The sequence below is a fragment of the Zea mays genome, chromosome 3, assembly GCF_902167145.1.
Source record: "Zea mays cultivar B73 chromosome 3, Zm-B73-REFERENCE-NAM-5.0, whole genome shotgun sequence".
Taxonomy (NCBI): Eukaryota; Viridiplantae; Streptophyta; class Magnoliopsida; order Poales; family Poaceae; genus Zea; species Zea mays.
This window is the reverse complement of record NC_050098.1, coordinates 199,750,902-199,820,311: the sequence shown is the minus strand read 5'-3', so window position 1 is coordinate 199,820,311 and position 69,410 is coordinate 199,750,902. Positions and strand designations below refer to the sequence as shown.

General features: G+C 51.0%; 1 protein-coding gene, 1 long non-coding RNA gene and 1 other non-coding gene across 3 annotated transcripts; all 3 read left to right on the top strand.

Moving 5' to 3' along the window:
* Positions 1-13,493: 13,493 nt before the first annotated feature.
* On the top strand, positions 13,494-13,688 carry LOC111591264 (U2 spliceosomal RNA). Its single transcript, XR_004857483.1, has one exon. It is a non-coding gene; the product is annotated as a U2 spliceosomal RNA (small nuclear RNA).
* Positions 13,689-28,509: 14,821 nt separating this feature from the next.
* Positions 28,510-30,555, top strand: LOC103651175 (uncharacterized). Its single transcript, XR_002268185.1, has 2 exons — positions 28,510-28,839; positions 30,219-30,555. It is a non-coding gene; the product is annotated as an uncharacterized lncRNA (long non-coding RNA).
* A 14,254-nt stretch (positions 30,556-44,809) lies between these two features.
* Positions 44,810-45,576, top strand: LOC109945319 (CLAVATA3/ESR (CLE)-related protein 10). Its single transcript, XM_020551174.1, has one exon. The coding sequence runs from the start codon at positions 44,871-44,873 to the stop codon at positions 45,237-45,239; it is 369 nt and encodes a 122-aa protein (XP_020406763.1). The 5' UTR covers positions 44,810-44,870; the 3' UTR covers positions 45,240-45,576.
* The last annotated feature ends 23,834 nt before the right edge of the window (positions 45,577-69,410 follow it).

Sequence of the window (69,410 nt, the reverse complement as noted above, 5' to 3'; positions counted from 1 at the left end):
GTTGAGCTCATTGATAATTAGATTCAAGCAAGAATACATGTCTCTAACAAGCTCATCATCTTTCATAGCAAAATAATTATACTCATTTAAGACTAGGCAATGTTTTTGCTCACGGACATTGGATGTGCCGGCATGGAGCTCGTGCAATTTAAGCCAAATCTCATTAGCAGTTTTCAAGGTAAATACTTTATTAAAAATATCCATGCAAAGAGATTCATACAAACAATTTTTGGCTCTAGCATTTAAATGAATTTCTTTTTCCTCACTCACGGTGGGTTTCTCGGGATTCTTGGGGGTTTCATCCCGTCATGAGTGACTCTCCAAACACCTAGATCAACGGCCTCTAGGTAACAAGCCATTCTAGCACTATAATATGGGAAGTTAGTGTCGTCGAAGTGTGGTGGCCTATGGGTATCCATCCCTTCCTCTAAAAAGTGTCGGCTCTTTTAGCGGTGAAGCTAAAGTGTTTCAAATGAGCCAAACTAGGCTTTGATACCACTTGTAGGAAACGAGTGACGCCTAAGAGGGGGGGGTGAATTAGGACTTCTCGCTAAACTAGGCCACAAATAAATCCTTAGAGCAAAACCTATGCAAATAATCAAACTAGAATGTGCAAACTAAGTTTTGTCTAAGTGTTGCTATCTCTATTGCAATGTCTAAGTTTCAACCTACACTATATAAGCATGAATACAAGATTGAAACTTAAAGGCTTAATATAAATGCGGAAACTTAAAGAGCAAAGTAGAGAAGCAAACTCTCGTGGATGACGCTGGTATTTTTACCGAGGTATCCGGAACCGCACAAGGTCCCGACTAATCCTCGTTGGTGCCCCTACGCAAAGGGAAGCCCACGCGAGGGCCAAGCACCTCGGTCGAGTAACTCCGTAGAGAGCCGCGGGCCTTCTCCACACGCAAGTGGTGCTCCGCTTCCGGCTCCTCTCGGACGCTCCCCGCCGTCTCCACTATCGAGCTTCCGGCCGAAACGCCGCGGGCCTCGTTCCCTCTGGTACACGGTGGCGGCCGTGACACAAACACGGTTGTCACGGTCTCGCAAGACTCTCGCCCCACTCGGTACAATTACAACAGCCCGCACAAGAGCCGAGGGGTTGTGTGGTTTGTCTAAACTCACTCAACTAACTAGGATTCACCTAGAGCAAGCGCTAATGTGGTCTAACTAACCTAAGCACTTCGCAAAGCATCTACGCTAATCACCGAGTGATTCTATTAAGCACTTGGGTGTAAGAGCACTTGGGAATGTCTATTATATGCCTTGGTATGTCTCTTGGGCTCCCACACTTGGAAATGACCGGTTGGGGTGTATTTATAGCCCCCAACACAAATAGAGCCGTTGGAGAAAAGCTACTGCTTCTCTGTGGCACACCGGACAGTCCAGTGGTGCACCGGACAACGCACTGTAGCCTGTCCGGTGCGCCTAGCCATTGCCCTGTCAGAGTAGGTGACCGTTGGCGCCGCAGGCTTTCCACACCGGACAGTCCGGTCCTCACACCGGATAGTCCGGTGGTCTTCTCTCCGGGTGCCACCTGGAACTAGCCGTTGGGCTGCGGTTCCCTGGTGCACCGGACAGTCCGGTGCTCCATGCACAGACAGTCCGCAGGCAACACACTTGGACTTTTCTTGGATCTTTTTAATGTCTTCTTTTGAGGTGTTGCTTTCCTCAATTCCTTAGTCCAAGTTAATCTTGCATCCTGTGAACTACAAACACAAACACTAGAAAACTTATTAGTTCACGAATTGTGTTGATCATCAAACACCAAAACTCAATTAGCCAAATGGCCCGGGGTCCATTTTCCTTACATTAAGGAAAGGCGCCAATCAGATCTCGGACTGGGGGCGCACAGACCTGGTCCAGTGACGCATTGGACCAATCTGGTACGCCCGCAGGCAGCAAACTTTTGGGGTTTCCATATGAAGGAAATAACGGCTCTTAGGCCCCTTGGGGCTATAAAAGGTACCCCTAGACGCCTTCAACTAGTACCCAAGCATCTCAAGAGCACACCAACACTCTGAATCTCTACGACCACAAATTCCAGTGACTTTAGTGAGATCCGAGCGACTGTTTTAAGTTGTAATTATGATATTGTGTTCTTGCGCTTGTTTCTTTGGATTTTTTTCATGTGTTGCTGCGTTATACTTTTGTGTGCGCATTCTATCCCCCCTTACTCTAAGTGTTGATTGTGATCATATTGTAAGGTTGTGAGGGACTCCAAGTTGTGGAGATTCCTCACAAACGGGAATACCAATATAAGGAAGAAATCGTGGCACTCAGGTTTGATCTTTGGATCACCTGAGAAGGGTTGATTGTGACCCTTGTCCAAATGAGGACACCATAACGTGGAGGTAGGCTTTGGCCGAACCACGGGATAAATTCGCTATGTCTCATATCTTTTTTACCTTATTCCAATTTTTCCTTCTTCCTAAGTTCTCTATTCTCACTTATGATATTGCTCTAAGTTTAATTCATATCTTGATAGAGCAATCAAGTGAGGGGAATTTCTCTCTTTCTCTCCTCTCAGACTTAGTTTAATTTGCACTAACTCTAACTTTTAGACCAAGTTTGTGTTGTTTTTATCTATTTTTTTAGGAACACCTATTCACCCCCTCTAGGTGCTCTCAATTAGTATTAGATTCGGTCTCTTCCGTTGTGTCTAACAACCTGAAGAGATCGCCAGCAATGACGCTAAAGGAAAGAGCAAGGTGATCGAGGATAAGAAGACGATCTCCATCAACGATGAGCCAAAGGGAGAAAAGCCTATCGACTCGGGATCCAAGAAGAAGAAGATCAAGAAGATCATCTACTATGACATCGACTCTTCTTCCTCTTCACATAAGGACGCCGACGATTCCTCCTCCTCAAAGAAAAAGATGGTTAAACATGATTACTCTAAAACGTTTTTTAATTATTCCACATTCCTTATAATTCAAATGTGCATTTGCTCTCTATCCCTTTAGGCAAGTCTCCTCACTTTGATGGGGCGAATTATTCTGGTTGGAGTCACAAAATGCATAGCCATTTATTTTCTCTTCATCCTAGTATTTGGGACGTAGTAGAAAATGGAATGCATCCTTTAGATAGTGACGATGAAAATCATAATGCTATATACCTTCAAGAGATGGTACATAAAAATGCCTAAGCTACTACTGTGCTTATAACTTCTTTGTGCAGGGAAGAATACAATATAGTTAGTGGTTTGGACAATGCAAAGGAGATTTAGGACACTCTCAAAATCGCTCATGAAGGTAACACCATGACGATGATCAAAAGGATGGAGCTCATCGAAGGTGAACTTGGGAGGTTCGCAATGAAGATGGGTGAGGAGCCAACTAAAACATATACCAGGCTCAAGACCTTGGTGAACCAAATTCAGAACTACGGGAGCACAAGATGGACGGATCACGACGTCGTGCGACTAATGCTCAAGTCATTGGTGAAGTCCTTAAGCATATCGCCTCCCTGGATATGTGGCAACACCGGACCTACCCATAAGGTGGGGAAAGGCCCCGAGGCCTATGGGTGGGAGATGTTGTTCTGACTCGCCCGTGGCCAACCTTGGACGGGAGGTACGATTTTGGCTCGTCCGAGGTCAACCTCAGATGGGAGATGGAGTTTCGATTCGTCTGAGGCCAGCCTTAGACGAGAGACGCAGTCACGTCTCGCCCGAGGTCAACCTCGGCGGGAGACGTAGTCCCGGCTTGCTCGAGGCCAGCTCTAGGCGGGATACACAGTCATGCCTCGCCTAAGGGCATGCTCGGGCGGGAGACACAATCACGCCTCGCCCGAAGCCAACCTCGGTGGGAGACGTAGTCCCGGCTTGCCCGAGGTCAGCTCTAGGTGGGATACATAGTCACGCCTTGCCCTTTGGACAAAGGATAGGGTACCCCAGTTTCATTGTACAGACATTATTTATACATGAAACTTTTAAATATACTTCTTCCAGTGATGATGAGTCTGATGATGATGGTGTAGACTATAGCGATCTTTTTAAGGGCTTAGATAGATCTAAGGCTGATAAAATTAATGAGTTCATTGATGCCTTAAATGATAAGAATAGATTAATTGAAAAGCAAGAGGATTTTATTTATGAGGAACATGATAAATTTGTAGAGGTATAAAAATCCCTTGCTTTAGAAAAGATGAAAAATGATTTATTATGTGCTGAACTGTCTTCATGGCATTGTTCCATTTCTAGTCTTAAAAATGCTAATGATTATCTAAGTAATAAATTGGATGAATGTCATGTTGCTAGTTCTTCTCTTTCACATGTATTAATTTGTAATAAATGTAAGGATTTTGATATTGATGATTGTCTGGATCATGCCTCTACCATTGCTAAGTTGAATGATGAAATTACAAAAGCCAACACTTCCTGCTCCTGAAACCCTATCAACCACATACCTCAAGGACCCAATCTCCTTGTCGTTAGAGTGACAAAAATGCCTAACCTAATGGTGATGGTGAACCCTAATGGTTCCAACTCTCCGACCACTAACGTGCCGCCCCTAGTGCCTAACCCAAAGGAGGAGAAATACCAGAGAGGAGTCATGACGTCGACACCTAGGCACTTGGACACCGACACAACTTCAAGCAACGCCATCCACTTTATGCCCAAAGGTATGACTGTCCACTACATTCCCCTCCTCTTTTCCTTTACATAGTACTAGTTTGTAGATCACTCTACCTATCGTTAAGAAACAAGACGATTAGAGGAAAGATAACTAGATTCTAAGGGTTGGGAAGTCATCTCATACGTGTTAGTGTTGATGGAGAGTGGCGAAGGACAAGCGCTAGGACTTGACTGAGGTACTGGAGAAGTCATGTGACTAATTATGATGACTAACACCTAGAGACACTAATAGACACAAGTATATGGCAGAACAGATTGTGTTGTCAGTATAGTCAAAGAGGATCGAAGACACGTGTCTAAGATATGAGAAACATGTATAAAGTATGCTATCTACGAAGATTTGGTGGTTGAGCTTTAAAACATCCAGTGACGTTTTCATGTATTTGGTTTCAAAACCCGATGACACGGTTTTTGAGGGAATTGAAGGCAACCTGTGAAACAATCTTGGAAGTTGTGTCAAGGAAAAACAAATTCGTGAAGGGAGCATGACTATCATATCATCAGATTCAGAGTTGGACAATTTTGCCCCTGGTCGATTGATTGGGCTCTATGTATATCAGTATATGTGGGTATGTTGGAAATGTGAAAATACCCTCTATAAATAAGAAGGAAGGGTAAACCCAACTCAGGTTGAAGCTGACAACCAGCAATGTCATGAACGAAATGGTATCCTTTCTTTCCATATTTACCTATGCTACAGACTATATGCGAATATAACATGCCATATTTCCCGTGGATCATAGTTTTTCTTTCTGTCTTCCATTGTAACGCATGGGTTTTTGCTAACAACAATAAGTCCAGTAAAGGCTCAACGAAATTTGTAGCACTTCAAATACTATAGGCAGTACAAAATAACGTAAAGCCCATGTGCTGAATTCAATGTTGTGCATATGAAACTTGTAATGGGCTGAGTTTACTCCCATGAGATCGCCCTGGGCAGGTTTTGCCATAACAAAATCTTCTAACGAAAATACATGGCAGTAAAATTTCTTAAACAACGAAATAAAACAAACCTGACTTGTTTATCCGAGGGGAAACAGACATCTGTATTCATGAACCCATCGTCCACTGAATTTGGTCTGCAGAGAATATCGTGGGCCAGCTGAACCACAGTCAGCTACCGCACGCTAGCACAGTTTAGATTAAATGGATTTGTAGGTGATTTATTATTGGAATGGTATTTATTATATTTAGTACTCTCTCCGTTCATAAATATATGACACCGTTGACTTTTAAAAAAAAACTTTAATCACTTGTCTTATTAAAAAAAATAATGAGCTATCATTTATTTTTTGTGATTTGTTTTATTACTTAAGGTAGTTTGTACTTGAATTAAAATTTTATATTTTTGAATAAATATTTTGAATAAAATGAATGGTCAAAGTTTTTTTAAAAAAATCAACGGTGGCATATTTGAGAACGGAGGTAGACATGTATCGTGTCCATGCACAAGGAGGATACAGCGAGAAATATATAGAAGATAACCCTTGAAGTCACACAAAAATAATTATGTTGTTTAATTAGATTGATACAATCTCCCTTTAAAAAGAGAGACTTATTTGATCTCTAAATAAACGACCATTTTTTTATAGAAACCTACTAATGAGAATTAATTATCAATTATAATCTTATTTATACTACCTATTAAAGATTTATTGTAGACCAGAGATGACATCATTCCCCCACTCGCGATACACCCCCTCCACGCAGCTGCCCGCCACCGTTCCCCTCACCCACCGCCTCATCCACACGCGCCCGCAACCTCCCGTCCCCATCAGACTATTTGCAGCGCTCTCCTCTAAACTTTCCCCTATACCATACTATGCAGCCACGTCACTTATATTTCATCCTATATATTTCTCCTTCCCGCAGCGGTTGTCTCTAAATTCTCCCCCTTCAACCCACCACAACTATAAAATATTATTCTCCACACCTATTCATCATCCAACATCATTTTTACCCAACTAACAAATAATACGAGCACAACATTCAATATAAGGGGTCGGTTTGCTCACGTTGAATCTAGCGAATTCTTACGTACAACTCTTGTACTGTAGCGCATAGGGAGCTATATAGAGGGCGCCTCCACAAGCAGGGAGGGGGAATGGAAGAGTCATGCGCTGCGGATAGCCTCTTCTGGTGCGTTTGGTTACGGGACAACTAGAATAGAGACGTCCCCTCTCATCCCTCCAAATTTGAGGGACAACTGGGGACAACACTAAATAGTCATGTTCTAAATTTTGATCCTAAACCAAACAATCTTATTTAAGATATCGTGTTATCTCATTCCATCCTATTGCAACCGAAGTCACCCACGCGCGATGGCATAGAGCTCGCGACATGCCCCTTGCCCGCGATTCCCGCCACAAGAGCGCAGCACCCCCCCACCCCCCACCACACACACACACATACACCCCCACACTCGCATAGTCCATCTCCTCGCCTTCCGTCGCGGCCGTTTGTGGCCATGGGCGTCGCAGGCTCGCTGCCCTTCGGTGGAGGCGACCGTCCACACCAAACCAGTCTGCGCCGCGTCCCATTTTGCCTTCCATCGTGGCCGGTGAGGGGCCACAAGCGTTGCCCCCCTCCGGTGAACGCGACGGTGGGTTCCACTCCACCGCCGGGGCCAGCATCCGTTCTAACCCGGTCGCGCTTCGTCCACACGCTACGTCGTCACCGAGAAGAGCCCGTGCTCGCCTTCGTCACCGAGAAGAGGTCGATCTGTCGCAGCTCTGGTGGGCCCTTGCATCCACGTAGGACCATGTTCAGCTATTGTGAGAGAGGATATATGCAAGGCAGGGCGTGGTCACGTGCTCTGCATCGCCGACCTCTCCCGCACGTCTCGGCACTGTCGAGGATGGGAGTCGGCGCTGTGATCGGCCAGAGATTTGTACCTTCATGCCTTTAACGTCTGCTTCCCCGTCCTCCCCATCCACTATTCGCATTTGGGGGCTTTGCAATTTCTCCATCTCTGTGTTCCTCAGTCCGTCCCCCTTGGTTTGGGGCTACCGGCTACCGCTGTCCACCGAACTCATGGGGTTGCCTGATTTGCTGCCGGTGCCGTTCGTGACATAGATCTTGTGCTGGCCTCGTGGGCGCAGGTTTGTTTTCCTCTGCCTCCATGTCTTTATCGTCTGGATGTTTGAGTGTTCCTCTCTAGTTATTATTCAACCAATCGTACTTGAGGGGCACCGTAGTGCCTTGAGCAAGCTGGAATTTCCAGACGATTGTGCGCACATGGGTTCTTGCTGGATCACGGAATGCAGATTTGTGGCCAGCAGGCAGTGTAGAACATTGAAGGGTGGATGCTGCGCGATCTATGTAAATAAATAAATAAAAGTGTCCTAGCGACATCTGTTTGGTTTTACTTAGATGTGTATCTACTCAAAATGCATTGCAATGCTTAACCTCTCGGTGAATAGAAATAACCTCCAAATAGTAACCGGTGACCACAAAATGAGGAGTTAGTAGACAAATGGTAGATAAAAAGTGGTCCGTACCACTACCAACAGTTGTGATCCTGATTTTACTGAAGGTCTCGGGTTTAGGTTCCCTTCAAAGTACTTCTGTGGGGTTAACATGGGGTGCAACGGTCCATGCAGACTATCGATTGCACTGTGGGATCTAATCATTTGTGTTGGTGGCGCTGGTTTTAGCCTCGTTTGTTTGCTTTTAGGATTATAAAAATCCAACTTATCTCTACTACTCTATCCGTTTTTTATTTATCGTGTTTTAGTTTAAAAGTGAACTAGCGGACGACAAATATTCGAGAACCAAGAGAATATCTATTAAGCACGGACGGGGTGCATCATCTTGGTTAATTTCCTTTTCTTATGTAGACAAATATTTTTTTGTTTCTTCTCGGTTTCCATTTCAGGAACTGCTATTATTTTGTTTTTTTTTCAGTTGTCACCTGTACTATAGCATGGTCTTAAAGCAATGTTTCCTTATGCAAATGTTCTTAGAAGCAAGTTTTGAATGTCTTGGACTCTTGGTGCTTTTCTACCTACGGAACATAGTTTATTTGTTAACTTAACTAAGGATCAGGGCCGGGCCACATGCACGTGCGGCAAATGCGACCGCATAGGGCCTAAAATTCTGAGGGCCTAAAAAACTTCTTATCTCAATAATATGTATCAATAAGTAAACTAACATTACACCATCTAAGTTGAACTCAGTTAGCAGCTAGACTGTTGCTCTTCAAATACATCTATTAATACGTATGTTTCTTTATATGCTCTATTACAATATAATTCGTAAAAACGGATAGATTTAATATAAATAGTTATAAGAGTTATCTAGTAAACCTTTTGTAATTCAGAATACATGAATTCTATTACAATGTAATTTCGATTATATTTTTTCTATAAAATAGGGCCTCTTTTGAAGTTTAGGACAAGGCCTCTAAATTTGCCGGCCCGCCCCTGCTAAGGATAGTGTGTTCCTGCGTGTCTTAATATTTTTTTTTTGTACATACAATATTGTTACTATTGTAGAAAATAGATCTGTGCATTTTATCTTTCTGTTATTATGGAGCTTGTCAGTCCAAAGTTTATTTGTCGAAGTTTAATCAGTTGCCAGTTATATGCCGTGCATGATGAATTGTTAGGATTTTGTATATAATTCCTTGTCTCTATGATACGTTGCATGGTTTAGTTGTTTAACTAAAATATTAGTCTTATTGCATGACTAACATTGAAATTTGGTCCATTTTCATTGAAGATACATTGGAGACATTGCATTACCATGGAAAATATTTTCTATTCTGATGTTATCTTGAGCATAGTTTATATTTTCAAGTAGGATAGTAACGGTGTTCTTGCTGGTTCAGATGTTTATTGGTGATGAAGCAATTGTCCAGGATGCATTCTAGTTTGCCAAAGAGAAAGGCCCTTACATTATATTTCACTACAGTAAAACATAAAATCTCTGACGGTCAAAGCCGTCGGACATAAGCACGAAACCGTCGGAAATAGACTATTTTCGATGGTTTTGCGTTATCTCCGACAGTCTTTAGCCGTCGGACATAATAAATCGAAAATAGCGTTATGTTCGACAGCGACCGTCGGACATAACGTAACTCCGACGGCCACGTCAGACCGTCGGAGATAGTTCTCGGTAACCGTTTTAACGACCACGGACGGGACCCACAACTCTTATGTCCGACGGCTTAGTGTAGGTCGTCGGATATAACAGGGTCTTATGTCCGATGGCCTAAACTAAGCCGTCGGACATAACGAATTTCAGCAATTGCAAAAAATATTGTTTTTATAAATTTCTGACATTTACAGAAAAAATCACAGATTGCATACACATGTACACAGATTGCATATACAACCACATATTCACATTCACAATTACATTCACAAACATCAATTCACATAAGTATTCACATTCACAAATTTAACATCACCTCATATTCACAAACATATAGTTCCAAATAGTTGCAACAATTTTTTTACATCAACATATAGTTTCAAATTAAAAACTGACATAGTTCGACACATAGTCTTTGACATGAATAGTCACATAGTTTCAAATCAAACGCATTTGATGAACTATCACTCATATCCATCACCTGGTTGGTTTGAGTTATAGCCACTTCCTCCAGCTGGACTATGGGTGTTGAAAAGGTTGTTCACCCAAAAATACGATGCGTCATATTGACCAGACCCATCTCCAGGTGCGGCAACTGAAGCGGGTGGTGTTTGAAATCCCTATAACACACACATGAAATATTAACCACTAAGTTTTTTATTTTAACACATAAGGCATATGAGACGGAGGTGGAGGTGACATACCATAGGAAATTGTGACAGAGGCGGAGGTGGAGGCGACAACATTGGCATCGGCAGTGCAAAGTCCGGAGGCGGCATCCCATATGTCGGCATCGGGACACCCGCTTGTTGTGCCAGTTGCTACAAATTATATACAAGTCATTGTTGAGAAAATAAGGTATACATCATGTGTTTTTAGTTGTTATGAACAAAATGTTACTTCAACTTACCGAGAGAAGAACTTGATTATGGGTCTGGAGGCTTGCATAATACTCGTCCTTCTTCTTTTGGTACTCAGCTTGTTGTCTCTGGTACTCCATTTGTTCCCTCAAAACTAATTGGTGGTACTTTGCCTGCTGACGCAACACTGCAAGCTCTATCAAGGAAATAAATGTTCCGACACTTGCTACAAGGGCACCTAACATCGGTTCCAGTCTCTGACCGAGCAAAAGCATGGTCGAGAAACGTGTCAGTCTTGGCAACCCACTCACTTGATAGAGCACCTCTTTTCTTTCAACCTTCATACATCCATCGACGATCCTCCTCCATACTAGATACGAGACGTTAACTTGATTAGTTAAGTAAATCATGCCCCTACATCTATAATAATAACTAGAACCATAAAACATTATTACGAAGTTCAACTAATAAACCACAAATACAATATTCTATACGACATAACATTGTCATGGGTGACAAATCATATAAAATGGCCTTATTTCCGAGGGCATAATAATTACCCTCGGAAATTAAAAGTTTAAATTATCTAAACACCACTAAGTAAACTAAAACATGCAACTTTAATTACATAATCTAATTCCATCCGTCGGACATAACAAGCTAAACAATATTTAACATACAAATCAATCAATACTAAATAATGACTACTAGCAAACAATCAATGCATCTACAAATTTATACTACAAAAAATTTTCTCAATTATCCGATGGTAAGATCGGGCGGGCGCTGGCGGCTCCGGCGGGGCAGGCAACGACGAGGGCGGAGGCGGGAGCCGATGATGGATGCGGGGGCAGGGGTCCACGCCGGCGGCTGGAGCCCGGCGGGGCCAGGCGTAGGCGGGGGCCAGGACTGGCGCCGGTGATGGCGGGCGCCAACGGTAGTCGTAGGGGAGGGCGCCGGCAGGACAGAACGGCCGGGGCGCGGGCGGGCCGACGCTGGCGTGGCCGGGGCGGGGCAGCACCAACGACAACTTCTTGCGTGCGGACGACCGACAACGATGTTGGAGTGGATGAAATGGAACGGCTCGTTTCGGCGCCGTGGGATTAAAATCCCTTAATTCCGACGGCTGAGGTAAAAGCCGTCGGACATAAGCTTATGTCCGACGGCTTGTCTGACAGCCGTCGGAGATAAGCTTATGTCCGACAGTGTTTTTCTCAGCCGTCGGATGTACTACCTTATGTCCGACGGCCGTTGAAAGTCGTTGGACATAATCTTATCTCCGACGGCTTCTATGGAAGTCGTTGGAGATAACCTAGCCGTCGGAGATTTTATGTTTTACTGTAGTGTTTATCGATGAGATAGATGCCATTGGCACCAAACGTTTTGATAGGTATGTCTTTTATGACATTTTCAGCTCTTGCATGGTTTTATTCCTATTTTGTCTTATGATACTCTATGAGAAGAAAATGTTAATCGCCTGTATAGGATCAAAATATTTTTTGTTTCAATTTAGTGTAAACAAATCATTCTTATTAGGAAGAAGCTTACATGATGTATGCTTCATAATTTTGTTCTTTTGGTATAGTGAAGTTAGCGGTGATAGAGAAGTTCAGCAAAAAATGTTGGAATTATTGAATCAACTGGCTGCATTCAACCATGTTGAGATGATAATGGTCATAGCTGCAACGAATCGTGCTGACATCCTTGACACTTCTCTGCTTAAGTTGTTTGCCAAAATAAATGTACCATATGTTGTTTGTATTGTAACACTACTATATGGATGATCGAAGCTATGTTTTTAATGTAAGTTTTTTACAGTATATCAGATATTTTCTTTAGCCTTTATCTCGCCATAATATTGTCTGTTCACCATCAATGTTGAGAGCGTGAGATTATGAGTTAAGTTTTTTATAGTATATCAAATCTTTTTTTTATCCTTTGTCTCGCTATAACACTGTTTGTTCACCATTAGTGTTGAGAGCATTACATTATGAGTCAATTTTTTTAAAGTGTATCAGATCTTTTATTTAGCCTTTGTCTTGCCATAACACTGTTTGTTCACCGTCGGTGTTGATAGCGTGAGATTATGAGTCAAGTTTTGTTTTGCAGTATATCAGATCTTTTCTTTAGCCTTTATCACGTCATAACACTATTTGTTCACCATCGATGTTGAGAGCATGATATTATGAGTCAAGGTTTTTACAATATATCAGAACTTTTCTTTAGCCTTTGTCTCACCGTAACACTGTTTATTCACCATCGGTGTTGAGAGCATAAGATTACTAGTCAAGTTTTTTATAGTATATCAGATATTTTCTTTAGCCTTTGTCTCGCCATAACACTGTTTGTTCACCATCAGTGTTGAAAAGGGTGAGATTATGAGTCAAGTTTTTTTACAGTATATCAGATCTTTTATTTTGCCTTTGTCTCGCCATAACATTGTTTGTTCACCATCGATGTTGCGAGTGTGATATTATGATTCGAATGATATGTTGCAATGGCGTGTCATGATGGCAGGCATGTATCCTAAATGAACGGTGTATTGCTTTCATGAACCATGGAGTAGTTGCCATAAGTTACACAGAAAACTGCCATGTCAAGCTATCGTCATGCGTCACGTGTGAAGCGTGTAGGTCCGTTCCTCTTTCCCGCTTATCGTCTAACAATAGGATGTTATATTGTAGATGGTGAGAAACCATCTAGTGTGTTGTGCGTCATGTGTGAAGCACGTAAGTTTGTTCCTCTTTCTCGCTTCTCGTCTAACAATGGGGTCGTTACATCGCAGATGGGCCTTGAGAAAGCACCCAATCCTGATACGATAGGAAGCCACATGCATTGCATCGCTCGAAAGAGACTGAGCGACCTATATAAAAGGTTGGGCTCTTTTTCAACTCATACCTTTCTCGACCTTTTGGCTAAGATAAGGTGTAATATTTGTTATTTATCAATTTAAAATATGATATGTAGATCGTATATTCACTATAATATTAAATTATTTTTATGGGCATCAAATATGATTGTGTGTTGTCGCAACGCATAGGCGTTGTACTATGTTTGTATATAAACGGAGGATAGTTGTAGCAACACATGGGAATCTTACTATGTCTTTTTAAGGTATGTAAACATCCACTTTTAGTGATGCTAAAAAATGTATAGAATAATAATTAGGTGTCGTTTGATTCACATATTTGTAACGTAATGGGTAACCTATAACATTAAACTATGTTTGTTTAAGTCAAACCATAATCAGATATCACACTACGAATTGATACCGTCATATTCAAACTTATTACCGCTATCATTATCATTATCACTTATGTTATGTTTTATGAACCAAATAACACCTTAGTGTTTTTTTCAATACCAATATATTTCTCTACTAACTATTAAGGGGGCAGTGTAGACTGCCCCCGCCTGAGAATCCCAACCGCCGCTCCGCCTTCCCCGCAGCGAAACCAGCCTTCACCGCACGCCCTCGCGATACCAGCAATCGTCCGCCCGCACCTCAAGCACCACAAATCTCGCGCCTCCCCCGCCGCGGAACCCGCCTCTACCCGCACTCCGCCTGCGGAGCCGCTCCTCAATCTCTCGCGAATCGCCCGCCGCTCCTCCAGCTCCGCGAACCGCCCGCCCGACGAGCTCTTCCACAACGGCCAGATCCGGCCGCTCACCCTGCCCCCACTCCCGGATCTCGACCCCGGAAGCGACGACGACGAGGACTGTGTGGGCGGTCGCGCGCCGACGCGCGGCCGTGACCTCACGCCTCGGAGCGCGTCCGTGCACGCTCGGTCCATGTCCCCGCTCCGCAGCGCGTCACCACGGCTCAAGCTGATCAATGCGCTCGTCGTCCCGGCGCCGGATCTCGGCCCTGGCCCCGATGTGACGGGAACGCACGGGGAGGCAGCCCCGCCGGTAACCGCCTTGTCCCGCTCGTCCTCGTCCTCCTCGTCCTCGTCGGGCACGTTGTCGGCGTTTCGAGACAGGGGGGTCCCTAAGCCGACGAGTGAGTGTGCTGCGTGCCCCAGCCCAGATGGGTCGAGCGCGTGGGCGAGCGCGGAGGGGGGAGAGGCGAGGTGTCCGGAGCCGAGCGTGAGAGAGGTGGAAGTCCCGCGGCCTTCGTGTTCGTCCCGCGCCCAGGTCAGGTGCGCTTGCAGTAGGGGGGTTACAAGCGTCCACGCGGGTGAGGGAAGCGAGCGGCCCCAAGAGAGCGCCTGTCCCGTCCTCGGTCCCGCGCGGCCAACCTTCTCTGAGAAGGCCCTGGTCCTTCCTTTTATAGTCGTAAGGAGAGGACCCAGGTGTACAATGGGGATGTAGCAGAGTGCTACGTGTCTAGCGGAGGGAGAGCTAGTGCCCTAGGTACATGCCGATGTGGCAGCCGGAGAGATCTGGGCATCCTGCTGGCGTGATGTCGTGGCTATCGGTGGTGCGGCGGAGCCTGATGGAGGGACAACTGTTGGAGCGGTCGAGTCCCTGCTGACGTTGTCCTGCTGCCGTAAGAGAGCTGGGGGCCGCCGTCGTCATAGAGCTCGTGGAGCGCCATCATTGCCCCTCTGGCGGAGCTGGCCGGACGAGACGCCGGTCTTGTTCTCCGTGACCCGAGTCGATTCGGGGTAGGGCGATGATGACGTTTCCTGTTGACGTGGCGGTCTGTGCTCTAGGCAGGGCGACGTGGAGTTTCCTCCGAAGCCGAGGTTGAGTCTTGCCTTCAGTTGCCGTGGCCGAGCCCGAGCCAGGGGGTCGGGCGAGGCGGAAGTCGTCCGGCCGAGGCCAGGGCGGAGTCCGAGCCCTGGGGTCGGGCGAGGCGGAGTTTCGTCGTCTTCCGGGTCTTAGCCTGAGTCCGAGCCCTAGGGTCGGGCGGAGCGGAGTTCGCCGTCTTCCGGGTCTTAGCCCGAGTCCGAGCCCTGGGGTCGGGCGGAGCGGAGTTCGCCGTCTTCCGGGTCTTAGCCCGAGTCCGAGCCCTGGGGTCGGGCGGAGCGGAGTTCGCCGTCTTCCGGGTCTTAGCCCGAGTCTGAGTCCTGGGGTCGGGCGGAGCGGAGTTCGCCGTCTTCCGGGTCTTAGCCCGAGTCCGAGCCCTGGGGTCGGGCGGAGCGGAGTTCGCCGTCTTCCGGGTCTTAGCCCGAGTCCGAGCCCTGGGGTCGGGCGGAGCGGAGTTCGCCGTCTTCCGGGTCCTAGCCCGAGTCCGAGCCCTGGGGTCGGGCGGAGCGGAGTTCGCCGTGGCGCCTTTGGCAAGGCCTAATTGCCTGTCAGACTCACTCTGTCGAGTGGCACTGCAGTCGGAGTGGCGCAGGCGGCGCTGTCCTTCTGTCAGACTGGCCAGTGGAGCGGTGGAGTGACGGCGGTCACCTCGGCTCTGCCGGGGGCGCGTGTCAGGATAGAGGTGTCAGGCCACCTTTGCGTTAAATGCCCCTGCAATTTGGTCAGTCGGTGTGGTGATTTAGTCAAGGTTGCTTCTGAGCGAAGCCAAGGCCTTGGGCAAGCCGGTGATGTGTCCGCCATAAAAAGGGGGCCTCGGGCGAGACGGAAGTCTCTCGAGGTCGGCTGCCTTCGGCCGAGGCTAGGCTCGGGTGAAGCGTGATCGAGTCACTCGTGTGGACTGATCCCTGACTTAATCGTGCCCATCAGGCCTTTGCAGCTTTATGCTGATGGGGGTTACCAGCTGAGAATTAGGCGTCTTGAGGGTACCCCTAATTATGGTCCCCGACAGTAGCCCCCGAGCCTCGAAGGGAGTGTTAGCACTCGCTTGGAGGCTTTTGTCGCACTTTTTTGCAAGGGGACCAGCCTTTCTCGGTTGCATTTCGTTCCGGTGGGTGCGCGCGAGCGCACCCGCCGGGTGTAGCCCCCGAGGCCTCGGAGGAGTGGTTACACTCCTTCGAGGTCTTAATGCTTCGCTTTACGCTTCGGCTGGTCTGGTCGTTCCCTCATGCGAACTGGCCGTAGCCCGGGTGCACGGTCGGGGCCCAAGCTCTCGGGCTGGTATGTTGACGCTGTCAACGATTTGGCCGGAGCCGGTTTTTGCGAGAGCAGCCCCCGAGCCTCTGCACAGGGCGAGAGGACGATCAGGGACAGACTCGGCTTTTTACATACGCCCCTACGTCGCCTTTCCGCAAGGAGGAGGGGGGAGTGCGCCATGTTACCCTCGATGGGCACCGAACATGGTGTCTCCGGTGAGCTGCAAGCGGGTAATCCGAGTGGACGTCCGTGCCCCGTTCGTTGGGGGTCGGCTAGGGGCCCAGAGGCACGCCCAAAAGTACCTGCGGGTGACTTGCCGGACCCGGTCCCCTGGCGACGGGGTCCGAGGGCTCGATGCCTCCCTCCGATGGGATTCCGTTACAAGATCGTTCCCGCTGGTCTCGGATATGTCCTAGGGTACCTCGGGAGCGCAGCCCGAGCCTCGGTTATGTATCGAACGTACCCCTGGTCATCCCTCGCTCGGTGTCTGAGGCGACTGTGAACCCTTCGGGGGCCAGCCTTCGAACCCCTGATCAGTAATGGGCGCGGAGCCCGAGTAGCCTGAGGCGGCCATGGAGCCCTTCGGGGGGCTGGCCTTCGAACCCCTGACCAGTAGTGGGTGTCGGGCCCACGCGATCTGAGGCGGCTGTTGAACCCTCGGGGGGCCAGCCTTCGAACCCCTGATCAGTAATGGGGGGCGCGGAGCCCGGTTCCTTCGCGGAGAAGGATCCCTCTCGGGGTATCCCCCTTCCCCGGTCCCTGTTGCAAGAGATAGAGAAAGAGGAAAACGGAAAAGGATACGAAATCAGACGACGTGGCGTACCTTTTCTGACGCGGTTATTAAGGCGAAGGTGAAGCGTCGCGCGCTCCTCCCGCCAGAAGCGCCGCGTGTCCCGCCGCGGAGTTAATGCGACGGGGCGAGTGGTTGGCGGGGCGGCCGTTGCGCGCGGGTGATCCGTTCGAGGAACGGGTCACGGGCGCACCGTCTTCACGCCGTGAGAGGAGGCTCTCTTGCTGTCTCGGGATGGGACGTGAGCCTGGCTGACGACGTGACCGCTGCGCCCGCCCGCCTGCCACCGCTATTACTGCCGGCCCACTTTCGGTCGCTTTGACCGACGCGCCAGTCTGGCGCTGTTGGGTCGCCTCGAGTCGTGGCATAGGCTTCGCAACCGAAGAGGCGCGATGGTGGCACAAGTGGCGGTGCGGTTGCTTGCATGCAGCAACTGGCGTGCCAGTTGCTCGACGCGTGGGCCTGGGCCCCAGGCTGGCGTGTCAGAAGTTGGAGAAGCGCGTCCATCTGGCGCGGTTGCATGCTGCCTGCATGGCTGCTCGCCCCTTCTGCCCGTTGGTCTGGGCGGAAATGGGGGGTCGCCTGTAACCGCTGGACGGTCGTGCGCACCATGCGCGGCGGTTTGGCTTCTTCTGCCCTGAGCCGGCTTGCATGACATGCGGGACCCAGCCCCCGAGTCGCAGGGGAGGGCCTTGGAGCGTGTTGGAGAAGACTCGGCCCGCGGCGCCTGGGGGCGCACGTAGGGGGAGTTGCCTTTAAAAGGAGGGAGGCTCCTTTCGTAAGGCGACCATGTCTTCTTCCTCCCTTAAGCGCCGGGTCTTCCCGTCTTCCAAGCCCCCGGATGGGGGATATCCGCCGCCTTTCCGCCTCCTCGTTGGAGGAACGCAACTCCATGGGAGTTGGTACCTCTCAGCCATCGTTCGGCTTCAAGGATTTTCATCATGCTGCCCGGCTGCTCCCCTCCGCCGGCGGTCACCTGAGATGGCGACCTCCGACTTGATGGTGAGGGAAAGCGAGCCGGGCCGCGGCCTCTTCCTCTCCCTCAGCCTCAAGGATTTTCATCGCCAGGGCTGGGGAGGGGAGTGCGCCGAGTTGAGGTCGGCCCCCGCGTGGGCGGCAGCCCGCTCCTTCACTCAGTGATCGGAGGGAAAGGCGGCCGTCGCCCGTGGCGCTGGCAGCTGCAGCGTGCCTGGCCTTCAGGCGTGAGTGGCTTCGGAGCCACTCGCGGCGCCGGCACCCGCCGCGGCAGCTTGAAGAAGTTCTCCCGCCGGCGAGATGGCCGGGGCCGACCGCGGGCTGACCTCCGACTCTATGGCCTTCTGCCCGTCCTTGCCTCACAAGTTTTGGCATGGGCGGGGGCTTCCTGGCAGCGGCATCGAGCCCGAGGCTGGCGCTGCCGCTGCTTGGTCCCTCGGAGCAGAAGGCGTTGTCGTCGCTGCTGCTGGAGCGGGCGACGGCGCACCACTCGTCGGCCTTCCGTTGCTCCGCAGGCCTTCCCCCTCGGAGTGGGATTGTCTGTACCTGCGGAGGGGGAACCGGAGTTCCGTTTGTAATGGCACTTCGAATGCCAGTGAGTTCGTTCATTGTGGCTGTCGAGGCCTGAACGTGTATGTAATTTTGGCACGGAGCCGTGTTTTTTTTCCTCATTTCCGAGCACTAAGTCTCGCCTGTTTTATTATCTAAACCGCTTTACCAAGCATGAGTTGCCCCGTGTCAAGGTGACGGGTGAGGTATCCGTATCCCGGAGGCGTAGGAATCCCTCGGCCCGTTCGTCCTTGTTACGTGAGGCTCCTCTAGCTTAGTTGAAGGGACCCCTCGGCCGCCCTTTGGTGGATCGCGGCCGGGGGTAGCGATATCAGTATGAACAGAGGCGGAGTTGGCTCGAGAATGGGGAACCTGGTCGGCCGGAGCCTAGCCGTGTCGCCCGTCAGCGGTGCCGACGCCCAAGTCGGTCAGTCGAGGCCTCGGATCGGGCTAGCGCCCTTGGAAGCCGGTTGCCCGAGGCCCCAGGGGTAACCGGTTGAGCCGCCTGCTCGGGCCGGATTCCTGGAGGAGCCCCTGGACCTCGGCGCCGCCCGAGGCTGGGTCGGGCTTTGCTGTAGACGTCGTCGATGCCGAGGGTGCTACGGCTCCCCTCGGCGTGAAGACCCGAGCCTGCAGGATCAGATCGTCTTGTAGCGTGTGTTTTCTGCAGCCGCCGAGGCCAGAAGAACACGCCCTCGCCGCGCTTGCGAAGCTGCGTCCTTTTTTCCTCTTGTTTCGAGCATCTGGACTCTGTTGGTAATAGGGATGTTTGTGTGAGCGAGAGTTGCTTTTCGCGGAAGGGACGAGTGAGGTATCCGTATCCCAGAGGCGTGGGAATCCCTCGGCTCGGTCGGCCTTGCCGCTTACGCGTACTTTCACCCGTCCATGAGGCCCTGTCCCCGATTTAGTCGAGAAAGCTTGAAGGACTGCTTCGGCAGGAGAGCTTCCGAACGTGATGACTCGTTCGGTCCACGAAGTCGCTTTATCCGAGCGCAAGTTACTTATCGCAGAAGGGGACGAGTGAGGTATCCGTATCCCGGAGGCGTAGGAGTCCCTCGGCTCGGTCAGCCTTGGCTGCTTACGTGTACCTCGTCGTTTCCAGGATCCGCTTTCCAAAGTAGTCAAGAAGCACGGAAGAAATCCTGCTAAAAAGAGGTCCTTTTTCGAGGAAAAAATTCGACGCAGAGGGGGTCTCCCCCTTTTAGCCCCCGAGGGAGGGTCGGGCTTTGCCGAGGCTAGGCCGACCCTTCCTTGACAACTAAACTTTGCGTAGGTGCGAGGTATGTGAACAACTTGAAAACATCTTAAGGGTAGAAGCGACGTAGCTGTTTGATGTTCCAAGCGTTGCCGTAGATCTCGCCTTGATTGTTGGCCAGCTTGTATGTTCCGGGCTTCAGAACTTTGGCGATGACGAACGGCCCTTCCCAGGGGGGCGTGAGCTTGTGCCTCCCTCGGGCGTCTTGTCGCAGCCGAAGCACCAGGTCGCCCACCTGGAGTTCTCGGGACTGGACCCCTCGGGCGTGGTAACGTCGCAGGGACTGTTGGTACCGCGCCGAGTGCAGTAAGGCCCTGTCCCGAGCTTCCTCCAACTGGTCTAGCGATTCCTCTCGGCTGGCTTGGTTGCTTTGCTCGGTGTAGGCCCTCGCCCTTGGGGAGCCGTATTCCAGGTCAGTGGGCAGGATAGCTTCAGCCCCGTAGACCAGGAAAAACGGCGTGAAGCCCGTGGCACGACTCGGCGTCGTCCTTAGGCTCCAGACCACCGAGGGGAGTTCCTTCATCCATCGCCTGCCGAACTGGTTGAGGTCGTTGTAGATCCGAGGCTTGAGCCCTTGTAGAATCATGCCGTTGGCACGCTCTACTTGCCCATTCGACATGGGATGAGCCACGGCGGCCCAGTCCACCCGGATATGGTGATCCTCGCAAAAATCCAAGAATTTTTTGCCGGTGAACTGGGTGCCATTGTCGGTGATGATGGAGTTCGGGACCCCGAAGCGATGGATGATGTTGGTGAAGAATGCCACCGCCTGCTCGGACCTGATGCTGTTCAGAGGTCGGACCTCGATCCACTTGGAGAATTTGTCGATGGCGACCAGCAGGTGCGTGTAGCCCCCGGGCGCCTTTTGCAAGGGACCGACGAGGTCCAGACCCCATACAGCGAAGGGCCAGGTGATGGGTATTGTCTGCAGAGCCTGAGCGGGCAGGTGTGTCCGCTTCGCATAGAATTGGCACCCTTCGCAGGTGCGGACAATTCTAGTGGCGTCAGCCACCGCCGTTGGCCAGTAGAAGCCTTATCGGAAAGCATTTCCAACAAGGGCTCGGGGTGCTGCGTGGTGGCCGCAAGCCCCCGAGTGTACTTCTTGCAGCAGTTCCCGACCTTCGGCGATGGAGATGCATCGCTGGAGGATGCCCGAGGGGCTGCGATGGTAGAGCTCCTCTTCGTCGCCCAGCAAGACGAATGACTTGGCGCGTCGCGCTACCCGCCGAGCCTCGACTTGGTCGAGGGGTAGCTCTCCTCGACGGAGATATTGCAGGTACGGGGCCTGCCAATCCTGGTCTGGCGTGGCCCCGCTCTGCCCTTCCTCGACGTTCAATGCCCCGCCCTCGGGGGCCGAGAGTACCTCGGGCTGGGCCGAGGGTGCCTCGGGCTGAACCGAGGGTACCTCGGGCTGAGCCGAGGGTACCTCGGGCTGAGCCGAGGGTACCTCGGGCTCGGGCGCGTCGTCGAGCTTGACGGAGGGTTGATGCAGATCCCGGGAGAAGACGTCCGGGGGGACTGTCGTTCGCCCCGAGGCTATCTTCGCCAGCTCGTCTGCGGTTTCGTTGTAGCGCCGAGCGATATGGTTGAGCTCGAGCCCGAAGAACTTGTCTTCCAGGCGCCGAACCTCGTCGCAGTAGGCCTCCATCTTCGGGTCGCGGCAGTGGGAGTTCTTCATGACTTGGTCGATGACGAGCTGCGAATCACCGCGGGCGTCGAGGCGTCTGACCCCTAGCTCGATGGCGATCCGCAATCCGTTGACCAGAGCTTCGTACTCGGCCACATTGTTGGACGCCGGGAAGTGGAGGCGCAGCACGTAGCGCAAGTGCTTTCCGAGGGGCGAGATGAAGAGCAGGCCCGCACCGGCCCCCGTCTTCATCAGCGACCCGTCGAAAAACATGGTCCAGAGCTCCGGTTGGATCGGAGTCGTTGGTAGTTGGGTGTCGACCCATTCAGCCACGAAATCCGCCAACACTTGGGACTTGATGGCCTTCCGAGGGGCGAACGAGATCGTTTCGCCCATGATCTCCACTGCCCACTTTGCGATCCTGCCCGAGGCCTCTCGGCACTGGATGATCTCCCCCAGGGGGAAGGATGACACCACAGTCACCGGATGGGACTCGAAGTAGTGTCGTAGCTTCCGCCTCGTCAGGATCACAGCATACAGCAGCTTTTGAACTTGTGGGTAGCGGATCTTAGTCTCGGACAGCACTTCGCTGATGAAGTAAACCGGCCTCTGAACGGGCAATGTATGCCCTTCCTCCTGCCTTTCGACCACAATCGCGGCGCTAACCACCTGAGTGGTCGCGGCGACGTAGACCAAGAGGGTTTCTCCGTCCGCCGGCGGCACCAAGACTGGCGCCTTTGTAAGGAGCGCCTTTAGGTTGCCGAGGGCTTCCTCGGCCTCAGGGGTCCAAACGAAACACTCGGCTTTCCTTAAAAGGCGGTACAGGGGCAGACCTCTTTCGCCGAGGCGTGAGATGAAGCGGCTCAGGGCGGCGAGGCATCCCATGACCCTCTGTACCCCTTTTAAGTCCTTGATGGGCCCCATGCTGGTGATGGCCGCGATCTTCTCCGGGTTGGCCTCGATGCCTCGCTCAGAGACGATGAACCCCAGGAGCATGCCTCGGGGCACCCCGAAGACACACTTCTCAGGATTAAGCTTGACTCCTTTCGCCTTGAGACACCGGAATGTCACTTCAAGGTCGGAGAGGAGGTTGGGAGCCTTCCGTGTCTTGACTACGATGTCATCGACGTAGGCCTCGACTGTGCGACCGATGTGTTCGCCGAACACATGGTTCATGCACCGCTGGTACGTTGCGCCTGCATTCCTCAGGCCGAACGGCATGGTGACGTAGCAGTACATGCCGAACGGCGTGATGAAAGAAGTCGCGAGCTGGTCGGACTCTTTCATCCGGATCTGGTGATACCCCGAGTAGGCATCGAGGAAGGACAGGGTTTCGCACCCAGCAGTGGAATCCACGATTTGGTCGATGCGAGGCAAAGGGTAGGGAACCTTCGGACATGCTTTGTTGAGACCAGTGTAGTCTACACACATCCGCCATTTCCCCCCTTTCTTCCTCACAAGCACAGGGTTGGCAAGCCATTCGGGATGGAATACCTCTTTGATGAACCCTGCCGCCATTAGCTTGTGGATCTCTTCGCCAATCGCTCTGCGCTTCTCCTCGTCGAATCGGCGCAGAGGCTGTCTGACGGGTCGGGCTCCGGCCCGAATATCCAGCGAGTGCTCGGCGACATCCCTCGGTATGCCGGGCATGTCCGAGGGACTCCACGCAAAGACGTCGGCGTTTGCGCGGAGAAAGTCGACGAGCACTGCTTCCTATTTGGGGTCGAGCCCGGAACCGATCCGGATCTGCTTGGTGGTGTCGCCGCTGGGGTCGAGGGGGACGGCCTTGACCGTCTCCGCTGGCTCGAAGTTGCCGGCATGGCGCTTCACGTCTGGGACCTCCTTGGAGAGGTTCTCCAGGTCGGCGATGAGGGCCTCGGACTCGGCGAGGGCCTCGGCGTACTCCACGCACTCCACGTCGCATTCGAACGCGTGTTTGTACGTGCGGCCGACGGTGATGACCCCGTTGGGGCCCGGCATCTTGAGCTTCAGGTAGGTGTAGTTGGGGACGGCCATGAACTTCGCGTAGCATGGCCTCCCTAACACGGCGTGGTAGGTTCCTCGGAACCCGACCACTTCGAACGTCAGGGTCTCCCTTTGGAAGTTGGAGGGTGTCCCGAAGCAGACTGGGAGGTCGAGTCGCCCGAGGGGCTGGACGCGCTTCCCAGGGATGATCCCGTGGAAGGGCGCAGCGCCTGCTCGGACGGTGGACGGATCGACACGCAGGAGCTTGAGGGTCTCGGCGTAGATGATGTTGAGGCAGCTGCCCCCGTCCATCAGGACCTTGGTGAGCCTGACATCGCCGACAACGGGGTCGACGACGAGCGGGTATTTCCCCGGGCTCGGCACATGGTCGGGGTGGTCGGCTCGGTCGAAAGTGATGGGCTTGTCGGACCAGTCTAGGTAGACTGGCGCCGCCACCTTCACCGAGCAGACCTCCCGGCGCTCTTGCTTGCGGTGCCGAGCCGAGGCATTCGCCGCATGCCCTCCGTAGATCATGAAGCAGTCGCGGACCTCGGGGAATTCTCCTGCTTGGTGATCTTCGTTCTTGTCGTCGTCGCGGGCCCTGCCACCCTCGGCGGGTGGCCCGGCCCTGTGGAAATGACGCCGAAGCATAACACACTCCTCGAGGGTGTGCTTGACGGGCCCCTGATGGTAGGGGCACGGCTCCTTGAGCATCTTGTCGAAGAGGTTTGCACCTCCGGGTGGCTTCCGAGGGTTCTTATACTCGGCGGCGGCGACAAGGTCCGCGTCTGCGGCGTCACGTTTCGATTGCGACTTCTTCTTGCCTTTCTTCTTGGCGCCGCGCGGAGCAGACGTCTCGGGAGCTTCTTCCGACGGGCGGCCCTGGGGCTGCTTGTCCTTTCGGAAGATAGCCTCGACCGCCTCCTGGCCGGAGGCGAACTTGGTGGCGATGTCCATCAGCTCGCTCGCCCTGGTGGGGGTTTTGCGACCCAGCTTGCTCACCAGGTCGCGGCAAGTGGTGCCGGCGAGGAACGCGCCGATGACATCCGAGTCGGTGATGTTGGGCAGCTCGGTGCGCTGCTTCGAGAATCGCCGGATGTAGTCCCGGAGCGACTCCCCCGGCTGTTGCCGGCAGCTTCGAAGGTCCCAGGAATTCCCGGGGCGCACGTATGTGCCCTGGAAATTGCCAGCGAAGGCTTGGACCAAGTCGTCCCAGTTGGAAATCTGCCCCGGAGGCAGGTGCTCCAACCAGGCACGGGCAGTGTCGGAGAGGAACAGGGGGAGGTTGCGGATGATGAGGTTGTCGTCGTCCGTTCCACCCAGTTGGCAGGCAAGGCGGTAGTCCGCGAGCCACAGCTCCGGTCTCGTTTCCCCCGAGTACTTTACGATAGTAGTCGGGGGTCGGAACCGGGTCGGGAATGGCGCCCGTCGGATGGCCCGACTGAAAGCCTGCGGACCGGGTGGTTCGGGCGAAGGACTCCGATCCTCCCCGCTGTCGTAACGTCCCCCACGCCTGGGGTGATAGCCTCGGCGCACCCTTTCGTCGAGGTGAGCCCGACGGTCGCGTCGATGGTGCTCGTTGCCGAGGTGGCCCGGGGCCGCAGGCGCGGTGTTGCGCGTGCGCCCGGTGTAGACCGAGGCTTCCCGCATGAATCGGGAAGTCGCGGCGTGAGGTTCCGAGGGATATCCTTGCCTTCGGGATGCAGTGCTCTCGGCCCGCTGGGCCGCGGCGCCTTCCAGGAGATTCTTGAGTTCTCCCTGGATCCGCCGACCCTCGGTGGTTGACGGCTCCGGCATTGCGCGGATGAGCATTGCTGCGGTTGCCAGGTTCTGACCGACCCCGCTGGATGCGGGCGGCGGCCTGATCCTGACGTCGTTGGCGACGCGGTGCTGGAGACCTTGGGGCAGATGACGTATTTCTTCGGCCAGGGGTTGGCCCACCCATGCCTGTTCGACGTCCCGACGGATCGGCTCAAGTGCTCCTGTTCCCTCGTTGAGCCTGGCCTGCGCCTCGCGGACTTGCTCGAGTTGTGGGTCGTAACCCCCCGCCGGAGCGGGGACCACAGCTAGCTCCCGTGGGATGTCGGCGCGAGGCACCGGCCTAGGGAGATCACCATCCTCCGGCATGCCGAGATGGTTGCCTTCGGTGGGATTCCCTAGCTCGATGTGGAAACATTCGCGGCTTGGGCCGCAGCTCTCGTCGCCAAGGCTGCGGCTTGCATCGGAACAGTCGGACAGACAGTAGTCACATGCGGCCATGAAGTCCCGCACGGCACTGGGGTTGCCAAGTCCGGAGAAATCCCAACCGATGCTGGGATCGTCATCTTCCTCGGACCCAGAGGGCCCGTAGGTCGAGACGTCCGTCAGTCGGCCCCAAGGCGATCGCATACAGAACCTCAGTGGGGTTGCACTCGCCTCAATGAGAGCGCCCGCCAAATCGAGGTCGTTTGGCGGGTGGAGGCCGAGTCGAAATGACGCAAGATGGGAGTTAGTCGTTACCTTTTGGTCGACGAGGAGCGACGTAGTCACATCGGGGACTGGTTGCGCCGTCATCTCTGGTCCGAGGGCGACGTCCTGCAGGCTTTCCGCGAGCGCGCCGGCGTCGTCTTCTTGCTCGGGGTCGTCGTGCCGCGGGGGGACGGCGCTTGCCTCCGTCTTGAACGCGAGGTCGATGTCCGGCGTGCCTTCCGTCGGGGCGTCGGGGGCGTCGATTCGCTCGACGGCCGGCGAAGCGCGGCCTCCCGTCTGGCCTTGACGGCCCCGCCTCCTCCTCCGTTGGCGGGGGAGAGAACGGAGCGAGCCCGAATGTTGCCTTTCCACCACGCGGGGTAGACGTCGTCGATTCCGCCGCCGGCGGGCGGGTTGTCGGCCGCCATTGTCGTGGTCGCACGGCGGTGGAAGAAGTATCATGTCGTAGCTGCCGTCGAAGGACATGAACTCGAGAGCCCCGAAACGAAGCACCGTCCCGGGCCGGAGAGGTTGCTGGAGACTGCCCATCTGGAGCTTGACGGGGAGCTATTCGTCAGCACGCAGTAGGCCCCTACCTGGCGCGCCAACTGTCGGCGTTTCGAGACAGGGGGGTCCCTAAGCCGACGAGTGAGTGTGCTGCGTGCCCCAGCCCAGATGGGTCGAGCGCGTGGGCGAGCGCGGAGGGGGGAGAGGCGAGGCGGCCGGAGCCGAGCGTGAGAGAGGTGGAAGTCCCGCGGCCTTCGTGTTCGTCCCGTGCCCAGGTCAGGTGCGCTTGCAGTAGGGGGGTTACAAGCGTCCACGCGGGTGAGGGAAGCGAGCGGCCCCAAGAGAGCGCCTGTCCCGTCCTCGGTCCCGCGCGGCCAACCTTCTCTGAGAAGGCCCTGGTCCTTCCTTTTATAGTCGTAAGGAGAGGACCCAGGTGTACAATGGGGATGTAGCAGAGTGCTACGTGTCTAGCGGAGGGAGAGCTAGTGCCCTAGGTACATGCCGATGTGGCAGCCGGAGAGATCTGGGCATCCTGCTGGCGTGATGTCGTGGCTATCGGTGGTGCGGCGGAGCCTGATGGAGGGACAGCTGTTGGAGCGGTCGAGTCCCTGCTGACGTTGTCCTGCTGCCGTAAGAGAGCTGGGGGCCGCCGTCGTCATAGAGCTCGTGGAGCGCCATCATTGCCCCTCTGGCGGAGCTGGCCGGACGAGACGCCGGTCTTGTTCTCCGTGACCCGAGTCGATTCGGGGTAGGGCGATGATGACGTTTCCTGTTGACGTGGCGGTCTGTGCTCTAGGCAGGGCGACGTGGAGTTTCCTCCGAAGCCGAGGTTGAGTCTTGCCTTCAGTTGCCGTGGCCGAGCCCGAGCCAGGGGGTCGGGCGAGGCGGAAGTCGTCCGGCCGAGGCCAGGGCGGAGTCCGAGCCCTGGGGTCGGGCGAGGCGGAGTTTCGTCGTCTTCCGGGTCTTAGCCTGAGTCCGAGCCCTGGGGTCGGGCGGAGCGGAGTTCGCCGTCTTCCGGGTCTTAGCCCGAGTCCGAGCCCTGGGGTCGGGCGGAGCGGAGTTCGCCGTCTTCCGGGTCTTAGCCCGAGTCCGAGCCCTGGGGTCGGGCGGAGCGGAGTTCGCCGTCTTCCGGGTCTTAGCCCGAGTCCGAGCCCTGGGGTCGGGCGGAGCGGAGTTCGCCGTCTTCCGGGTCTTAGCCCGAGTCCGAGCCCTGGGGTCGGGCGGAGCGGAGTTCGCCGTCTTCCGGGTCTTAGCCCGAGTCCGAGCCCTGGGGTCGGGCGGAGCGGAGTTCGCCGTCTTCCGGGTCCTAGCCCGAGTCCGAGCCCTGGGGTCGGGCGGAGCGGAGTTCGCCGTGGCGCCTTTGGCAAGGCCTAATTGCCTGTCAGACTCACTCTGTCGAGTGGCACTGCAGTCGGAGTGGCGCAGGCGGCGCTGTCCTTCTGTCAGACTGGCCAGTGGAGCGGTGGAGTGACGGCGGTCACCTCGGCTCTGCCGGGGGCGCGTGTCAGGATAGAGGTGTCAGGCCACCTTTGCGTTAAATGCCCCTGCAATTTGGTCAGTCGGTGTGGTGATTTAGTCAAGGTTGCTTCTGAGCGAAGCCAAGGCCTTGGGCAAGCCGGTGATGTGTCCGCCATAAAAAGGGGGCCTCGGGCGAGACGGAAGTCTCTCGAGGTCGGCTGCCTTCGGCCGAGGCTAGGCTCGGGTGAAGCGTGATCGAGTCACTCGTGTGGACTGATCCCTGACTTAATCGTGCCCATCAGGCCTTTGCAGCTTTATGCTGATGGGGGTTACCAGCTGAGAATTAGGCGTCTTGAGGGTACCCCTAATTATGGTCCCCGACACACGTCGTCAGCGCGCGGGTCCCGGCGCTGGGTGTTCATCAGGGACATGCTCCTCCATCGCAGCAAGAGCGAGCCAGGCAGCGGCGCCCGCCGCTAGCAAGCCCGAACGAGCCTGGTCGTTCTCCTCCCCGTCCTAATAATCAGGGAAAGGCTCGCCGCGAGGCTCCGCCCCTATCGCGCGCCGCCAGCGACAGAGAATGCTTGCGGTCCCGGTGGCGAGGATGGCCGGCCGCGGGGGCAGGGCAGGGGCCGGGGCAGGAACGCCATCGATCTGGGGCGCCCCCGGCATCGCAGCTTCTCTCGCCTCCTAGGAAATCACGGAGCTTCCGAACAGGTTCTGTTTAGGAAAACCCCCAGATTCCCTCTATTGTGTTTTCTTAGGACCTGGCAGGAAAACACTTATGATTAACACTATGCTCTTCTGATTCACTGGCACAGTAGTAGTTTGAATAATACTCACTGTCTGTTCTCCCAGTTGCTTCATTTCACCCCGATGACTGATAGATAGGCGTATTGATACTCATATATACATTCAAAAGGGACGACATTTCCTGCTATATAGGTTATATGGAGTCCCTCTTAATAAATTGTACAATCTGAAGTATAGTGTTTCCAAGAGGACTCTACCTCAACCTTGATCGAACTGGGGAGTTACGGATGGGGTTATCATCTTAATGGCATTATCCTATGTTTTGTTTTGTTGGGTTTGACAAATGTTAGATGTTTCTGTATCAATTCTCTCCCCACCGTTTAAGTAGCCTACTGTATTAGTCTTGCATTTGTTTTTCCATGGATGATTGTATAGTCACAAACAAAAGAAGGACGTATATTAGGATCTTTTTATGTCGCTGTGGGTACGAGGTTATGGGGTTAAATTTAATTATTTGCTTTCCAATGAATGGCATATACGTATACAATTGTAGATGCACTTCTACCAGGAAGAAATTTATAGCCGTTGTTGTTAGGTGGCTGGATGCAGCAACATGTAAATGTTGCAACTTGCTATCTCTAGCTTTCATGAAAATAGCCCTTGACAGTTTCAGTTAAGAATGCTAATTGAAAGTTCATGGTTCTGATTTCGGCTAGGAAGATTATGTTACGAGAGATTTTGGAGTCAATTCTGTAATGCCTCATAAGTATAAAGGGATGTGTGATGTGGTCTACGGGTGGACTGGAAGGGTGTGACATCCCATCCAGCATTTGTTAAAGTCTTCCTCAGCATATGAACGGACCAATGATATCCTCTTTCTCAGATTTATGCTACCTGCGGACTGGATTTCTCTTTCAGGATCTATAGGATTGAACAGAACCACTGAACACTGATAATCTCTCTTCCTTAGCATTTGTTACAACCCGATGCACTGGTCTCCTGAAGATCCCATTGTTCAGTATCTGTGTAAAAAGAAATAACAGCAGAGCCTTTTATCCTAAGAAAGTTGGGCTGTCCCGGTGGCGAGGATGGCCGGCCGCGGGGGCAGGGCAGGGGCAGGAACGCCATCCATTTGGGGCACCCCCGGCATCGCAACTTCTCTCGCCTCCTAGGAAATCACGGAGCTTCCGAACAGGTTCTGTTCAGGAAAACCCCCAGATTCCCTCTGTTGTGTTTTCTTAGGACCTGGCAGATTGTGCGCCTGATATTCAGACTCGGATTGGTGTCAGTCAAATGTTGTTCATGCACTGATGCGATCTGAGGTTCTTTCTGCTCCCTCGCAGGGCTCCTACACGATCTACATGAAGATTGTCGGGGATGACAACGAGGAGCTGAGCTGCATCTCGTTTGGGTTCAGCATCAGCTTCGTCGCGTCCGAGCCTGGGCATGAGAGGCAGCCAGCCCATGGATGATTCTGATGAGGACGAGACTGATGATTCCGATGAGGACGAGACAGATGAAACCAATTGCCTTTTAATGGTCTATGTTATCATTCAAAATTGTCTTATGTTGACACTATGTATATATGCTATTCACAATAATAGAGCCATTCATACTGTTGGGCGCCTTGGATGAACTATCTTTTCTTCAACAAAGATGGAGCTCATGCAGATTGATTTAGTCCCTTTCTTGCAACGTAACCGTGGCTGACCAGGGATCGAACTTTGGATCTATTGAGCAGAATGCCTAGCCTTCCACCCTCTAGCCAACATGACTAACATTGAATTGTGTACAGCTTCAACTAAGACGTCTTTTGTGTTTAACCCACCGTCCACTCTGTATGCTCACTGAGTCTAGAAAAACATTTATAGCTTGGCCCCTGATCTTTTTGGAATTTGGGACGCAGTCCAGGAAATAAAGAAAATAGGGAAAAGGAGTTTAGAAATTGATTTTTAGTTTAAAAATAATTGCAGAAACCCATTTAATTCATGGAAATTTCATATTAAATCCAAATGAGTTCATTCCAATTTCTATAATTCTATAATATTATTTTTATCACATAATACCTCTGTTTTGTCATGAAAACAACAATAAAATTGATTTCCTAATTAATCCTATATCAAATACATAGAAACTTTGGAAATTCGTAACTTCCCCATTTTAATTCCAAATTGAATCGTTCCAGTTGTGTTAGTCTCGTATGAATATTTACTACGCAGTAACAACATTGATTATACCATGTTTCATACTTTTATAATTAGATATTTATTTATCCTATGTTAATTGGGTTAATCTATGTCTATTGGATTAATTTATTTAATATATTAATATAGTATTCTAACTTTATGGTTATACGATGTTTGACCATTACTCTTGCAAACATACACTTACCTTTTTGTTTAAGCAAAAGCGTATGGTGGTACGTGTCCGATGACTAACGATGTACGAGAGAATTTCTTCCGGTATGTGTGTTGGAACTTGCTCTCACTCGCAAGGGGGGCCAACAAGGGTGAACAGTGACGTTAACAGGGTTACGCGCTAGATGGCAATATCTCTGTTAATCTGGCCTCCCACGGGCACTGTGTGGGGGTATTTATAGGTACCTGAGCGCCCAGCGCCTTGAGCTAAGGACGCATGTGCCCTCAGCTACCTAGGTTATCCCCAGAATATTCCCATAAAGCAGGGTTACAGACTGTAATTACAGGGATGCCTTTACAAATTAGGCCCGTAACACGCGGCGGCCACGCAGGGCCCGTTACAATGGGCCGGATCACATGTGGGCCTCTGAGCTGGACGAGGCCGCACTGTGGGATGACGCCGTCGCAGGCCTTCGTCTGGTGCCGAATCGAGCGAAGGGTGTCCCTGCCCGTTTTGTCTCTGTCAGACCAGCGACTGCAGCGAAGGCCTCGAGCGAAGGGTGGCGTCCTTGCCTTCGCCCAACATTTGCCCTCCGAGGGACCAGTTCGACAAAGTCACCTGGTGCCGAAGACGTCGCTAGATGGCGGAGACGCTGCCCTCGCTCGAAGTGGTTCCGCGGGGGTTTTTGACATGACCGTTGATTGACAGCGTACTGTTGGATTGCGGGTTTCCCGAAGCGCCGCGCACTGTTGGATTGTGGGTTTCCCGAAGAGCCGCGCCCTGTCTATAAAAGGGGGCGGGGTCGGCGCTTTTTGAACTTCACTTTCCGCGCTCCGTGAAAACCCTAGCCGCCTTTTTCACCGTCTTGCTGCTCGTCTGCCCGCCGTGCTCTTGTTCGCCGGAGATCTGGCTCGAGTGAAGCAGACCGCCCGCCGCCGCCGACGGTACGTAGCGATGCCGACCTCCTCTTCTTCCGCTGCCGCTACGCCGCCGGCCGACCCCTCGCCGCCGGCCGCCGCCTCGCCACCGGCCGACGCCTCGTCTGAGGAGACGCTGAGTAGTTTGATGGCGGAGGAGTTGCGCGCCGGCGATTCTGTTGATTTTGGCATGTCGCGGATGTCGTCGGTCCGCGTGCAAGATATGCAGCGGTTGGGTTACTTCGGCGGCGGCGTTGCTCGTGTCCCGGGGACGGAGGAAGTCCCCGAGCCGAAGGGCGAGTTGGTTGTGTTCGAGGCGTTCTTCGCCGCCGGTCTCCGCCTGCCTGCGCACCGATTTGTTGGCGAAGTCCTACGCAGGTTTAACGTTCAGATACATTAGCTGACACTGAATGTCGTGGTGGCTCTGTCGAAGTATGTCTGGGCGACGACTTCGTACGGCGGACAGCCATCGGTCGAAGTCTTTGCGAAGTATTATTGTTTGCACTGGCAGAAGAGGATGATTGGAGATGAAGTTGCTCAGTTTGGGTCCTGCACGTTTACGCCGAAGACCGGCAAGACCACGATGCAGGTAGTCGAGTTGGTTCCTTGTGCCTGCAACAAGTGGGGCAACTGGAATGAGTTTTGGTTTTACGTTGCTGAGGGTACCGTCGAAAACCATGAGGGACTCCCCATGTCCGAGATGTGTTCTCATTTTTACTCAGCGTACCTGCCCTTTGAAGTGGCAGAGGAGGATGCGGACGAAGGGGCCCTTCGGTGCGCCGCCGGCCTGAGCAGTGGGTGCGATTTGGTTGAAGAATTTGTGGCATACGAGGTATGGCCCTTGGCACATGGCTGGGCGTTGGGCGAAGTGTGCCCTCGCCAGATGCCTTTCCATGGTGGAAGGGTGGTGCGAAGTCCCGCCTTCGCGCTGAACCTGCAAAGCCGCGATCCGGCCACCTTTGTGCGTGAGGCGGAGGATGGGGCGGTGCGGCTCGTTGGTCGTTACGTGCCGAGGACAGAGGGCCAGCGCAGCTAGGATATCCGCGGGTCGAATGACCGTTTGAACAGGGTTTTTGAATTGAATCAATTGCCGTATGACGGCTATCCTGGTCAAGACGATGTGGACCGCCGTGGGAAGAAACCGGTGGTGGAGACTAGAGACGACCCTGCGCTGGCGGCCGCCCCATCCTCTAAAAAGAGGAAATTAGGTACTGCTATGGGAGGACTTGGGGTTTCCGATGGTTTTGCTAGAGAGTTGATGAGGACATGCGCGGCCCTGGGGGGAAGGATGTCTTCGCCCGAGCTCCGGGAGTCTTCGGCTCGGATGCTGAGGGTTACCGGGGGTTGTTGGCCTAGGAATGTTCCTATCCCCCGCGCGGCCGGCGAAGACTTTTTTCATCTCGCATGGTTCGTGAATGGAGAGTTTTTCTGTACGGGCGGAATATTGCTGCTGTTGTGTCAGCAGTGATGGACAAGGATCGCCAGGGAGCTGCACAAAAGCGCCAGGCGGTTGTCAGGCTTCATGAAGCCAGGCCGAAGAGGCAGCGGGGGGCTGCGATGGCTGCGGCCCCCGGCGGAGGCAAGCCGCCGCTGGCGGCGAAGTCGGGCGTCCCTGCATCTAGCAAGGCGCCGGAGGCAGCGGCAGGCGCCAGAGGCTCCAAATCGACGAAGGCTGTGCCGCCGTCCAGCAGAGTGGCGGAGGTCGCGAAGGCGGCCCGAGTGTTGCCGTCGTCCGGCAAGCGTGTCGCCGACTTCGCCACCGATATTAGTGTGGACGACTATCTTGGTGGTAAGACGTTGGCTCGGTTCTCTCTTTTTTTTAAATTCGTTGATGCATCGCAGGGTCGGACGAAGGCCAACTTGCTATAGTTGCGTCTGCCACGGCGACCGCGACAGCTACCGTAGTGCCGAAGGCGAAGGGCGGGGCTCTTAGCGCCGGAGGCGAGATGTCGGCACTCGCGGCCGTCAGGGATGAGGCGGGCGCTGCGTCCCGCCGGCTGAAGGAGGTGACGGAGGCGCTAAGTCAGGTCTGCTGAGCTGGACTTCATTTTTTTGGTCGGCTTGCTGGGGCCGCGGTCTTACGTGTGTTCTACAGGTGGCTGACTTCGCCAACCGCACAGCATCGGGGGCCCTCACGGCAGTTGTGTCTGCCGAAGTCGAGAGACTTCGGACACAACATGCTGACGCCGTCCGTGAAAAATCGGCCGCCGACAGCAAGTGCCGCAAGCTGGCGGACAAGGTGGCCGCGCTGGAGGGAGAGAAGGCTGACCTCCGGCGCCAATTGGCGGGGGAGAGGAGGGAGACCAACGAGGCCCTCGTCAAGGCGCAGGCTGCGCAGGCGGAGGCTAATCTGGCGCGGGCGGAGGGCAATCTTGCCAGGGAGCGCGCCGAGCAGGTGCAGGAGCGGCTCATCGCCCTGGAGAGCCGCGTGGAGAGGGCTGAGGCCGCGACGCGCGCGGAGGCCGAGCGGACGCGCAAACAGCTTATGGATTCGTACCATGAGCTGGGCGCGCGGACCGATGACTTTGAAGTGCCGGAGCGAGAGCCCGGACTTCGCTGCCTGGAGTGGGTGCAGGAGGAGTTGCAGGCACTCCCCACTATCGTGGAGGGGTTTATGTCGTATGCCTCCCTGGTCACCTGCGAGGGGGCGATGAACGCGCTCTCTTGCGAAGGGTGCCGGCACTTCGAGGTCTTCGACCAAGTCGACGAAGACTTTGAGCGAGATATCTACAAGGTTGAGGACCCCATAGTGAAGGAATCCGCCGGAGCCATCTACGACCGGATGTGGGGTCCGCACGGTCGCGAGGTGGTTAGGGAGCGGGCCGAAACGGCGAGGGCTCAGGTAACGTTTGGCGTTTGTTTGGAGTTTTCTGGATGTGGGCTATATGTGGTTTTTGCTGAATTTGCGTGCTATGACTTAGGCGGCGCGTGGCGAGAGGGTGGATGACTTCGGGGCGTTGAACAGCGCGCTGCCTGACCTGGAGCCGACCCCGGCGGAGGCCGTGTCCGGGGCCGCCCTGGAGCCGCCCCCGGAGACCGCAGAAGGCGCACCGGATACCTCCGCATCCGCTGCGGCCGGCGGAGACCTGCCCCCAGAGACCGTCGAAGGCGCGCCTGATGCCCCCGCAGCCGCTGCGCCGAGTGCTGAAGATCCTGCGACGGTGGCGGCGGAGGCGACAGCGGAGGCAATGGCGGAGGCAACGGCGGAGGCTCCGCAGGTGGCGTAGTGGGTGTAGATAGATAGGGAATTTTGGATATGTTGCTGAATTTTGGTTGCTGCGCAGGTTCAAGATTTTGGGCCTGCGCACGCAACCGCCACTACTAATGTGATGGGTCTGCATCTGAGTTTTCTGATTTTGCTGACTCTGGGAGCTCGGTTGAGTGGACTGAGGAGTCGTCGTCGGAGGACTTGGACTACTTTGCGGCCTTGGATGTGGCTGCGGCGGAGGCTTCACCGCACGCCGCGGACACAGAAGATGTGCCTGGTCCTAGCACCGGGCGCCGGCGGCGAAGGGCGGTTGCGAAGCGTAGAGTTAGTGGGGCGGAGGGAGGTCGGCTTCGTGTGAGCAGGGCTGGCCGGCAGGAACTGTTGTCTTTGCCGGCCGCCGAGAGTACAGGTGAAGGGGAACTGCGAAGTCTTTTTGCGGGTGAGGAGCTTAGGATAATGTTATTTAATTATAGGGAGATGGGAATTATTCCTAAGGTTGAGCCGATGTAGAGTGTGGTGCCCTCGCTTGTATATGTGTAAAGGCTTGTTTGATGAGGTTGTGCGCCCTCGTTTGTCTATGCCTGCGAAGGCGTTGTGTACTTGGTCTGGTGTGTTTTGTTATGCTGTGCTGGTGCGCGTATAGTCGGTCTTGGCGCGGACAGTTTGATGTTGTCGTTTTTGCTTTTGTTGTGCTAGTCTTCGCGGTAGACTTCGGTTTTTTCGCACTTGTTGTGCTAGTGCGGCTGCACCCTTAGGCGACTTCTGCGCGGATAGTCTTCGCGGTAGACTTCGGTTTTTTCGCACTTGTTGTGCTAGTCCGGCTGCACCCTTAGGCGACTTCTGCGCGGATAGTCTTCGCGGAAGACTTCGGTTTTTTCGCACTTGTTGTGCTAGTCCGGCTGCACCCTTAGGCGACTTCTGCGCGGATTTGTCGCACGCGAGGGTGGCTAGCGCTTAGCCTCGTGGTGACCTCGTATTGGTCGAATGTCGAAGACCGTCGTCGCGGTCTTTTTTCGACGCATGTTTTTGCGGGGGATTTTTCACACATATATTACATGGCTCCGCCTCGTTAAAAACCTCACCCCCCGGGAGGAAAAGAGTGCGGACCGGTATAAGATTGTTTTTGCGAATTACAAGGGCGAAATCAGCCCTGATGAGTCAAACAAAAAATTTGCGGAGGTTGTCGATGTTCCAGGAGTGCTCCAGGTCTTCGCCGTTTGGTGTTGTGAGCCTGTAAGCGCTGGGGAAGCTTTCGTCTTGACTATAAAGGGGCCCTCCCACTTGGGCTCCAGCTTGCCCCTGGACTCTGTCCGAGTTGTTCGGACGAGTACGAGGTCCCCTTCGCTGAATTCCCTCGGGATGACGGCGTGGTCGCGCCATGCTTTTGTCTGGGCTTGGTATTTGTTTAGGGCCTGCAGGGCGAAGACTCGGTCTCCGTCAATGAGATCCTTTGAAGTTGGCTCGTCCACGTCGGGGACGGCTGACGGAACTGTTCGCGGGGACCCATGTTTTATTTCTTGTGGGGTCATGGCCTCCGATCCGTATAGAAGGCGGAAAGGAGTAAACCCGGTCGCCCTGCACTCAGTCGTGTTCAGTGCCCAGACTGCCTCGGGTAACAAATCGGTCCATCTGCCCTTTTTTTCATCGAGGAGCATCTTTTTGACAGCTGTGAAGATTTTCCCATTGGCGCGTTCCACAACTCCGTTGGACTGCGGATGATAGACTGAGGCGAAGGCAAGCTTGGTGCCAATGGAGAAGCAAAAATCCTTGAAGTCTTGGCTGTCAAACTGCTTGCCGTTGTCAACTGTTAGTTCAGACGGTACTCCGAAGCGGCAAACGATGTTTTGCCAAAAGAATTTCTGGGCAGTTTTTGACGTTATTGTGGAAACAGCCCTTGCCTCGATCCATTTGGTGAAGTACTCGACAGCGACGAAGGCGAACTTAAGGTTCCCCTGAGCGGTGGGCAGGGGCCCGACAATGTCCAGGCCCCAGCGCTGGAGAGGCCATGTGTGGGCGATCAGCTTTGTATACTGCGAGGGGCTGCCTGACCGAGGAGAAAACTTCTGGCAGGCTTCGCAGGACCTTGTGACCCGATTTGCGGCGCAGATCATTGCGGGCCAGTAAAAGCCTTGGCGGATCACCTTAGCAGCTAGGGCCCTTGGCCCTGCGTGCGAGCCGCACGTGCCACTGTGGACTTCGCGTAGGATCTGGATGCCTTCGGTTTCGGTGACGCACTTAAGCATTGGCTGACTGACCCCTTTCTTGTAGAGTTGGCCTTCAATCAGTGCGAAGTCTCGGCTTCGATGTCTGAGGCGCTTGGCCTCACTGATGTCGGTTGGATGATAGTACCCCTGTAGGAACAGGGTTATTGGTGCCCGCCAGTCTTCGGTCATGATAAGGTTGACTATGCGGTGGCCCTCGCTGTCATTAGTTATTTGGAGCCCTTTGGGGCTCCGGACGGCTGGCGTGCCGATGACATGAAAGAACACGTCGGAGGGCAAGGACTCGCCCCTGGCGGCGGCCTTGGCCAATGCGTCGGCCTCTTCGTTCTTGGCCCGATCCACATGCTGCAAGGTGAATCCCTTGAATTGTCTCTCGAGGCTCCGGATGGCCGCGAGGTATTGCATAAGCGCGGGGTCCTTTGCTGCATAGTCTTTCTCGACTTGACCGGCAACTACCTTGGAGTCTGTTTTGATGATGCAGGTGGTGACTCCGAGGGCCCTTAGCTTGCGGAGGCCGAGGATGACTGCTTCGTATTCTGCTATATTATTTGTGCATCTGTCGGATTCCAGAGTGAAGCTGAGGCGTGCTGCATATCTGTGCTTGACCCCGACTGGTGAGGTGATGACTGCAGCGGCGCCCGCCCCCGCATGGCACCATGCGCCGTCGCAATGGATCGTCCAAACCTTCTCTGCGGACTAGTCTGGCTGTGTTGTTGGCCCGGTCCAGTCGACGATGAAGTCTGCCAGGACTTGTGATTTGATGGCTGTCCTGGGCACGAAGCTGATGTGGTAGCCAGAGAGTTCGGCCGCCCACTTGGCAATCCTCACCGATGCCTCCGGGTTTCTGAACAATTCGCCGAGTCCCCTGTCTGAGGTGACTCGGACCTTGAATGCTTCGAAGTAATGGCGCAATTTGCGCGAAGACATGACGACTGCGTAGGCAATCTTCTCCAGCTCTGTCATGTTGCACTTGGACGGTGTCAACACTTCGGAGACATAGTAAACAGGGCACTGCCTGACCACGCCCTCAACTGTCTGCTCCTGCACTAGTGCCGCGCTGACCGCATGCGGCGAAGCCGCGACGTAGAGCAACAGGGGGAGCGAGGAGTCGGGGCTTGTGAGGACGGCCAACTCTGTCAGGTACTGTTTTAATGAGGCGAAGGCCGCCGCCTGCTCTGGTCCCCAGGCGAAGTCTTTTGCACCACGGAGTGTTTTGAGGAAGGGGAGACTTCGCTCGGCGGACCTGGAGATGAATCTGTTGAGAGCGACCAATCTGCCTGTCAGGCGCTGGACGTCTCTGGCGGACTGTGGAGGTGTCATGCTTATGATGGCCTGAATCTTGGTTGGGTTGGCCTCGATGCCACGGTGTGATACCAGGTAGCCCAATATTTTGCCTTGGCGAACGCCGAAGACGCACTTTTCCGGGTTAAGGCGGAGTCGTGCGTCTCGCATGTTCGCGAATGTCTCGGCGAGGTCGGCGAGATGGTCCTCCTTGCTCCTGCTGGCGACGACAATGTCATCCACATATGTGAATATATTTCTGCCAACTTGCCCTTCGAGCACTGTTTTGGTAAGCCTGGAGAAGGTGGACCCGGCGTTCTTGAGTCCCTCCGGCATTCTGATGAAGCAATATGTGCCGAAGGGTGTTATAAAGCTGGTGCTAGCCTTGTCTTCCTCTTTCATGTATATCTGGTGGTAACCGGAGAAGCAGTCGAGGAGAGACATGACCTCGCATCCGGCCGCGCTATCGACTATTTTGTCGATCCGCGGCAACGGGAAATTGTCCTTTGGGCAGGCCTTGTTGAGACTGGTGAAGTCGATGCACATTCGCCACTTCCCGCTTTTTTTCTGTACCATTACAACATTGGAGAGCCACGTAGGATAAGCCACGGGCTCGATGAATTTGGCTTCCAGGAGGCGGTGCACCTCCGCCTTGGCGGCCTCTGTCTTCTCGTCGGACATTTTGCGAAGCCTCTGCTTTTTTGGTCGCACCGAAGGGTCAATTCCCAAGCTGTGCTCAATTATGGATCGGCTGACTCCGACCAGATCGAGGGCAGACCAGGCGAAGACATCCTTATTCTTGGTTAGGCAGCAGAGGAGTTTCTCCTCTTCATGCGAAGTGAGGTCTTCGCTGATAGTGACTGTCTGCTTGGGCGTGGCCTGATCGAGGGGGACAGTCTTGGTCCCGTCGTTGCTCTGCAGCTGTGCCTTGTCGTGCTGCTTATTGGTTGGGCTGGCGGGCGCAGGGACCTCGCACTGTGCCGTGAGGCAGTGCACGTTTCTCTGACCGGGCACGAAGTCTCACTCTATGTTGCGCGCAGTCTGTTGATTGTCGTGGACCGTAATGACGCCTAACGGACCTGGTATCTTCATACATAGGTACAGTCCGTGAATGGCTGCTTCGAACTTATTGATGGAGCCTCGACCCATGATGGCATTGTATGGATATACCATGTCCACGATATCAAAGGTTACTTGCTCACTTCGGGCATTGGGTGCTACACCGAAGGAGAGAGGCAGCTCTATTTTACCGACAGGAAAGGTGCCCTTGCCGCCGAAGCCATACAACGGGTTGTCCGAAGGCTTGAGCAGGCTGTGGCTTATGCCCATGCGATCGAAGGCATGGAGGAAGATGATGTCCGCCTGACTGCCATTGTCAACTAGGACTTTGTGCAGGTCCCAGCCTGCCACGCTACAATTGATAACCATGGCGTCGCAGTGGGGGGCGCTGCGTAGGTCGACGTCTCGTGCGTCGAAGGTTAACGGTATGTGGGACCACTTTGTCTGCACGACTGGGCCGATGACGGCGACGTGGTTGATGCTGCGGTAGTGGTCCTGCTTCTGCCGCTTTGTGTCGAAGTCAGTGCTGGACCCCCCAGTTATCATGTGAATGACTCTGCGATATGGCTGATCGGCGAAGTCTTCCTGCTTTGGAGCATGGGGGATGTTTTGATGTTGTTGGTGTGGTGGTGGGGGTGGGGGAGGTACGATTTGTACTTCCGGATGGTGTTGGTAAGCGTGGTGCGGTGGATGCGGGGCGGGGGCGTGGATATATGGTGGAGGGGGTTGCTGGTAAGTGTGTGCGACAACTCTGGGGTTGTCGGCAGGCTGCGCCCGTGCCATCCTGTCTCTGGTGGCCTTCGTTTCTGGGCAGTCTTTGGTTTGGTGGGCGCAGTCTTCGCCATGGAAGAGGCAGTAGAATCGGCGCGGCGGCTGCGCCCGCCCCCGACCCCTACCGCGAGTTCCATTTCCGCGGCCCTGGGGGGATACTCCTGGCGACGAGGGGCATCAGCAGCGGGGTGCTGGTTGGCGATATTGTGCACTTGTTGTTGATTGCGGCCGTCTCGACCGGAGTCCGGCTGCGGAGTCCTCGTCCACGTGCGGCTGGACTGTGGGGCATCTTTTGGCTTCCTTTGGAACTCAACCTTGCGCTGGTGGAGCTCTTCGGATTTGGCGTACTTTTCAAACAGCTGATATAATTCCTGGAGGTTCTTGGGCGGATCTCTGATGCAGTGGCTGTAAAGGACACCGGCGCGAAGGCCACTGATAGCGTAGTGGATAGCGATCTGATCATCGACTGAGGGCAGCTGTGACTTGAGTGTTAAAAATTTGCGGTAATACTCCCGTAGAGTCTCCTTTTCCAGCTGCTTGCAGAGTGAGAGTTCGGCCAATGCGTCGGTGTCTAGGCGGTACCCTTGGAAGTTGAGCAGGAACTTGTCCCTGAGGCTTCTCCAGGAATCAATGGACAGCGGAGGCAATCTGGTGAACCAGGTGAGAGTTGGGCCCTCTAGGGCGATGATGAAAGACTTCGCCATTGTGGCGTCGTCCCCTCCGGAAGATGCAACGGCGACCTGATAACTCATTATGTATTGCGCCGGGTCGGTGCTGCCGTTGTACTTGGGATAGGTCCCTGCTCGGAAGTTAGTTGGCCAAGGCGTCACTTGCAGGTGTGGCGCCAGGGGGCTTCGCTCGTCGAGATAGTTGACCCCTTGGAATGGCGCGGCGTGCTGGAAGGTGTGGTCGCGCTGGGGGAACCGCGGGTCTTCCGGTTGTGCGCGGTGTTGCAGGGGTGGCCCATGCTGCAAGCCGAGGTGGCCTTCGCGCGTGTCTTCCAGTTGTGCGCGCTGCTGGAGGGGTGGCCCTTGCTGCAGGCCAAGGTGGCCTTCGCGCTGCATCAGCGCGATCTCCCGCTCGAGGTCTTGGGCCTTCTGCTCTTCGTCCCGTATCATTTGCCGCACTTTGGCTAGTGCGGACACACGCTGGCGCTTGGCCTCCAGTATCTCTTTCTGCCTCTGGAGATTGCGGTTCTTGAGGCGCAGGGCGCGCAGCTGTAGCTGTTTTTCCGCTGAGACGTCGAGGACTTCACCATCCTCGGTGAGGTCCGCGCCCTCTAGTGGGGCGAAGCCTGGGGGTGGCTGCGATTGTCCTTCAGGGCCGCAGGTACGGAGAGTGTCGTCTTCGCAGGTGCGGGGAACGTTGTCTTCAGTGGCCTCTTGGTGGGTGGATTGGGTGAGGGCGAGGGCCTTGCCCTTTCTTGCGGCAAGCAGTGCTGCCTTCGCAGCCTCGTCAGCCTTCGGGTTAGCTCTCTTGGGTGCCATCGCGGGTGGTTTTCTCGTAGCACGAACGGTGGGCGCCAAATGTTGGAACTTGCTCTCACTCACAAGGGGGGCCAACAAGGGTGAACAGTGACGTTAACAGGGTTACGCGCTAGATGGCAATAGCTCTGTTAATCTGGCCTCCAACGGGCACTGTGCGGGGGTATTTATAGGTACCTGAGCGCCCAGCGCCTTTAGCTAAGGACGCATGTGCCCTCAGCTACCTAGGTTATCCCCAGAATATTCCTATAAAGCAGGGTTACAGACTGTAATTACAGGGATGCCTTTACAAATTAGGCCCGTAACACACGGCGGCCACGCAGGGCCCGTTACAATGGGCCGGATCACACGTGGGCCTCTGAGCTGGACGGGGCCGCACTGTGGGATGACGCCGTCGCAGGCCTTCGTTTGGTGCCGAATCGAGCGAAGGGTGTCCCTGCCCGTTTTGTCTCTGTCAGACCAGCGACTGCAGCGAAGGCCTCGAGCGAAGGGTGGCGTCCTTGCCTTCGCCCCAACAATGTGTAAAACGTGCTCTCCAATAATGAGACCATACAAATCGTGATATATATCAAAGTCTGCATGATACTGATGGTTGTAATGTAGTGGTGAAACAGATAGATTATAAATAACAAAATTTATGTATGGCCAGAATCACAAATTGATTATGAAACATTTTCTCATACGGTATAACACATATTTTGTATATAAGTTATCGTAGTATACTGGTATTATATATTCCTGTTGCAACGCACGGGCATTCAGCTATCATGTATAGAAGTCTGCACGGTACTGTTGGTTGCAATGTAGTGATGAAATAGTTAGATTGAAATAACAAAATTTATGTATGGCTAGGATCACAAATTAATTACGAAACATTTTCACATAACAGTATAACACACATTTGTTCATAAGTTATCATGATATTAAATGTTTCCGTTGCAACGCACGGGCACCCACCTATATGTGTTTATGTCTACATCTATGACAGGAAACACATCTACTACATCTCTCTCCAAGCTCACTTGCTACCATTGCACAATGCGTAGTAGTAGATAAGTATCACCGATATTCTTGAATTATATTTTTGGATGGAGGTAATATTATTTAAAGAAGAGCTTTGCATGCTATTTATTTTGTTTGAATAATGCATTATACTTAAATTCCCTTTTTTGCATGTGTGAAATTTTTTCTTCGTAATATTTTTTCCATGGATCAGACTTGTGAGTCATTTTCATAAACCAACGACAAGCATGAATCCATGTTTCCTACTTCAAACCCCGAACAAACTCCATGAGCAGGAGGCACTCGCGTTGTCATCGCTCATCGATGACGAGAAGAAGCTTGACGACTGTCAGTTCGACCTCTAAAAGCAGTCTTACGTGGTCGCATGCGCCGCTGTGTACGACAAGCTCCCGCGAAGCCGCCGCTTGGACGCGGTCTAGAGCAGCTGCACCGCGCTGTCCATCGTTAAGCAGGGGGGCCTCATGGTTGTCGCCAATGTCGACGACTCTCGGGTTGTTCTGGACGCCGCATCCGACGACGACGCCATCACGCCGTCCAGCTCATCGTCCACCTGAAGCCCAACCTGCCACGTAAGTCGCTACTGACCGGACATGAATTCTTGTGCGCTGGGACGATGGACGTTGCTGACGTTGTGTGAGTGTCCTCGAACATGATGTATGTAGTGGAATAGCGCATCCGGTGGTGCAACGGCCAGGGGTACTACCTCGCTGATGAGCCCGGGGTGCACTTCGTTTGGCAGCCCAACCAAGAGTCATCGGTACTCGTCATGTCGCGTGCGTTCGACGACTACTATATCGAGGATTGTGGTGTCTCTTGGCGCCGGACGAGGTGACACAGAGGAGGATCGACAACAGTGACCAGTTCGTCATCCTCGCCACCGTCAGGGTAGCTTTTGTGCCGGCCTACCTTTAATTCTCTTCGCAAACACATACACACTTACCTTTTTGTTTAAGCAAGAGAATATGGTGGTGCGTGCCTGATGACTAACGATGTACGAGGGAATTTTTCCGGCATGTGTGGAACGTGTTCTCCAATGATGAGACCATACAAATCGTGGCATATATTGAAGTCTGCATGATACTGATGGTTGCAATGTAGTGGTGAAATAACTAGGTTAAAATAACAAAATTTATGTATGGCTAGGATCACAAATTGATTATGAAATATTTTCTCATAACAATATAACACAGATTTTGTATATAAGTTATCGTAGTATACTTGTATTATATATTCCCGTTGCAACGCACGGGCATCCAGCTAGTTATTATATAGATTCCGTAGCAATGCACGAGTATATACTTAGTTTCTTATAAAAAACAATATAAAACGTTAAAAAAATTCATGGGCATTTCACCCTTTAAAAGTGTATTGTGTGCATTCTTAGGCTATCTTCAACAACTTACTTATTCACATCCTTTATTTTAAATTTCACTTATAAATTACATAATCTAAAATATAAAACCATATAAATTAATGTTTTATATGGTCATAGTCCTGTAAATGACGTTGGGACGACTACCGGTAGTAACAGCAACAGTTCACAGCAACACAGGCTTGGTATATATATACGCCCACACTATAGCGGACGATGGCCAAGCCGTCATACTCAGCTTTGCCGGCTGCCGCTATTAAAGCGTACCACCCAAAAACGGAGAGAGGCCGAGCGCCAGTAATGAAGCACTCGCATTGCCTCTTTTTGCTTTTCTTGGTCTCCATCCTCGTGGCCTCGTCGGCGGTCACCGTATCGCCTAACAAGGCGGCGGCACGGGAGAAGGCCTGGAAGGCGAGGGCGCCGGTGCAGCTGGCCGACGAGGCCTTCCTCGCCCGCCTCTGCGACGACCGCGAGCAGCAGCGCCGGCGGGGGCGGCCACCGCGGATCCTCCCGTTGTGCACGCAGCTTCACGCCAGGCGCCAAGCAGGCGCCCACCAGTATCAGCACCTGCCGATGCCGCCGCCCAGCCGCAACGACGAGCAGATAGACCCGCGCTACGGGGTGTCCAAGCGGCTCGTGCCGAGCGGGCCTAACAGGCTGCACAACTGATGATCGCGCGACGGCCGTCAGGTTTTCCTTGCTACCTTTTCTTGTGTTAGTTTAGTTCGAGCCTAGCTTGCGTGCTGCACTGCACGTACGCGTGCGGGCAAGGCTTTCCGATCGTGGATGTATCTTGCATGGCATGGGGGCATACATGCGCCATGTCCTGCATAGTCCTCCGGTTCGCTGAGAAGATGACCGCGTGATGAGACGACGAGACGTTTGGCAGGGCCGGGTGATAAGGGAGGAGGATGAACGCATTCAGCTATATTGCTTGCATCTTCATCATGTACCTTCTATATTTTAGTTTGATTTCGTTTAATTTAAGCTTGCCGCCGAAAGGTTATTTTCTCTGAGCGCATGATCCGCTCATTGGACAGCTGATCGAGTTTCCGTTTTGTTTAACTGTTGATGAAAAGGCAATGCAATGTGGTCCAGCTCTTGCTGTGATGAAAAAGCCGAGTAGGAGAATTAACTTCCCACAGACATCTTGCATTCGTACTAACTGCGCATTTATTCAATTTTAACTCCGTATCGTAGCGATCGCGTTCGTCCCCTTCAGCTCTCAGTGGCAACTACTGCACGTATGCAGTTTGTATGTGGTAGACCGTAGACGGCTGAACTTTGAAGATAGAAGATTTTGTGATGAATTACTTATGTGAAGTGTTATCAAAGGTGTTGTTTGGTTCACATATTTATAATGGGATAGGTAACATTAAACCACGTTTGTTAAAGTTCAACCGTAATCGAATAACATACTAGAAACTGATACCGGTCTATTCAAACTTGTTACCAAGTGTGAATCATGATCGTTGCTATTTATGTTACATTTTCGTGAACTAAACAACATCTGAGATGGAAGAGACGCTTCTATGCAAAGTATCTGACAATCTACGAAAGAGTATTAATCCGATCGAGATAAGTATAGTATTTCTGCGAGGTGATTTCAACATGCACCCCTTTTTCTGTGGGTCTGTCAGGCTATTTAACTCGTTGTTCAGCATTCGTCGAACCATGATTCCATGAGATCAGCTGGACAGGTCTTGGTCGACAGTTCGACACTTCCATAAGTTTGGTCATAAGGAGGGTAGTGGCGGAACCGAATGTTGATGGCATTTTATTCAGGTGTACTGGGTTCAGCACTTTCCAGCTCAGCTCAATCAGGAAAAGCTGCCGCGCAATAAACTGAACTGAGTTTTTTTTACAAGAACAAGCCCCCGTTTGAGAGGCTCCTCTTCAATGGCTGTGGCTCTGGTTTTTGGTAGATCCTGGTTGGTAGGCTTCTCTCTATTTCTACTAGCAAGGAGAAGCCATTTTGAAACCGTATTTAGAGCTATTTGGAAACCTCAAATCTCCTTCGGGATTGAGGTATAAATGAACTGATTTCTACCCCAATCCCCTTCAATCCCGAAGGGGATTTGAGTTTCCAAACTAGCCCTTAAATGGGGGAAAATACGTTAGAGTCATTTTAGAGGGGTCACGTTTTTTTCTTGTCTAAAACGACTGCGACTCCTTCAGAAAAGCCTCTAAAGGAGGAGACCTACCAAATAAATATAAACTAAACTGGTCTTCACAAAACCATACATCTTAAGCTTCTCCTCCACCCCAAACTCCCAAAACCATATAAATTACTCCCTTCATCCCAAAATAAAATTCGTTTTAGTAAATTAGGAGATCCATACAATATATACTTGATGTATGTGTTTCGTATATGTGTTTATATTCATTGTCTATTTAAATATAGACATAAAAATCAAGAGCTAAAATGACTACTATTTTGAAACGGAAAGAGTACTTCATTGTGCTAGATTGAGATGAGCTTAAAGGCAAATTTTCCTTGTTTTAGTTCATAAAGTTCTAGCAGAGGCTTAATAAGATTTTGAAACCGCGGAAAAACTCTAAGGCCCCGTTTGTTTCCTTTCATTTTAAGGAATTGGAATCTTACTATTGGAATAGGTTATTTTTTAGAATGTGACATTCCACCACTTTCCAAAGTTGTTATATAAGCCTATCTCAAATTCATGGGGTGAGAGATGGAAATTGATTCTATAGATTTACATGCTATTTTTCCAATGTATAACTTATAGCACACTCTTCTACTTGCTTCGTTATAACATGAATGTAGTATATAACTATCTCTCTCATATGATTTAAGATAATATACAAATATATTACATATATAAATATATGAACTTAATTAGTTTTGTATAAATTATAATTATTAAAATGAAATTCAATTCCAATGAAACAAACGGGGCCTAAGGGCTTGTTTGAAAAGTGAGGAATTCTAGCCCCTTAATCTCCTCCATTTCCCTTGCTCCCAAACAAGCCATAAGGACTAGTTTGGAAACTTAATTCCCCTCCAGAATTCTCGAGGATGGACAGGAAAACTAGCTCATTTTCACTCAATCATTAGGAATCTCCGAGGAGATTTAAGTTTACAAACTAGCACTAAACTTTTAAAAGATAGAAGGAAAAAACCCCCAAAGTTAAACCATGGCAAAAAAACAATATTAGGAATATATTGGTCATGATGTACGCTATTATAAATGTTGAATGATAAATAATCGATGACTTGTACTGTAGGCGTTATTCGAGCTAAACAGACACTCAAATATAAAAAAACTTCCATTTAAATGAGATAATCGGTTGATTGTACAAAACAACATACTATCCTATATCGTTTAAATGGTATCTAAATGTGCTGAACGACTGCTTAGGTGAACAACATCTAAAAGTTGAAAAACTAGATTTAGCTCTAGAAAATAAGAGAAAATATAAAAATTGTGAATGCCTAAAACATTTTGGTCGACGTCTAAATGTGTTAAAAACTTTTTATGGCAAATACATGAAATGTAGCCGACACTAATACAACATATATTGACAATGAATGCAATCATGCTTGTTGAGTCTTATATTTTTAGTTTATATAGTTTGGAAAAACATTTAGACATCAATAAGATTGTTATTGTCATAGAGGAGATCCTCGGGCCGGGTGGCGGAATGCACCTGCCCTGATCCTAAGGTGTGGAGGGAGCCTAGAAGTTTGCCTGATCGAATTGATGAACACAAGAACACAACGGTTTAGTGTGGTTCACGTTGCCAGAGCGTAATACCCTACATCAACTATGAGTTGGATTGCTTCTGAGCTTGAGTGTCGATGGTTTGAGTGTCTGAGTTGGGTTTTGTCCCCCTGCATCGTATGTGCTCTCCTTTTATAGTCTAAGTGAAGCAGTGGCAGATCCAGGAATTGATCAAAGGAGGGGCTAATAAGCCGGTCAATTGTGGCGCTGGTGGCCTGGCGTCAGGTGACTAGTACCTTGTAGTGGGCATCCTAGCCGATTAGGCACTACCGTCTGTCAATCTAGAGCCTAGTTGTGGGTGCCTATCGATCGTGGATGTGCCATGGAGGAGATGGAGGACAACCGCCAAGCAAATAATGACAAGCCGACAAATAACGGGTAGCGCAAGCGCTAGACATCGGGCGGCTAAGGTTAGGACATAGACTAGGACAAGGACGGTGTCGTGATGCGTGTGTGTCAGATGGGGACATTTAATCTTTTATCATCTTTATGGATGGCACTAAGTTACTTGTCATTGGCAGTTGAGTCATTAATATAGCATTTTATGTAACATCCATTTTGTAAAGATGGCAAAATATTAGATTATCCTATTAGATACAGGCATAGTTGATATGTGATGGATTAGGATTATAGAGTAAGACATTTAGGCTAGCTTGAATACATGTTCTTAGACTTTGAATCCACGACCGGGTGGGACTGCAACCCCGACAACCTCCCCTTTACATCCGCCCCTAAAGGGGAGCACACATAAGGGAGCTGGACCCCGACAAGTGGGCCCAGTGTGCTTGTCTTAAACACATACTGCCCAAAGCTATAAGTACAACGATGGGATGAGATCTTACCTCCCGACTATCATGATGACTCCACGATCAGGTATGTTCTCCCTGTCTATCGTCCTATGTCTGCTTTGGAAACCATCCAGCATGTTGATGTTGCAAGGATAGGGTGTGTTGATGTATGTATGAATTAATGTGATATCTTCGTGTTGTCACATCCGGCCTGCGCAACAGCGGGCGTATCATGTGGCCGAGCGGCACCTCATGATGACATTGCTCATATGCCCGAGATAAATGCATCGGTAACTCGCGTTATCTTGAACGGACATTAAATGCGTGCAGCGTAGGCATGCCGTTGTGCGCCTTGGAAACACGCGAGGCAGCCTTGTCGGCTTGTACGGCCTGTCACGCTATGCGACCTACAGAGCACGCTTCGGGCGCCTTGCAATAAATGCGGACAATGTGGTTGCAAGTGGAGAGTTTACTTCGAGACGAAGGGTTGTGCTACGCGCCCTAGGGCCACATGGCGACTCCAGACCCCTGCTTTCACAGATCGTGCGGGCCAAGGGCACGCTTACAGAGCAAGCCTCGGACTCACACCTTTTGGGGTCCGGGACTCAATGCCTCAGGTCTAGGCGTTTACACACGTCAGACCAGGGCCTACCCCGTGTGGACTTTAGTGGTGTTTGCGGGGATACGAGCCTCAGCCATGGGGGTCTAGACCCGTAGGGGTAGCCCTAAGTGCACACCAACTAAGTACACATGGAGACATGGGGCATGCCTACTTAGTTTCTTAGCGTATAGTTTAGAGTTAATCGTGCAGGAGTCTGCCTTGAGGCAGTAGTAGTGGGTACCCCAGATATGAGATATCGATAGTGGCCCATGGGACCACCTTAGGTGAGGTTTCTAACCTGCATGTGAACGACAATATTGCTTCTAGCGACCTAACTGTGATAATTATAGGTGGTCGTCACTTGGGATTTTGCGCGGTGATCCGAGGGTGTGTGCGGGAGAGTCTACCTAGATAAGGGCCCACACTGTGCACTGCGGTTACCTTCCCCGCATTTGCTTCATCTCCAAACAATCGTGCCTCTTCGCCCTTTGCTTGCGGCGCCACCAGTGCCATGGCTTCCCTCGTTCATCCTCGCCGGCTCCAAACCCAAGGCAACCTTGACAAGATGTGTTGTATGCTTGGGTGGACTTTGCTAGAGTGCGCCAGCGAAATCTATGCGGGGATGCTACCACTGTATGCCTTGTAGCCATGGGAGTTTGTCCTTTTCGTCTCCTGCATCTCTTCTGAGCTTGCATTGCCAATTTCCTCCTTTATGCTACTACTGGATGAGTATTGCCTCCAGCTTCAACACCTTACCCCCACTACATCCTCCAGGTGGCCATCTTTGTCCACTTGTGCGAGATGTTTGTGGGGGTGCATCCCTGCACTTCACATTTCCGCCACATCTTTGTGTTAGTAAAGTCGGGGAAGGGCAGGGATGAGCTTGGTGCCTATTGTTTCTAGACGAGCCCGATTCGTCCATTTCCTACATCAAGACCCTTGCTAGCTGGGAGTGGGAGGATTGGAGACACGATTGGGTGATTGCCATGAATGCCTCGTCTTGCCAATAGGGGGCGGCCACATACCGCAAGTTCTAGAGGGGCATATTGCCTCTACTGGCGACATTCGACCCTGCAAACACAAGGTTGACTTGTCCCTTATGGTTTGGGTTAATGATGAGTGATTGTTAATGGGTAGCTGAGAGCACCTAGAGGGAGGGGGTGAATAGGTGATCCTGTAAAATCAAAGACTGAATGGCCACAAACTTGATTATATAGATGTTAATTCAAGTTAATCAAGTTGTTATGAAGCGATCTTCTTGTGAACACAACAATCACCAAGAAAAGCAATCACAAGAGACACGTGATTTATCCCGTGGTTCGGCCAAGTAACACTTGCCTACTTCCACGTTGTGGCATCCCAATGGACGAGGGTTGCACTCAACCCCTTTCAAGTGATCCAATGATCAACTTGAATACCATGGTATTTTCCTTTAGAGTATTTTTCTCGTTTGCGAGGAATCTCCACAATTTGGAGTCTCTCGCCCTTACAATAGAGATCACAAAGACGTACAAGAGTATGGGAGGGAACACACACAACACTGGAATCCGCAGTACACACACGCACACAAGCCAAGACTTGAGCTCAAAACGCAGCACTGGGAGTTCACAACTCAAACGGAGCTCAAATCACTAACACAACGAATCAAATGCATGGAGGCGGAGTCTGGGAGTCTTAGGATGTTTCTTGAGGGCTTGGTTGTATGCTCCATGCGCCTAGGGGTCCCTTTTATAGCCCCAAGGTAGCTAGGAGCTGTTGGAGGCCAACTTGGAAGGCCAATCTTGCCTTCTGTCGAGTGGTGCACCGGACAGTCCGGTGCACCACCGAACAGCCACTGTTCATGTCTGGTGCGCGATCTCCTTCCATATCGGGCGCATCCGACCGTTGCTCCTCGGGGCTGCTTGGCGCACCGGACAGTTCGGTGCACCCAGCCGACCGTTGGAGCTGGTCACGTGTCGTGCGTTGATCGTGTGGACGACCGTTGGCTCACCGGACAGTCCGGTGAATTTTAGCCGTACACCTCTGTCGTTTCCCGAGAGCAGCCGGTTCACCGTCAGCCAGCCTGGCGCACCGGACACTGTTCGGTGCACCACCGGACAGTCCGGTGTGCCAGGCCCGAGCTGATGTTGGCTGCTCATAGCCAATCCTTTTCCAAATTCGTTTCTCTTTTCTCTGCACTGTTTCTAGCACTTGGACAAACATGTTAGTACTTAAAAAACAATTCACTAAGTCTAGAAACTTACCTTGCCTTTGATTTGCACTTCTTGCTCACTTAGCACATAAAAGTTCAAAACATTTGTGTTGGGCATCTAATCACCAAAACAATTATAGAAATGGCCCAAGGGCACATTGCCCTTTCAATCTCCCCCTTTTTGGTGATTTATGCCAACACATCAAAAAGCAACAAGAGGAGTGCAATATCAATTCAAATTGAAGACCAAATACCTTTTACCTAGGATTTGGCATATTTGGATCACTCTTTGCCACCACTTGGTTTGTTTTTGCAAATCAAATTCATTTTCCTATCTCTAAGTCAAACAGCTTGTTTGGGCACATAGAGATATTCCAAGAGTAAAATTGATCAAGTGCCCGAAAACTCCCCCTTTTCCCATAATAAAAAATTCTCCCCCATAAGAGACCAAATTTTGCAATAAGATAATTTTGGGGAAAATGCAAATTCTAACTCTACTGTTTTTGAAATTCACAAGTGGTTGGCTGATCCATTTGCTTTGGCCTTAATTTCTCCCCCTTTGGCATTAAGAACCCAAACGGAGTCATTTTTGGCCCTTTAACCCCATTGCTTCACAAAAAATGTCAAATAATAGCAAAAGGGCAATGAGAGCCTAAGTACGAACTTGGAATTAAATACACTAATACCGGAGTGCAGTGGAAGTCTTTGCATCGTCCAAGTTCACTTTCCCTTCCAATGTACCTTCGAGACTACATCAAGTGTACTCAAACAAACACATTAGTCTCAAAGGGATCAAGTTGTAGCATATCTCCCCCTAAACATGTGCACATCGGACTTGTGAGGTCCGGGAGACTTGTACAACTTAAGCACCATAAATAAACAATAACTGATTTAAATGCATAAGGTAACATGATTAAAGGCATAGAACACATGTATGCTATAGATCAATCCAAGTTACGCGAATCTAAGACATTTAGCTCACTACGCAACCTGCAAAACCTTTTCTCATCTAAAGGCTCAGTAAATATATTGGCTAGCTGGTTCTCGATGCTAATATGGTACACATCGATATCTCCCTTTTGCTGGTGGTCTCTCAGGAAGTGATGCCGGATGTCTATGTGCTTAGTGCAGCTGTGTTCAACAGGATTATCCGCCAACCGGATTGCACTCTCATTATCACATAGGAGTGGGACTTTGCTCAGATTGTAGCCAAAGTCTCGGAGGGTTTGCCTCATCCAAAGTAGTTGTGCACAACACTGTCCTGTGGCAACGTACTCGGCCTCAACGATGGATAGGGCAACAGAGGTTTGTTTCTTGGAACTCCAGGACACCAGGGACCTTCCTAGAAATTGGCACGTCTCTGATGTGCTCTTCCTATCAACCTTGCACCCAGCATAATCGGAGTCTGAGTATCCAATCAAGTCAAAGGTAGACCCCTTCGGATACCAGATCCTGAAGCAAGGCGTAGCAACTAGATACCTAAGAATTCGTTTAACGGCCACAAGGTGACATTCCTTGGGGTCGGATTGATACCTAGCACACATGCATACACTAAGCATAATGTCCGGTCTACTAGCACAAAGGTAAAGTAATGAACCTATTATTGACCGGTATGCCTTTTGATCAACAGACTTACCTCCTTTGTGGGCTTACCGTCCTTCATCCCAAACCTCTTGAGAAGATCCTGAGTGTACTTCGTTTGGGAGATGAAGGTGCCGTCTTTGAGTTGCTTCACTTGGAATCCAAGGAAGTAGGTCAACTCGCCCATCATTGACATCTCGAACTTATGCGTCATTACCCTGCTAAACTCCTCACAAGACTTTTGATTAGTAGAACCAAATATTCTGTCATCAACATAAATTTGGCAAATAAAGAGATCACCGTTGCAAGTCTTTGTGAAAAGAGTGGGATCGGCTTTCCCAACCTTGAAAGCATTAGAGATAAGAAAATCTCTAAGGCATTCATACCATGCTCTTGGGGCTTGCTTAAGTCCATAGAGCGTCGTAGAGAGCTTGTACACATGGTCGGGATACCTGTCATCCTCAAAGCCAGAGGGTTGTTCTACGTATACCTCCTCCTTGATTGGCCCGTTAAGAAAAGCACTCTTCACGTCCATTTGAAATAGCCTAAAGGAATGGTGAGCGGCATAGGCTAACAAAATTCGAATTGACTCTAACCTAGCCATAGGAGCAAAAGTCTCCTCGAAATCCAAACCTGCGACTTGGGCATAACCTTTTGCCACAAGTCGAGCCTTGTTTCTTGTCACCACCCTGTGCTCGTCTTGCTTGTTGCGGAACACCCACTTGGTTCCCACAAAATTTTGCTTTGGACGTGGCACTAGGCTCCAGACTTCATTTCTTTTGAAGTTGTTTAGCTCTTCCTGCATGGCCAACACCCAGTCCGGATCCTGCAAGGCCTCTTCTACCCTGAAAGGCTCAATAGAAGAGACAAACAAGTAATGCTCACAAAAATTAGCTAATCGTGAGCAAGTAGTTACTCCCTTGCTGATGTCACCCAGAATTTGATCGACGGGGTGATGTCTTTGGATCGACGCTCGGACTTGAGTTGGAGGGGCCCGTGGTGCTTCTTCCTCCATCACTTGATCTTCCTATGCTCCCCCTTGATCCTGCCCTTCTTCTTGAGGTACCTGTACATCGTCTTGAGTTGGGGGATGCACCATTGTTGAGGAAGATGGTTGATCTTCTTCATGTGGTTCCTGTGGTCACACATCGCCTATCACCATCATGCGCATTGCGGCCGTCGGAACTTCATCCTCATCTATGTCATCAAGATCAACTTGCTCTCTTGGAGAGCCATTAGTCTCATCAAATACAACATCGCTAGAGACTTCAATTAATCCTGATGATTTGTTGAAGGTTCTATACGCTTTTGTATTTGAGTCATACCCTAGTAAAAACCCTTCTACTGCCTTGGGAGCAAATTTAGAATGTCTACCTTTCTTCACCAGAATGTAGCATTTGCTCCCAAATACACGAAATTATGAGACATTGGGTTTGTTATAGGTAAGGAGTTCGTAGGAGGTCTTCTTGAGAAGGCAATGTAAATAGAGCCGGTTTATGGTGTGGCAGGCTGTGTTCACAGCTTCCGACCAAAACCGCTCGGGTGTCTTAAACTCTCCAAGCATCATTCTCGCCATGTCGATTAGCGTCTTGTTCTTCCTCTCTACCACACCGTTTTGCTGTGGTGTGTAGGGAGCGGAGAACTCGTGCTTGATGCCTTCCTCCTCAAGAAATCCTTCAACTTGTAGATTCTTGAACTCGGACCCATTGTCGCTTCTTATTTTATTCACCTTAAGCTCAAACTCATTTTGAGCTTTCTTCAAGAAGCGCTTTAGGGTCCCTTGGGTTTCTAACTTATCTTTTAAAAAGAACACCCAAGTGAAGCGGGAAAATCATCAACAATTACAAGACTGTACTTACTTCCCCCGATGCTTAGATAGGCAATAGGTCCAAAGAGATCCATGTGAAGGAGCTCCAGTGGTTTTGATGTTGTCATCACATTCTTGTCGTGATGAGTGCTTCCCACCTGTTTCCCTGCCTGACATGCTGCACAAGGTCTGTCTTTCTCAAAACAGATATCAGTTAGTCCTAACACATGATCTCCCTTTAGAAGCTTATGAAGGTTCTTCATCCCAACATGTGCTAGACGGCGATGCCAAAGCCAGCTCATATTAGTCTTAGCCATTAAGCATGCATCTAGATCGGCATTCTCTTTCGAAAAATCAACTAAATAGAGCTTGCCGTCTAATACACCCTTAAAAGCTAATGAACCATCACTCCTTCTAAAAACAGATACATCTACATTTGTGAATAAACAATTATAACCCATGTTACATAATTGACTCACAGATAACAAATTATACCCAAGCGATTCAACTAAAAACACATTAGAGATAGAATGCTCAGATGTGATGGCTATCTTTCCTAAACCTTTGACCTTGCCTTGGTTCCCATCTCCAAAGATGATCGAATCCTGGGAATCCTTGTTCTTGACGTAGGAGGTGAACATTTTCTTCTCCCCCGTCATGTGGTTCGTGCATCCACTGTCGATAATCCAGCTTGAGCCCCCGGATGCATAAAACTGCAAGGCAATTTAAGCCTGGGTTTTAGGTACCCATTTCTTGTTGGGTCCTACAAGGTTAGTCACAATAACTTCTGGAACCCAAATACAAGTCTTGTCTCCCTTGCATTTGGATCCCAATTTTCTAGCTACAACTTTTGCATTCTTACATGAAAGTACAAAAGAAGTATTGCACGGATGATAAACAGTAGTAGGTCCATTGCAAACTTTCCTTGAAGTATGAGAAGTAGCATAATTTCTCCTAGGCCTACTTCTACCATAATCATAAGTAGAGCTAGAAGCAACCATAACATGAGAAGTATGATAACCAGGTAAAATAGCATGATCATAGCATCTATCATTATGAGCGTGCCTATTAAATTTCCTATCATACATATAGGCATGGTTCTTTTGAGAACTACTAGCCATAGGGGCCTTCCCTTTCTCCTTGTTGAGAACGGGAGTCTTTTGGCTTGTTAAGTTCTTGGTTTCCTTTCGAAAACCAAGTCCATCCTTAATTGAGGGGTGTCTACCAATGGTGTAGGCATCCCTAGCAAATTTTAATTTCTCAAAGTCATCTTTGCAAGTCTTAAGTTGAGCATTAAGACTTGCAACCTCATTGTTTAATTTAGCAATAGTGATATCATGTTCATCAAAATTAACATCTTTACACCTATTGCAAATAACTACATGTTCTACACATGAACTAGTTGCACTTGCTTTCTCTAGTTTAGCATTTAATTCATCATTTAACTCCTTTAGACTAGAGACAGATTCATGACTAGTGGACAACTCAGAGGATAGGATTTCATTTCTCTTAATTTCTAGAGCCAGAAATTTTTGAACACTAATAAATTTGTCATGCTCCTCATACAAAATATCTTCTTGCTTCTCTAGCAATCTATCCTTTTCATTAAGGGTATCAATTAATTCATTAATTTTGTCTACTTTATTTCTATCTAAGCCTTTAAACAAATCAGTATAGTCTACTTCATCATCAGATGATTCTTCATCACTAGAAGAAGAGTACTTAGGAGTATCTCGAATACGTACCTTCTTCTCCTTAGCCATAAGACATGTATGACGTTTGTTGGGGAAGAGTGAAGACTTGTTGAAGGCCGAGGCAGCCAATCTTTCATCGTCGGAGTCGAATGAAGAGCAGTCAGAATCCCATTCTTTTCCAAGATGCGCCTCGCCCTTCGCCTTCCTGTCATTCTTCTTCTTCTCCTTCTTCCCATGTCTTTCTTGTGCCTGGTCATTGTCATTATCGGGACATTGAGCAATAAAATGACCAGTCTTACCACATTTGAAGCAGGAGCGGTTTCCCCTTGTTTTATTCTTGTTGGGGTACTCCTTGCGTCCTTTAAGCGCGGTCTTGAAGCGCTTGATGATAAGCGCCATCTCATCTTCATTGAGCCGGCAGCCTCCACTTGTGCTACCTTGCTTGGTAGCGTCTCTTTGCTACTAGTTGCTTTGAGGGCAACGGGTTGCGGCTCATAGATGGGCAGTGGACCATTTAACGCATCATCCACGTATCGCGCCTCTTTCACCATCATGCGCCCGCTCAAGAATTTTCCAAGTATCTCTTGGGGCGTCATCTTGGTGTACCCGGGATTTTCACGAATAAGATTGACAAGATGGGGGTCAATAACGGTAAATGACCTAAGCAAGAGTCGGACGACATCATGATCCGTCCATCTTGTGCTTTCGTAGCTTCGAATTTTGTTGACCAGGGTCTTGAGCCTGTTGTAGGTTTATGTTGGCTCCTCTCCCCTGATCATCGCGAACCTCCCTAGCTCGCCCTCCACCAGTTCCATCTTGGTGATCATGGTGGCATCATTTCCCTCATGTGACATCTTGAGGGTGTCCTAGATTTGTTTGGCGTTGTCCAAGCCGCTAACCTTGATATATTCATCCCTGCACAAGGATGATAGCAAAACAGTCGTGGCTTGGGCATTTTTATGAATTTGTTCATTTATAACAACAGGATTATTCGTACTATCAAAATGCATCCCATTTTCCACAATTTCTCAAATGCTAGGATGGAGAGAAAATAGATGACTACACATTTTATGGCTCCAAAATGAGTAGTCCTCTCCATCAAAGTGTGGGGGTTTTCCAAGAGGAATGGAAAGTAAATGGGCATTTGAACTATACGGAATACGGGAATAATCAAAGGAATAGTTTTGATTAACCGTCTTTTTCTTCGACGAAGAGTCGTCGTCGTCCCTTGGTGAAGAAGATGATGCATCACTATCGTAGTAGATGATCTTCTTGATGCGCCTCTTCTTCTTCCTGTCCCTCTTCTTGTGACTCGAGCCTGAGTCAGTGGGCTTGTCATCTCTTGGCTCGTTGAAGAGGGACTCCTCCTTATCGTTGACCACCATCCCCTTACCCTTAGGATCCATCTCTTCGGGCGTTTAGTCCCTTAGATGAAGAGTACGACTCCGATACCAATTGAGAGCACCTAGAGGGGGTGAATAGGTGATCCTGTAAAATCAAAGACTGAATGGCCACAAACTTGATTATATAGATGTTAGTTCAAGTTAATCAAGTTGTTATGAAGCGATCTTCTTGTGAACACAACAATCACCAAGAAAAGCAATCACAAGAGACACGCGATTTATCCCATGGTTCGGCCAAGTAACACTTGTCTACTTGCACGTTGTGGCGTCCCAATGGACGAGGGTTGCACTCAACCCCTTTCAAGTGATCTGATGATCAACTTGAATACCACGGTCTTTTCCTTTAGAGTACTTTTCTCGTTTGCGAGGAATCTCCATAATTTGGAGTCTCTCGCCCTTACAATAGAGATCACAAAGAAGCACAAGAGTAAGGGAGGGAAAGCAACGCACACAACACTCGAATCCGCAGCACACACACGCACACAAGCCAAGACTTGAGCTCAAAACACAGCACTGGGAGTTCGCAACTCAAACGGAGCTCAAATCACTAACACAGCGAATCAAATGCGTGGAGGCGGAGTCTGGGAGTCTTAGGATGTTTCTTGCAAGCTTGGTTGTATGCTCCATGCACCTAGGGGTCCCTTTTATAGCCCCAAGGTAGCTAGGAGCCGTTGGAGGCCAACTTGGAAGGCCAATCTTGCCTTTTGTCGAGTGGTGCACTAGACAGTCCGATGCACCACCGGACAGCCACTGTTCATGTCCGGTGCGCGATCTCCTTCCATATTGGGCGTAGCCGACCGTTGCTCCTCGGGGCTGGTTGGCGCACCGGACAGTCTGGTGCACCCAGCCGACCGTTGGAGCTAGCCACGTGTCGCGCGTTGATCGCGCGGACGACCGTTGGCCGCTGGTGCAATTGTCTCACCGGACAGTCCGGTGCACCAACGGACAGTCCGGTGCACCACCGGACAGTCCGGTGAATTTTAGCCGTACACCTCTATCGTTTCCCGAGAGCAGCCAGTTCACCGTCGGCCAGCCTGGCGCACCGGACATTGTCTGGTGCACCACCAGACAGTCCGATGTGCCAGGCCCGAGCTGATGTTGGCTGCTCACAGCCAATCCTTTTCCAAATTCGTTTCTCTTTTCTCTGCACTGTTTCTAGCACTTGGACAAACATGTTAGTACTTAAAAACAATTCACTAAGTCTAGAAACGTACCTTGTCTTTGATTTGCACTTCTTGCTCACTTAGCACATACAAGTTCAAAACATTTGTGTTGGGCATCTAATCACCAAAACAATTATAGAAATGGCCCAAGGGCACATTTCCCTTTCAGTAGCGTCTTGGGTCGAGTCATAGACTGACTAAGGTGTGAGATTATGTATGTGCAACCATGTTGGTCGGCTTGTGGTGTGCACGGGTGGAGCATAGGGACGGTGGTCGACGACTAGGGTGAAGGTCATGCGGGCTCATGCTGATGGATCGAGAGCGGTGAAGGATGAGTGTTGGGTCTTGACTGACGAACAGGAGTAGTCGGGTGACCATCCGTGGTGGCTGACACCTAGGACACGCACTCGTGCGAGGACTTGGTGGAGTGGGCCGTGTTGTCGGCACCGTCAAGGACTGGCGGGACACGTGTTCAGGACGTGAGGGCGTGCACGCGGTGCGATACTCACGGCGGTTTGGTGATTGAGCCTCAAAACCACCCTGCGCTACGGATGGAGGGTTTTGGTGAGTTTGGGCCTAAAAACTCGGTGGCAGCATGTGGCGTCATAGCGAAGCGTGCATCAAGGCAATGCAACTTCGTGTGGAGCGCATGGCCGTCATATCGAAAACCTAGGAGTTGGTCTATTTTGCCCCTAGCAGAGTGGGTAGACTATATGTAAATAGGGGTAGTTTAGGAAATAGAAATAACCCTCTATAAATAAAGGGAAGGACAGTTTAATTCATTATCTCTTAGCAACCATTTGTTTAGGTTTCTAGTTTTAGAACTCCTAGTTTTCTCTCTAGGTAGTCACCAACTGAGCCAAGGGATCCACAATGATTTTGTAACTGTCGACTGTGTTTGTGGTCTGCAAGTTTAATTCGAGGAAGAATCGTTGGTACGACCCACAACTTTTGGTTGGTTTCAATCTCAGTTTGTTCCCTTGCTAATTTTTTTGAAGTCTTGTGTTCTTGAGTTCTTCCCTTCTCTTAAGAATTTGAGAAGAGCCTTTGAGTTCTTGTGCTCTGGGTGCTATTACGATTTGTTGGTAGGTGTGATATACTCCTAGGATCACTTCTTACACCCAATTGGTGCAGTTTGTAGTTGTGATCTTAGCTGATCTCGTTTTGAGTTTGTTCTAGAAAACCCTAACAAAACTGCAATTATGTTCGTATTTTCAGATATGCGGTTGATTCACAAGTATAGTTGAGCTCAAAATTTGTGGAGACCTTGAAAACATATTTTTCTAGGCGTTTGAAAATTTTCATCATTTGTTTCAGTTTCACATCCGATAACAGAATTTTGTGCCGCCTGTTCGCGACAAAGTTTTGATTCGATTTGGACTTTTCGGTATCCGATTTGTGATATGTTTGTTTTGCTGGTCTCATGTGTGTATTAGGAACATATTGAAATCATGAGATCACTGGTTTGCTGATATTATTTTGGTTTGAGCGCTTTCTTCATCTCGATTGAACTGAAGAGCTCAAATTCAGTTTTTAGCAACAAAAATTGATTGGCTCCCATTCACGCTCTGGTCGCCTCACTAGTCCTTTAGACCCTGTTCTGGATAGGATCAAGGCCCTGACATCGAAAGGCCTTGCATCAATGCGTATGCTCGGTGATTTCCTGAAGCGCCGGATCATGTCGTTGCAGCAGAGGTCACGGTTCGCTCGAATACTGCCGAATCATGCGTGATGACGATTTCGACTTGACCCAGGAGGAGTTAGAGATATTGATCGATGGGATAACTAGTGCGGCCTTCATTCCCGAGCATATTTTTCTTCCCCAGGATGTCTCTGCGTTATGCAATGAGCAAGGCCTTAGATCTGCGCTCGTGGCCACCATGTCGATCGTCGACGATAATTGCCTGGTGGTTCATCAGCTGGGAGGTCACCCAAACCGCAGGGTCCGGATACTAGGTGTGCCAAGCGAGGGGTCACAGCCAGGTAGGGCAGCCCCAACGTGGCCCTAGCCCTTCGGACAAGGGAAAGAGGCTTGCTAGCAGCAGCTCCAGCCATGGAACTCCCGGCGAGTCCGATGGAGAGCGACGGTGTAGGCTGTGTCACAGCGACGAAACCCTTGTGTCTGAACCTCCCGCTGGTGTCAATCCTGCTGGTGGCTCTGATTCCTCAGCCAGGCACCGGACAACCATGTAGGGTTGGGCGTAGGGTAGCCCCCATGTTCCTGGTGCCCAGACATCTGCTGGCACACCCCTTCCGCATGGGCACAACCGTCCCTAGGAGGGACACCAACAGCAGCGGCATCAACCGTAGCGCGAGGCATAGCCTTCGAGCTTCCAACGACGGTGTAATATTCAAATGTTGGGGTAAAGACGTTTTCTTCTGCTTTCGTTTTTTCTTTAGAGAGGTTGATGTGTGGATGACCCAATTTATGTTTGTCGGGATCACACCCTCGTCTGACTCCTCTCTTGCTTCTACCGGTACCATCCCGGCAGATTAGCATGACTCCTAGCAACCAAAACCAGACGGAGACATCGTTGGGGTGTCAAGCTCAGCTAGCGCTAGTGCAGTGCCTAAGGCCACCAGTGCTTTGCCAATGGACCCATTGAGCGAGACCTTAGCAAAAGCGAAGGGGAGATCATGGCGGCGACAGGCGCATCGGTGACAAATGCGACGACTTTGTTCGCACATTTAAACAAAGGTGGTTCGAGCACCATAGACGTGCCTAGAATTCCTAGGGGTATTCAACCTAGGACCTAGCACTAACCGCCGACGCACCTAGCTCTGGACTTCAACCCCCTTCCAAAGAGGTGCTAGAAGAGTTTTCAGGTCGTCGTCTCTACACAGGAGACAGTTTCACCGGTCCCTCTTCCCAAGTGCTGCTCCGGACCCATCAGACCCTGGAGGAGGCAGAAAAGGCCTTTCGACGGGAATGGGGCAATGGAGGTAGAGCAAGAATTCTTCACCGACTAACATGTGCGGCTGGAGAAGCGTGTCAAATTTGTCTAGCTCCAGACGGCCCGCGACCGGTCCAAGCTTGAAGAAGACCGCGAAGAACTTGCGAAGGATCTTGAAGTAGTAATTGATCGAGAAAAGCAGGTCACTTTGTAACACCCTGATTTTGGATATAAAATTTCTTTCTAATTATCACCCAAAATCATGTGTTACTCTTATTTTTCTCACTCTAGGTTTTCTCTCTCTAGATTCATTCTCTCTTTTTCTTTTTTTATTAGAGATAGCCTAAACTAGTGGAGGTTAATTATTTATTTTGTCAAAACCTTATGAGTCATGACATGTTGCATCATGTTAAGTTTAAAATATTCTTTGAAGTGTTGCACAAGTTTGAATTTATTTGAATTTGAAACCTAGTTTGAATTTGGATTTGAAAACCCTATAGAAAAAGAAATAGAAAAGGAATTGGAAAATCCATAGAAAAAGAAAAGGAGAAAGTAGCCCAGTCGGCCCACTAAGCCTAGCCATGTCGCGCGCCTCCTGTCAGCGGCAGTTCTCCCTCACGCGCGCCCTCCCTCTCTCGCTCTCTGCTCAATGGGGCCGACCTATCGGTGCCAGTTTCCTTCGCCCGTTCGCTCTCTCTCTCTCTCTCTCTGTACCGCGGGCCCAGTTCGCCAGTGCCGAGCCGTTGCACCCGCGTGTCCTCTTTTCTCTCTCTGTGCCGTGGGCCTGTTTTGTCAGTTCCGCCTTCTTCGCACTCGTCGTGGACCGGCGCATGCGCACTCGCGCACGTCGTCGGGTTTCCCTGCCACAACGCTTGCTCACGTGCCCAACTCCCTTTTTAGAGCCCCGCCAGTGCCCCGCATTCGCCCCTCGCCTCATTTCGCACACCCTTGCCCTCTCTCGCGCTCTGCCCTCGCCGCCAGACGCCGCCGAAGACTCGAGCCCACGTTCCCGACCATCCAGCTCGCCGGAGACCGCGCCAAGCCTCCCCGAGCTCCGCCCTGAGGTGAGACACCCGTCCCCGTGCCCAATTTCCCTTATTGAGCCCTGTGTTCGTCCAATTTCGTCTTCCGCCGGTGCTCGGCCGCGACGGTCCGCCATGCTCGCGCGGTGGCCGGCCGATTTAGCCCGTTCTAGTTCACCGAAGTAGTTCCCTGTGTCACCTCTGCCTCTGCTGAAGCCAGCCCAGGCCTTAGCGTGTCTTAAGTCCCCTCCCCGTGGCCGAAATCGCTCACCGGAGTTGCTCTGGCCCGCCCGAGGTCTTCCTACCGTCGTTCTCCCCTCTCTGCCCGTGGATTCGTGGCCTCTTCCCCGCCATTGAGTTCGTCGTGGCACCCTCTTCCCCTCTGCCCAACTCCGGCGACCCCGGAGCCACCCTAGCTCGCGCCCGCCTCAACTCCGGTGACCTCACCACCGCGGAGAGGAGCGGCGCCGCCCACAGCCGTCTGTTTCCCCGGTCTGACCCCCCGTCCGATCTTGATCGAACGGCTCGGACCGCGGGTACCGCGTCGCGCACACGCGCCTGACGCCCTGACCCACCTGTCAGCGTCACCCGCAGCCGCTTATCCTTCCCGATCTGATTCTCCCCGTCCGATCTTGATCGAACGACTCGGACCCCTTCGGACCCCCTCGACCCCCTCGGACCCCTCCCCGTCCGATCTTGATCGAACGGTTCGGACCCCTCAGACCCCTGTAGCCGTCTGTTTCCCCTCTGGCGCTGGATCCGCTCGGTCAGTGCGCTCTCCCCCTTTGTCGCTGACACTCCCTGTCCCGCTTGTCAATGCTCGCCCGCCCCCGCGCGCGCCCTCGGCCGCAGATCTAATCTCGGTCGTCGGTCTCTGATCCAACGGTTAGATTCACCCGATACCCCTTCGCGTGGCTGTTTTGCTTAAGAAACCCCCTAGTTTTAGGAAATCAACCCGCCATCCTCTATTTTAGCGCATAGGTCCCTGGTTTGTTTTAATTAGACTCTTGGACTTTTATTTAATCACAGATTTAGCCCTAATTTCATATTTCAAACCTAAAAACTTGTTTATTTCATATCTTTTTCATATGAACTCCAAATTTAGTGGTATTGCAAAATGTTCACCAAATTATTCTCTGTTCAAATAAAATATGACCAACTATAATCTGTACACTTTAATTTTTACCCTTAAAATATAGAATTAAAGTGTATGTTGATTTATTTTAATGAAATAAATAAAAGGAGAAGCCTAGGAGTAAAGTATATTTAATCTTATGAGATTAGTGTTATGCATTACTTGGATTTATTTTTTGGCTTAACCTCTAGGCCTTAATGGCATAGATAGAATTAGGAATGTAATTATGGATAATACTTAAAAGATAATCAAATTTCTAAATGAGAGTAGTTTATCTTATAATTATAGCTTCATTTGTTTTAATCACCACTTAACCTTTTTGAGCTATGTTCCAAACATTTAGAGAATAATCAATTCCTCAATTAGGATTAGTCCATTTTTATAACTTGACCTCATTCCTCTGTACTTAATATTGTACCTTCTTGAGTTGTGTGCCAATATTTGTACATGTTTGGTGTGATGTTCATTTGTACTTTACAAATGTATTGAATGCATGCTCGCTTTATTTAAACAACGAGCAGTCCGAGGTTCTTGAGTGTGTTGTTGGAGACCTCCCTGAGCAACAACCTGGTGAAGGCAAGTGTTCTTAGACCTATCATGTCCTACTTTACTTTATAAATTCACTGTCCCGCATTACTTTATTGAAACCTAAGGATTTACTAGTCTGTACTTACCTTTCCCCTTGTTCACCTTTTTGGGTTAATCATGGTTAGCTTATGCTATTGCTTAAACTTAATCAAAGAACATGATGTGATCTTTTATGATATGATGATGTTATCCCGATGAGGTTCTTATGATTCTTTAGGGGGCTCAGGCTCTTTCCTGAGTACTTCTCTGTAAGGACCTGTTTGGGGAGTGACAACCCGGGATAACATTGCAACCATGAGGGTGGAATGGGACGCCCTTAGCTGATTAATTAGAGGAACCAGAGGAGTAGTTGGCTTCGCCGTAGGGCCGTCAATGGGGTTCGGGCACGGTACTTGCTCTGTCGAGGTTGGTTGCAGAGGTTCTTTGATTTGGTTTTGTTAGTCACCCTTCCTTTGGGGAGATGTACTGTGTTTATCAAACTAGAGAAACCTAACGGGCGGCTATGACCTATGGGAAATCTTTGTTAAGGTTGCGTAGTGAGACCCTGCTAGGTCACCTTGGTAGTGATCAATGGGGAGGCTAGAACCCCGGGCAGAATGGGAATCACGGCTTGTGGGTAAAGTGTGCGACCTCTGCAGAGTGTTAGAAACTGGTATATCAGTCGTGCTCGCGGTTATGAGCAGCCTTGGGATCCTCTTCAATTAGAAGAACAATGGTTACTTTTATGATGATGATTAACAATGGTGATTCTAATCCTAATCTCTGGTATTTCCTCTTGGAGGGAGTGCCTCTGGGTAATAACTGGGTTATTACTAAAATTTGGCTATACTTATAAGTAATAAAACTTGACCAACTAAAAGCAATTGCTTAACTTTAAACTCCACATACAGCTAGTCCACTTTAGCCAAACGGGACATTTGCTGAGTACGTTGAAGTGTACTCACCCTTGCTTTACAAACCACCCCACCCTAGGTTGTCCCCATTGTTCTTATTGCTCAGGAGGAGAAGCTGGCAACATGGATGACTTCGAGGAGTTCCAGGAATATGACGAGTTTTAGTTCTTTCTTAGTGGCAAACCCCCAGTCAGCTGCCTGTGTAGGCTTAGCATCTACGTTTCGTATTTCCGCACTTTTATAATTATGTTGAACAATGGTTGTGTAATAGACTCTGCGGATGTTTCAAACATCTTGATGTAACTAAGTACATTTCCGCTCTTTAATTCAAGCATTGTGTGATGATGTCCAATTATGTAGTCACTGTGTACGTGAGTTCTGATCCTGGCACGTACATGGTTCGCATTCGGTTTACCTTCCAAAACCGGGTGTGACACACTTGGAGGGAGAGGGTGGTTAGCTTGAGGGGAGAAGGTGGTGGGCCAGAAAGAGAAACTCCTCGACCGATCGAAGGCCTCAATTGATGCTAAGGATAGGACCCTTGAGGCGCAACAAACATAGTAATAGGAAATTGTTGCAGCCAAGCACAGTCAACGCCTAGAGCTGGAGGAGAAAGCTACCCATGTTACCTTTGCCGAGGAGGAGGTCGAGACAAAAGAAGCTCCTCGAGAGGCTGGACTCCAACACCTCTGTCTTGGAAAAATCCTTGACAAGCGGGCAGGTTGGTTGGCCAAGCTTGAAAAGACTATGAAGCTTAAGGAGGATGAACTTGACAAACGAATCCACCAATTCGATGTGGCTCGCGCAGTGCTTGACACCTAGGTTCTAGAAGCCACCTAGAAGGAACTTGAGGCCCTCCAAGCAGAGCAGCATGAGGGGGTTCGTCGTATCGTCGACTAGGCCAACGAGGCGAGTACTACGCTGGTGCTCTTTGGGGGGAAGGCCCATTTAGGCGAGACAAGCGGCCTCGATCACTGATGCTCTGCCCGTGTTGGATGCTTCCGCTGAGCGACTTTGTCGTCTAGACCATGTTGTTGGTGCCCGGCTTGAAGCCGAGGGCCATGAACTCATCCGGATGGTGATGGAGCACGTCCTTGTCTGCCTTAGGACCCACAATCCATCCATGTCTCTGACACCGGTTGCTGTAGGACCTGTGACCAGGGACGAGGACGCAACATGGGCATCCGTCCGAGATATCGTTTAACTTGTTGAAGCCTGCTTCCAACATGATTCTGGCGATGCCTAGGAGCTGGGCCACCTGCGAATAGATGAGAGGGATGTCGAGGTACACAATAGACTAATAGAGAAAACATTGTATTTTGTGTGACAGTTGTAATGGACAACTCTAAATTTCCATGAAAAACTTATCTATCTGTTCAAGTAGAACTGTGGAGAATCACTCTCAACAGCCCACTTGGCGATGTTGCTAGTAGCGTTAGAACTATGGAGGATCGCTCTCAGCGGATAAGAAGTCACTACCATTACTCTATGGAACTGAAAATAGTGGTGCAACTTCCTGGATGCAATATGAATGGCATAGATGATCTTATGTGCCTTGGAATTCCTAGACTTTGCATCGTGGAGGACTTCGCTGACGTAGTAAATTGGCTTCTAGATGGTTCGGACCCTATAGTCGAGTTTGGTTCTCTTTCCTCTGCCTCACCAGACTCCTAAGCCATGGGCCTTTCGCCCCTAGCTTGCCACAATTTTCACTGGGTGGGGCCCATATAGGCGCTCCTAGGAGTTCCTCTCTGTCCTCTCGACGACCAGCACAATGTTAATCACCTTTGGCATCACGGCTAGATATAGAAACAAATTCTCACCTAGTTTGGGGGCTACCAGTACCGGCAAATAAGTGAGATGCTGCTTCACCTTCTGGAAGGCTTGTTCAGTCTCTTTGGTCTAAGAAAATGGGCCGGACTTCCTCAACAATTTGAAGAAAGGGATTCCCTCTTAGCCAGCCTCGAAATGAAGCGGCTAAGGGCTGCCAACGACCCTATCAGTTTCTGGATGTCTTTAAAACAAGCGGGGGCCTCATCGCCTTGATCGCCCAAATCTTGTCTCGGTTCGCCTCGATGCCCTAGTGTGAAACCAGGAAACCGAGGAGCTTCCCATCCGAGACACCAAAGATGACCTTTTCAGGATTCAGCCTCGTGTGTGTGACGCACAACTTGTCAAAAACCTGGTCAAGTCCCCCACAAGGGTCGACCCTACCTTAGTCTTGACAATGAAGTCATCGACATACACCTTGACTATGCCCCTGATCAAATTGCCGAAGGTCTTATTCATGGCTTGCGCAAAAGTAGACAAGGCATTTTCAGATCATAAGGCATTACAAACATAGCAATATAACCCATCCACCGTCACAAAAGCTGTGTGTTTCCTATCTTCCCTAGACATCTGTATCTAGTGGAATCCAAAGTAAGCATCTAGGAAAGACAACATGCCACACCCAGAAGTGGAATCCACGATCTGATAGATCCGTGGGAGTGGATAGGGGTCCTTGGGACATGCCTTATTGAGGCTGGTGTAGTCAATGCACATACGAAGCTTCCCATCGACCTTAGGGATGATGACCGGGTTGGCCAACCACAGTGGGTGGTGGACTTCCAAGATGAAGCCAGCGCGCAACAGCTTACGGACCTCCTCACGGATGAAGTCCTGCCACTCAATGGACTACTTTCATGGCTTCTACTACACCAGCTTGGCGTCGGGGTTGAGCTTTAGATGGTGCTCAATCACCTCTTTGGGGATCCCAGGCATTTGTGACGGTTCCCAAGCGAACCCTAGTTCCCGCTCACCTTCACCGGCCTCCTCATCATCGTCCTTTTCTTTGCCAGCCCACTATCGTGGGTGCGAGCCATCCTTCAGGGCCTACTCACGCCACTTGATGACACGCTTCCCGAGTTTCTAGATCATGCAGCACTCGGAGGCACTATGTTTGGTGGTGGGGTGGACAGGGCATGACCTGTTGTCGCCACCCTACTGACATGGGTTCTTGCCCCATGCGTTCTGACCACCAACTACCGCTGCAGCGATCGGAGCGCCGGTTGACTGCTTATCGCTGTCGTGACCCTTGTTCTTCTTCTTGTTGCCACTGCTTTGAGTAGCGCCCCCTCGAGCCACCCATTTGGGGGGCCCTAGTCCGAGGATCCGAGTCCCATGCTCAACCCTCGGCCAAACTGACACATTTGTCAGCTAGAGCAAAAAGTGTGGTGACGCTTTCTACATCATGTGTCGCCAGCTTTTCCAGCATCTTCTCATCACGTACCCCTTGATGGAAAGCAGTAATAATTGATGCATTGGAAATATGAGGTATGGTTCCTCGTACCTTAGT

Coding starts and splice junctions, on each gene's coding strand:
- LOC109945319 (XM_020551174.1), top strand. CDS start 44,871: ATGAAGCACTCGCATTGCCTCTTTTTGCTTTTCTTGGTCTCCATCCTC.